Source organism: Chlorocebus sabaeus, chromosome 21, assembly GCF_047675955.1.
Source record: "Chlorocebus sabaeus isolate Y175 chromosome 21, mChlSab1.0.hap1, whole genome shotgun sequence".
NCBI classification, from domain to species: Eukaryota; Metazoa; Chordata; class Mammalia; order Primates; family Cercopithecidae; genus Chlorocebus; species Chlorocebus sabaeus.
The window spans coordinates 117,159,557-117,220,504 of NC_132924.1; the positions used below are offsets into that span (position 1 = coordinate 117,159,557).

At 38.9% G+C, this 60,948-nt stretch overlaps 2 protein-coding genes across 2 annotated transcripts; both read left to right on the forward strand.

The window, feature by feature from the left end:
* Positions 1-2,137: 2,137 nt before the first annotated feature.
* OR6B1 (olfactory receptor family 6 subfamily B member 1) lies at positions 2,138-3,222 on the forward strand. Its single transcript, XM_007983316.3, has one exon. It carries the CDS (start codon positions 2,287-2,289, stop codon positions 3,220-3,222), a length of 936 nt encoding a protein of 311 aa, XP_007981507.2. The 5' UTR covers positions 2,138-2,286.
* A 39,397-nt stretch (positions 3,223-42,619) lies between these two features.
* Positions 42,620-43,724, forward strand: OR2A5 (olfactory receptor family 2 subfamily A member 5). Its single transcript, XM_037991071.2, is given in 3 exon segments — positions 42,620-42,635; positions 42,638-43,348; positions 43,351-43,724. Coding segments are annotated over 3 exon segments (906 nt in total). The 3' UTR covers positions 43,530-43,724.
* The last annotated feature ends 17,224 nt before the right edge of the window (positions 43,725-60,948 follow it).

Sequence of the window (60,948 nt, forward strand, 5' to 3'; positions counted from 1 at the left end):
TCTCTCCAGCCATCTCTTTTCTGCTCATTCACTCGCTCACAATTTGCCCACTCATGTAGCAATTATGAATTGCTCTCCTGAAAATTTCAAGCTGTTTCCGATCTCTGTGCCTTTGTTCACTCTGGTTCATCTGCCAAAAATGCCTTTTCCTCCTCCTAATTTACATTTCAAACATATCCAATCATTATCTATTCTCTGATACATTTACCAAGCATTTGTATACATTCATTTCTGCTGTGTGTGTCTGACTGAAATGTACTTGTGTCATATTGCTTTCTTTTTAACATTTGGGGTCATCTCTAATAGTCTCAGCTTATAATAAAATTTCAACAGGATTAAAGAACATTTCATAAAATAGTCAGAAATTTTAAATGTAAAATACACTGGTGAGTCCAAAATGTGATATTCTTCATCAGTGTGTTTCACTCTAGTGGTTAAGGACATGCCTTTGTAGTCAGCCCTGGGCTTTACGATTCTGATTTTATCACTGTCTAACTTGAAAATATTATTCAATCTAGCTAAACCACAGTGTCTTCTTTGAAATTAGAATAACAATGTCTAATTAACATTGTTTTGTGGATTAAATGGGATATTGCATGAAAAGAACTTCCCAGCATCTATTAAATACTCAATAAATTATCGTTAGAGGATTTTCTGAACTGTGATAGTAAGACAGTTAGTAAAGATAGTAAAATAGTTAGTAAATGATGCCATCTAACTAACTACCTTAGTAAATGGCATCACCTCTAGGTAATAAGCCCTATATTTGAGATTCCTCCTTGATTTCTTTCTTTCTCTCACCTTCCATATCCAACCCACCAATTACTGTTAAAGGTTCTACTTCTAACGTGTATCTTAAATCCACTTCTCTGAACCACAGTATCTAAGTTCACTGTCGCCTATTCTGAGTAGCCTCCAACTAGTTTCATAGCTCACAGCTCACACTCTTGCCTCCAAGGAGTCCATTTTGCAATGACAGAGTTATCTTTCCATTGCATAAATCATATCATGTCCCATTCCACCTTTGATCTTTTGCTTGTTTCCCACTGCTTTTCGACCACTGTTCAGATCCCCGATTATAACCTCTGGGGTCCTGCACTTCTGGCCCTGCCTTCCTGCCTTTCTCCTTGGCTCCTTTCCCATCCATCACAGCACAGCAATCGTACCTCCTTCAGCACAGCTCCCTCCCACCTCAGCCCTTCAAAGAGCTGGGGTCCTAGAATCTTTCCCAGCCTTAGTATCACCTCCTCAAAGGTCAGAGGGACCTTTCCTGATTACTTTAGTGTTATGTTCTGTCTGTTAACCTTGATAGAAAATATTTCCAATTTTATAATGCATCTCCATCTTTGTTTGCTTATCTTTAAAAATCTCCACTCAGTGATCCCCACCTTCACTCCCAAGAACGTCAGATTCCCTGAATGAGGCCCATGTTTACTTCGCTCACAGCTTTGCCTTGGATCACAGCAGCTCCTCCCCTCCCTCCTGTTAGCATATTCTTACCTTCATCACTGCTCTAATATGGGGGAAAATCCCCTTTCATGATTATTGCTATTAGTTTGTATACAATTTCATTTACATTAACTCATTTGGATTTTCATCAACGAAATAAGTTGAATAAATATTAATATTCACATTGACAGCAGAGGAAACTGAATCTGAGAGAGGGTAAGATTTCAAGGTCATAGCAAATCTGTGGCAGACCTTTGACTTGAATGAAGTCCAGGGGATTTTTAATACCGAAAAGCCCAAATCTCTGCTACTCACTTTCTCATGTACCTCACAGGTGATGACAGCTACTCTCTATCTCCAGAGATGGTAGATGAAAATAATAGCATGTGAAGGATAAAGGAGTTGTAAGGAAGAACTTCCAGAGCTCCGGGTAGGTGGTGAGACAGGAAGGTCAGGTGTGTCTTTTGGAATTGGCAATTGTAAAGTGTCAGACGGTGAAAGATATTAGAAGGAGCATGGGTTTTAGACTGAGACTTCGATGTGATTCCTGCCCTGCTACCGGTGACAGCTTGGTCAGTTACTTAATTCCTCTCCAAGACACGATTTCTTTATCATTAAAGCAGATATTATCTCTCTCTCTCTCTCACACACGGCTATGTGGAAATTAAATTACGTTGTGTGCCTCACGTACCCAGTTCATGGTCTGAACTATAATATGTATTAATAAATGATAACTGTTACTGATAGAGAAGACAAGGATAGAAAAATATAGCTGGGCCAAGGAGTCTGATCAAATGATCTTTCCTCCCCAGGAGACCTAAGCCCTGTGTCTCCAATATGGAACTGGAGAACCACACACGAGTCACCAAGTTCATTCTGGTGGGATTCCCTGGGAGCTTGAGTATGCGGGCAGCCATGTTTCTGATATTCCTTGTGGCCTATATTCTGACAGTGGCTGAAAACGTGATCATCATCCTATTGGTGCAGCAAAATCGGCCACTGCACAAGCCTATGTACTTCTTTCTGGCCAATCTATCCTTCTTGGAGACTTGCTACATCTCTGTGACTGTGCCCAAGTTACTGTTTAGTTTTTGGTCTATGAACAACAGCATCTCTTTCACACTCTGTATGATACAACTGTACTTCTTCATTGCACTCATGTGCACAGAATGTGTGCTCCTGGCCGCCATGGCCTATGACCGGTATGTGGCCATCTGTCGCCCACTCCACTACCCGACCATAATGAGCCATGGGCTCTGCTTCCGCCTCGCTCTTGGTTCCTGGGCCATTGGCTTTGGCATCTCCCTGGCGAAGATCTACTTCATCTCCCACCTCAGCTTCTGTGGTCCCAATGTCATCAACCACTTCTTCTGTGACATCTCTCCAGTACTTAATCTTTCCTGCACAGACATGTCCATAGCTGAGTTGGTGGACTTTATCCTGGCACTGGGCATCTTCCTTTTCCCACTCATTATTACTGTCCTGTCCTACGGATGCATTCTGGCCACCATCTTACGCATGCCCACAGGAAAACAGAAAGCATTCTCCACTTGTGCCTCCCACCTTGTGGTGGTCACCATTTTCTATTCAGCCATTATTTTCATGTATGCTCGACCTCGAGCTATCCATGCCTTCAACAAGAACAAAATTATTTCCATCTTCTATGCCATTGTTACTCCTTCTCTCAACCCTTTCATTTATTGCCTAAGAAACCGAGAGGTCAAGGAAGCTCTGAAGAAACTGGCATATTGCCAGGCCAGCAGATCTGACTAGTCAATTGCAATTGATTAGAAAGAAAGGTCGAGTGGGAGCCTGTATGGCTTCCTCCATCCTTTCTCCTTTAATGACTCAGTTAGGACATTGCCCATGTTAATATGACATCACCATGTCTACATCAATCTCAGGCTCTTGGGTGTCTGCATCTGGGCATATGGTCAGTGCTCTAAGGCCATATACCTTCTAGAGAGCTAGAGAAAATAATTCTCAATGGCTGTGACCCCAAATGGGGTTTCTAAGACTGAGTAAATTTATAACCAAGTTGAGTAGGAAGAGAGATGGTGATGGGTGAGTTAGCTGTTTTTGGATCTGCCATACGCTAATAGCTCTGTGGCCAACAAAATAGATGGTAGCTTCCTGATTTCCCATCTTTCTAAGACAGAGGTAGCAACTCCCTCAACAATCTCATTCTTGATGTTGTGCTGGGAGTGAATTTTGGTGGCAGAGACTGCTTCTTGAGTTTTTGCAAGACTTTTTGCAAGCACTTACTAACCTGTATTAAAGGCCTTTCTCCTTAAACTAGTTAGAGTGCTTTCTTTTATCTGTAAGTAAATTGCACCTTACACAATTGTGTTTTGTCTTCTGATATAACTCACACAGTTGCCTTTTATTGAATTTTATATTTCCCTTCTAGGTGCCACAATGTATCCTTTAGTGGATGAACATAAAATAGATGATAAATAAATATCATCAAATATATGAATTGCCAGATAATAATTGCCCTCATTACTTCTCTTTTCTTTTGATCTTGATATTCTCTTGTTTCTTTCTCTCTTTTATCTTCTCTTGGTTTTCTGCTTTCTTCACACTCATCTCAGAGATAAGTAACAAGGTCAGTTTCAGGAATTGACAGAGATTTTCATTCCATGCCATAGTGATTCTCAACTCTCTACACACACCTTCTACACACACACTAGAACCTCATTGATCAAATGTGCTTTACACCCATAGAAGGTACATAGATTTGCTCACTCTTGGTTCATAGTTTTGCCAATAGCAAAGGGCGATATATTTTAAAGCTGTATTCAACATAGTGGGCCAACATTAGTGGGAATTTAATTCTTTTATTGTAACAGTTTTAAACAGGAGAGTTTCTTGCATTAATAACATCTTTTAGCTAAGAACAAACCACACTTTCAAGAATGCTTTCTCTTTCTTCTTAATTAAGACACGCTAGTCAGAATTATTTGTTCAATTTTATAAACTTCCAGAACAGATGTTCAAGGAAGTAAATAACATACAACCACAGACAGTGGGGAGCAGAGGTCAAAAGTCCCAGTTCCCTGAATCCAAACCTGGGTCTTTCTCTAGTGAATGGGCTCTCCCTAGAGGAAAACATACTTCTTTAGAAGCCGAGTATGAAAGCTAGTTGTAAAGAAATATAGCTGGAATTATGAATTGCTATACCTACAGAACAGTAATAAAATAAAAATGAAAAAATGTGAATTATAGGTCCTAGAGGAAAAAAGAAACAAAAATAAAATTACTTTAGGGAATAAATGTACAAAAGAGAACAATGTTTAAAAATGGAAAGGATTTAATGTTTGCTTCTGGAATGTAGTTTGGTCCCTTGATGCAATAAAGAAGTTGTGATGAATATATTTCTATTTAAAACCTAGACACACAAAAAAGAGATTATTTTCTGAAAACTTCAAATGAATCAAAATACAATGGCATGGTCATATAGGGATATTAAATGTGTGCGTTAAGAAAAGAAAAGACATGTTCAGTAGGGATTAGGAAATGAAAGATAAAAAAACTCTGGCAACAACTTGAATTTTAGCCCTGCATATATTTTCCACCATGTGACCTTGGCCAACCCATCTATACTTTTGGAAACACTGAGTCTTCATGTGTAAAACAGGAGTAATAATAGTTGCTTGGCATTTCTTACACAATGGTTATGAGGATCAACTACCATAATGGAAAAGACATTGATTGTTAAATATCTTGGGCAGTCCAAGCTGCCACTAGATCAGGGTTTGCATGGGAAAATGGTTGGCAAGGCTATGCTCTCTGGACCTGTCTAAAACCATTCCACACCTACTTGATTCCACATACATAACCTGGGAGGCTGCAACTATCAGGGGCAGTTTATTTCTTTATTATTCATCATGAATATCTTGGAAAGGGAGAATGTAGAAGTAGAGTTTCTTGGTGAATTCTATTGAATTTTTTTTTCAAATAACAGATGGAATATTGAACTCCTTCCCCTTTATGGAAGGAATACATAAGTGCACAGGGTCAGCAAAGCAGAGGATGGAGATCAGACCAATGTAGAAATCTGCCTCAACAGAGAAAATAATTTGTAGTGGATTACTGGTTAAATTCATATAGAAACAAGCTATTTCTAAGGTGACACACAAAGCAAGCTAGAAGTTTTAGGGCATTTGGTGATCTTGTTGGGGTAACCATCATAAAAGGCTGGTAGTCAGTTTTAGTAGTTTATCCAGAGAACATGCCCTGAAGATTTGATTATCACCAGCCAAACTCATAAGGAAGCCCACAAAATAAAATATGTATATATATATTAATTACACATGCAGTATATATTTTAAATCATTATATTTATTCATTCATTTAACTAATATATATTATTAAGGATCTATTACATACCTGTAGGGATACAATAGCAAAATAGTAAAACCTGTTACCTTGGTGGACAGAAACAGATATCAGATAATACCTTTGTGTGTGTGTGTGTGTGTGTGTGTGTGTGTGTGTGTGTATACATATATATACACATTGTAAGGAGAGTTGAGAATCACTATGGCATGGAATGAAAATGTCTGCCAATTCCTGAAACTGAGCTTGTTACTAATCTCTGAGATGAGTGTGGAGAAAGCGGAAAACCAAGAGAAGATAAGAGAGAGAGAGAGGAGCAAGAGAATATCAAGATCAAAAGAAAAGAGAAGCAATGAGGGCAATTATGATCTGGTAATTCATATATATACACACACACACACACACACATATATATTACATACATACATATTGTAGTGGGTTGAATGATGGCTCCCAAAAATATATTTTCACACTTTCAACGTGGAACTTGTGATTGTGAATTTATTTGGAAAAGAAAGAGTCTTTAAAATATAATAAAGTTAAGGACCTCAAACTGAGACCATCTTGGATTATCCGAGTGGACCCAATGTCTGACGATAAGTTCCTTACATGAGAGAGAAGAGAAAACAGAGAATGGGATGTGAAGGTAAAGGTAGAGATTGGAGTTATGCATCCACAAGCCAAGAAATACCTGGGGCCACCAGAAGCTGGAAGATACGAGCAATGATCCTCCCTAGAGCTGTCAAAGGAAGAGAGCCCTGATGACACTTTGATTTTGGACTCCTGGCCTCCAGAACTATAAGACAATATGTTTCTGTTACTTTAAGCTACCAAGTTTGTGGTAATTTGTTATGAAAACCCTGGGAAATAAATAAATTTTGGTGGCAATAAGTGCTATGGATGGGGGGGAAGAAAACATGAGAATATATTAGGAAGTGCTGCTGGAGATGAGAAATTTTAAAGAAGATGGTCACAGAATCACCAAGTGAGAAAGAGGTGTTCGAGCAAAAACCTGGAGAAGCTGAGAGAGTAAGATATGTGGCTACTTGGGCAAAAAACATTCCAGCTAGAGAAACAGCAAGTGAAGATGTGGAGTCTTGAATAGTATGTTTGAGGGACATTGAAGAGACTGAGAAGCCAGAACAGTGAGAAAAGGGTAAGGAGGTGATATGGTTTGGCTCTGTTTCCCCACCCAAATCTCATCTTGATTGTAATCCCCACATATCAAAGGGTGAACCTGGTGGGAGGTGATTGCATTATAGGGGTGGTTTCCCCCATGCTGTTCTCATGATAGTGAGTAAGTTCTCACAAGGTCTGATGGTTTTAAAAGTGTTTGTCAGTTCCCCCTCACCTTCTCTCTCTCTCTTGCCACCATGTTAGATATACCTTCCTTTCCCTTCACCTTCTGCCATGATTGTAAGTTTCCTGAGGCCTCCCCAACCATGTGGAACTGTGAGTCAATTAAACCTTTTTAAAATAAATTGCCCAGTCTTAGGTAGTTCTTTATAGCTGTGTGAAAACGAATTAATACAGAAAATTCATACCAGGAGTGGGGCACTGCTATAAAGATACCTACAAAGGTGGAAGCAACTTTGGAACTGGGTAATGGGCAGAGGTTGGAACAGTTTTGAGGGCTCAGAAGAAAACAAGAAGATGTGGGAAAGTTTGGAACTTTCTAGAGACTTGTTGCATGGTTTTGACCAAAATGCTGATAGTAATATGGACAATGAAGTCCAGGCTGAGGTGGTCTCAGGTGGAGACAAGGAATTTCTTGGGAACTAGAGCAAAGGTCACTCTTCCTATGCTTTAGCAAAGAGATTGGCAGCATTTTGCCCCTGCTCTAGAGACCTGTGGAACTTTTGAACTTGAGAGAGATAATTTTCTGGTGCCTGGCAGAAGAAATTTCTAAGCAGCAAAGCATTCAAGATGTGACCTGACTTTTTCTGAAAGCATACAGTCATATCTTTCATAAAGAGATGATCTGAAATTTGAACTTACATATAAAAGGGAAGCAGAGAATAAAAGTTTGGAAAATTTGCAGCCTTACTATATGGTAGGAAAGAAAAAGGCATTTTCTGGGGAGAAATATAAGCCTGTTGTACACATTTGCCCAAGTAACAGGAAGATGAATTTTAATCACCAAGACAATGGTAAAAATGTCTCCAGGGCATGTCAGAAACGTTCATGGTTGCCCCTCCATCACAAGCCCAGAGGCCTAGGAGGGATAAATGGTTTCCTGGGCCAGGTCCAGGGCCCCACTACTCTGTACAGCCTCAGGACATGGAGCCCTGTGTCCCAATCACTCCAGCCATGGCTAAATGGGGCCAACCTACAGTTCAGGCTGTTGCTTCAGAGGATGCAAGCCCGAGCCTTACTGGTTTCCACATGGTGTTGGGCCTGTGGGTGTGCAGAAGACAAGATTTGAACTTTGGGAGTCTCTGCCTAGATTTCAGAGGAGGTATGAAAATGCCTGGATGTCCAGGGAAAAGTCTGTTGCAAGGGTGGAACTCTCATGGAGAACCTCTACTACGGCAAATGCAGAGAGAAAATGTAGAGTCAGAATCCCCCGACAGAGTCCCCACTGGGGCACTGCCTAGTGGAACTATAAGAAAAGGGCCACCATCCTCCAGACCCCAGAATAGTAGCTCCACCAATGGCTTGCACTGTGCACCTGGAAAAGCCACAGGCACTCAATGCCAGTCCACGAAAGCAGCCACAAGGGCTGTACCCTGCAGAGCCACAGGGGTAGGGCTGTGCAAGGCTTTGGGAGACCACCTGTTGCATCAGCATGCCCTGGACATGAGGCATGGAGTCAATGGAGATCATTTTGGAGCCTTAAGATTTAATGGGTGGCCTGCCAGGTTTCAGACTTGCATGGGGCCTATAGCCCTTTGTTTTGGCCAATTTTTCCCATTTAGAATGGGGACAGTTACCCAATGCCTGTACTCCCATTGTATCTTGGACATAACTAACTTGTTGATTTTACAGGCTCAGGGAAGAAGGGACTTGCCTTGTCTCAGATGAGACTTTGGACTAGGACTTTTGAGTTAATGCTGGAGTGAGTTAAGATTTTGGGGTACTGTTGGGAAGGCATAATTGTGTTTTGAAATGTGAAAAGGACATGAAATTTGGGAGTCCCCAGGGGTGTAATAATATGGTTTGACTCTGTGTCCCCACCAAAATCTCATCTTGATTGTAATCTCCATTTTGTTGAGGGAGGGACCTGGTGGGTGGTGACTGGATCATGGAAGCAGCTTCCTCCATGCTGTTCTCATAATAGTGAGTGAGTTTCACAAGATCTGATGGTTTTAAAAGTGTTTGGCAGTTCCCTCCTCACTTTGTCTTTCTCCTGCTGCCATGTAAAACGTACCTTGCTTCTTCTTTGCCTTTTGCCATGACGGTAAGTTTCCAGGTAGGTGGAACTGAGTCAGTTAAGCCTTTTTTTAAATGAATTACCCAGTCTCAGGTAGTTCTTTATAGCACTGTAAAAACAGACTAATACAGTAGGGTAGGAGATAAGATAAGAGAGGCAAGAATAGACCAGACACTGTTGAACCTGTAGCCACTGTGAGAAAATGCTGAGTTTTACTCTGAAAGAGATGGGAAACCATTGGTAAGTTTAGAGCAGTGGGGTGATATGATATTTTTGCTTTAAAAGGATCTCCCTAGCTTTTGGTGAAGAGCAGACTTGCATAAGGCAAGGGCAGGAAAAGAAATAACATTTATGAATCCATTATGGTATCATGGTGACACACAATGGTGGATTTGACAAACAGTAATTGTGGAAACGGGGTGAAATGGTGTGATTTTAGATGTATTTTGAAGATGGTGACAATACAGCATGTATATTCAGTCCATGTGGACCAGCTTGATAAAATATTCAGAGCACACTTTGTGAAGAGTTCTCATTAGTCAGATTTTGCTGCAAACAAACCACCCCAAAACATAGCAGCTTAAAATTATTAAGTTTGAAGTCTGTAGATTTGCTGGGCAGGTCCACTGATTATGTCTGGGCTTGCTCACGTGTCTACAGTCAACTAGCAGGTCACTGGGAACATGCCTGTGAGGTCTTCCCTCCCCCTGGTCTCTTATCCTCCAGCAGGCTGTCCTGACTTTGTCACATGGAGATCGAAGCGCTCTCAGAGAGGAGAAGCTTGACAAACCTCTTAAGGTCTACACTCAGCATTCACATTCTATTGGCCAAAGCAAGCGAGATAGAGCAATAGACTCCACTTTTTGATGAAAAGACCTGAAAAGAATTGTGGCCTTTTTGGTAGTCTGTCACAACTTTTTCCCTGAAACAAAAATGAATTTTAAAAATGACTGTTTCCAAATTATTTTTCCACTGCTTTTTTATAGCTGTTAACAGATGCAACTCATTTTATACATGTCACTATGAATTTTTATAGGAGATAACTACAAATATGAAAAATAGTACCTCTATAACACTAATGGAAAGAGACAATAAACCTGAGGAAGCACGAAAGATAGTATCATTTACATTTTTTAAAAAGTTTTCATTTAAGTAAAAGTACTAACATCCTAAGTCTACAGCTCAAAGCATTTTCAGAAATTGCACACAGCCCATGAAACCAGCATCCACATCAGGAGAAAAAGAATCACCAGAAACTACACCCCCATGTGTATTTTCAGTCATAATTCCAAGAGTAGCTGTTGTCCTACTTCAAACAGCAGAGGTGGATTTTGTGAGATATTTTAGTTAAAAAATTGAATTACACAATATGCAATCCTCTCTATATAGCTTCTTTCACTCAATTTTATGTTTCTGAGATCTTCCTGTTGTTACATGTAGTTCTTGGTAACACATTCTTATCATAGTATAGTATTTCACTGTGTGAAAATACTATAATTAGTCAGAATGGTGATTACTGAAAAGTCAAGAAACAACAGATGCAGGTGAGGCTGTAGAGAAATAGGAATGCTTTTACACTGTTGGTGGGATTTGAGTGCAATCATCATGGAAGATAGCGTGGTGATTCCTCAAGGATCTAAACCCAGAAATACTATTTGACCCAGCAATCCCATTACTGGGTATATACCTAAAGGAACATAAATCATTTCATTATAAAGATACATGCATGCATGCTTATGTTCATTGCAGCACTATTCACAATAGCAAAGACATGGAATCAACCTAAATGCCCATCAGTGATAGACTGAATAAAGAAAATGTGTTAAATATGCATTATGGAATACTATGCAGCCATAAAAATAAGTGAGATCACATCCTTTGCAGGGACATGGATGAAGCTGGAAGCCATCATCCTTAGCAAACTAACACAGGAACAGAAAACCAAACACCGCATGTTCTCACTCATAAGTGGGAGTTGAACAAGGAGAACACATGGGCACAAGGAGGGGAACATCACACACCAGGGCCTGTCAGGGATGGGGATGGGGAGGAAGAGCATCAGGATAAATAGCTAAGGCATGCGGGGCTTAATACTTAGGTGATGGGTTGATAAGTGCAGCAAACCACCATGGCACACATCTACCTATGTAACAAACCTGCATGTCCTGCACATGTATCCCAAAACTTAAAATAAAATAAAAATTTTAAAAAGAGAAAATACTATAATTTATTTATCCTTTTTGCTCTTTCTGTATAGTGTCCAGTTTGGGACCATCATGAATAGCATTGTATGGCTATTCTAGCACATATCTTTGCTGAACCTATAGATGTATTTCTGTTGGGCATATGACTAAGACTGGAATTGCTAAATCACAGAATATGAATATGCCCAGCCTGATAACATATTGTGAAATAGTTTTTCAAAGTGGCTGTACCAATTTACACTCCCATCAGCACTGTATGAGCAGTCGAGAAGGTAGTTTTAAATGGTTAAAACTTCTGAATTAAGTGGAAACATTCATTATAAAGTGACATGCATGCATATGTTCACTGCAGCACTATTCACAATAGCAAAGACATGTAATTAATCTAAATGTCCATCAATGATAGGCTGGATAAAGAAAATGTTGTACATATACAACATGGAATATTATTTAGCCATAAAAAGAATGAGATCATGTCCTTTGAGGGAACATAGATGGAGCTGGAGGCCATTATCCTCAGCAAGGTAACACAAGAACAGAAAACCAACGACCACGTGTTCTCATTTATAAGTGGGAGTTAAATGATGAGAACACATGAACACATAGTGAGGAATAACACACACTGGGGCGTATCAGAGGTTGGAGGGTGGGAAGAGGAAGAGGATCAGGAAAAACAACTAATGGGTACTAGGCTTAATACATGGGTGATGAAATAATCTCCACAACAAACCTCCATAACACAAGTTTACCTATGTAACAAACCTGCATTTGTATTCCTGAACTTAAAATAAAAGTTAAAAAAAACAAATGAAAAGTTTTTTTCCAAATGGAAAAAAATTCCATGCTGATGGATAGGAAGAATTAATATCGTGAAAATGGCCATACTGCCCAAAGTAATTTATAGATTCAAAGCTATTCCCATCAAGTTACCATTGACTTTTTTCACAGAATTAGAAAAAACTGCTTTAAATTTCATATGGAACCAAAAAAGAAAGCCTGTATAGCCAAGACAATCCTAAGCAAAAAAACAAAGCTCGACACATTGCACTACCTGACTTCAAACTATACTTCAAGATTACAGTAACCAAAACAGCATGGTACTGGTACCAAAACAGATATACAGACCAGTGGAACAAAACAGAGACCTCATAAATAACACCTACACATCTACAACCATCTGATCTTCGACAAACCTAACAAAAGCAAGCAATGGGGAAATGATTCTCTATTTCACAAATGGTGCTGGGAAAACTGGCTAGCCATATGCAGAAAAGTGAAACTGGATGCCTTTCTTACACCTTATACCAAAATTAACTTAAGATGGATTAAAGGCTTACGTGTAAGACCAAAAACCGTAAAAACCCTAGAATAAAACCTAGGCAATACTATTCAGGACATAGGCATGGACAAAGACTTTTGACTAAAACACTGAAAGCAATTGCAACAAAATCAAAATAGACAAATGGGATCCAATTAAACCAAAGAGCTTATGCACAGCAAAGGAAACTATCATCAGAATGAACAGGCAACCTACAGAATGGGAGAAAATTTTTGCAATCTATCCATCTGACAAAGGGCTAATATCCAGAATCTACAATGAACTTAAACAAATTTACAAGAAAAAACCCATCAAAAAGTAGGTAAAGGATATGAACAGACACTTCTCAAAAGAAGACATTTATGGAACCAACAAACATGAGAAAAAAGGCTTATCAACACTAGTCATTACAGAAATGCAAATCAAAACCACAATGAGATACCATCTCATGCCAAGTTAGAATGGTGATCACTAAAAAGTCAGGAAACAAAAAATGCTGGCAAGGATGTGGAGAAATAGGAATGCTTTTACACTGTTGGTAGGAGTGTAAATTAGTGCAACCCTTGTGGAAGACAGTGTGGCAATTCCTCAAGGATCTAGAACCAGAAACACCATTTGACCCAGCAATCCCATTACTGGGTATATATCGAAAGGATCATAAATCATACTGCTATAAAGACACATGCACACATATGTTTATTGCAGCACTATTTACAATAGCAAAGACTTGGAACCAACCCAAATGCCCATCATTAATAGGTTTGATAAAGAAAATGTGGCACATATACACCATGGAATACTATGCAGCCATAAAAAAGAATGAGTTCATGTCCTTTGCAGGGACATGGATGAAGCTGGAAACCATCATTCTCAGCAAACTAACACAGGAACAGAAAACCAAACACCACATGTTCTCACTCATAAGTGGGAGTTAAACAATGAGAACACATGGACATGGGGAGGGGAACATCACATACCTGTGCCTGTTGGGGGGTGGGGGGCAAGGGGAGGGAGAACATTAGGACAAATACCTAATGCATGCGGGGCCTGGAACCTAGATGACAGGTTGATGGGTGCAGCAAACCACCATGGCACATGTATACCCATGTAACAAACCTCACGTTCTGCACATGTATCCCAGAACTTAAAGTATAATTTTTTTAAAAAAAAAGAAAGAAAAGTTTATTTTCATGAGAAATTCATATCACATTAAAATGTAATAAAATATTTTTAAGTAGTTATAATGTAGATATTTTATATTTACACATGAATACAAACAACTGGGACTAAGAGTTACTATTATAATTTTATTTTTATGTTTATTTAGGAAGTTACAGGATAGTTACCTCTGTACCCATTAGGAGGAAAAATTAGGGGATATAAATAAATGCCTTTGTGCTTGTGTTTGGAAACCACTGGGAAAAAGTTGTAATATCCAAGGATTGTAAATATTCAAATACAGTATAACTAGGCTAATCTATCTAAAATTACAACTCTGGAAATTTAGATTGCAAATAATACCCAATTAACACTCCTGAAAGGGTCTCTCACACATAGAAAGACAAAAATTCACAGCTGTATTGATAATTAGCTATATAAAGGAGCTCTTAACATTTAGTTTGTGCTTGTCTCGCAAACTGGGAAAAGAGAGCTGATGAGAATCCTCAGCACAGTCCGTACAACGAACTTAAGATGAGCAGCCCTGTCAATGGCTGTGATGCTGCTCTAAGAAAAGACATAGAACTTTCCAGGTGTCCTTGCTGCCACAAATATGTAGTGATATGTTCATTTCCAATAATGTTTTACACTCTAAGAAAATTAGAAGCAGTTGGGCCAATGAGAAGTAACTTCCTACGTCTGCTGACAGTGACAGCATGGCACATAGGGTTATTATAGGTATATTATAAGCAAGCTGAGCTCTGGTCACAGGAAGGTAAGCTGTAGGAGCTATCCTGCTTGCCCAGATAATGTTTTGAGATCCAGCCCTCTTGAATAGGCATCTAAAGTCAGGGCCAAGAATGGTTAAAACACAGCCAAAAGGCCAGGTGCAGTGACTCACGCCTGTAATCCCAGCACTTTGGGAGGCCAAGGCAGGCGAATCACCTGAGGTCAGGAGTTTGGGACCAGCCTGACCAACATGGTGAAACCCCTCTCTACCAAAAATACAAACAAAACTAGCCAGGTGTGATGGCGGGTGCCTACAGTCCCAGTTACTCAGGAGGCTGAGGCAGGAGAATCACTTGAATCCGGTGGCAGAGGTTGCAGTGAGCCGATATCATGCCGTTGCACTCCAGCCCGGGCGACAGAGCGATACTACGTCTCAAAAAAAAAAAAAAAAAAATACCCAAGAGAGCTGCTATTTATTCTCTAATCACCTGTACCCTGAGGGTGTGAGCAGGCTGCATCCTTCCTAGGAACCAAGAGTGGGAAACCGGGGACTCCTTTCCTGTTTTGTCAACTATAACTTAATTAACTGTTTTTCTTTCTTAAATAAACCCCTATGTTAACAATCTACTACCTTGTATATAGTGGGTTTCTCTAACGATATCCGTCTAATTTAGGAATGATCACCAGACTGAAGCCCAAGACTGACACTGCCTAATGCCATAGTCTGGGCTGAATGAAAACAATGGTAAGGAAGAAAAGTGGTCTGGTTAAAACCTATTTCGATTTGATTTCACGAAAGAAAAGATCTGCAAAAAGATAGGAAGATGCCTCGAACCTCTGTATTGAATCTTGGCAAATTTCACCTTAGTTAAATATGAGCTAGAACAATGACAACAGCACATACCTATGGACACAAGGAAGCCACAGCATGTAAAGACCCAGGGAAAGAGTGTATTTCTGAAAATGGCATATGGCAGAATCTACAGGAAATTCAAGGAAACTGTTTTGCATTCTCCCAAGAATTTAAGGATTTATGGCTTTTACCATTAAAGTACATAGTCAAGGAAAAAATAATATGAGATGAAGAGTTCACTGTATAAAGAGAAAACAGATTATTAAGAAACGTTTTAGATGCAAGCAGCTGGAGGTTTGACTCAAGCTGGATTAAACAGTAATGAGAATTTATTGCTTCGAGTAACCTAACAAAGGAGGGACACATTTTAGACGAGGCTTGATCCTCAGGTCAGTGGTATCTCCGACATCCCGTTTCCTTTCATCTGTCTTTCTGCCTTCCACATGGTTGGCTTCCACTTGGAACTGACTTTCTTTGTGGTCATAATATGTTTGTCAGCATCTTCTGGGACTCCAGGCTTCTTCTAGCAGGCAGAGAATGCCTCTCCTGGCACTTATTCCAAACCAACAGACATTTCTTTCCTAGAAACCCTTATAAAATTTCTCCTCAGATGTTATGGATTAGAATTTAGTCATATGTCCATGCCTTTCCCTGAAACCATCTCTATGGCCAAGAGACTGAAACATGCTAATGGGCTTAAGCCAGTCAGGGATTACACCTGGGACCAGAAATGGAATCGACCTCCAAAGCTCATGGGCTACACAAAGGAGAGTACGCACCTGAATTAAAATTGTGATTCTGTTACCAACAGGAGTGTGTTAGTCCGTTTTCACGCTGCTGATGGGAAATTTACAGAAGAAAGAGGCTTATTGGACTCACAGTTCCACATGGCTGGGGAGGCCTCACAATCGTGGTGGAAGGCAAGGAGGAGCAAGTCACATCTTACATGGATGGCAGCAGGCAGAGAGAGAGCTTGTGCATAAAAACTCTTGTTTTCAAAACCATCAGGTCTCATGAAACCCAATCACTATCATGAGAACAACATGAGAAAGACCCGACATGATTCAATCATCTCCCACCAGGTCCCTCCCACAACACGTGGGAATTATGGGAGCTACAAGATGAGATTTGGGTGGAGACACAGAGCTAAACCATATCAAGAGGGAGCAGTTGATGCTGAGTGGCTCAAAACAGTACATACCACTATACTACTTCATTTTGGTTGTGTAAAACCCTCATTTATTTTACTTCCCAAGATAAATGGGGAAGTTCTAAAATGCTTATGCTAAAAAAATAAAAACAAAACAGAGTAAAACCAAACACACACACACTCCCAACTTCTCACACTACTGCCGAATGGAGATAACACAGAGTCCCATCGATCACATCAAGCTCCAGGTCTAAAATAAAATATCAAGCAGTCCTGTTCATATGCTCAGCTAAAATTGTTGGGTTTTTTTTTCCTTTTAAAATGTCTTGAACTTGGAAACAGACAAAATAATCTTTGATTGCCTATTTTTGTTTCCAGGAAGATCTCCTGTTCATTGTCTTCCATGGTTACATGTAAGTTACACAGCAGGGAAATTTGTTTTTCTAAGCATGCTCTGCTCACCAAAGGCATCTTCACTGGTTTATTTAAGTATTCAAAAAAGACTCCCGAAGGCCACATTAGCCACCAATGACTCAGAAGGATATCAGATAAGAACAGCTGCTATTTAGTAAGATGATGTCAGACATTTTTCTCAGCAGATGCTTTTGCGTCAGCAATCTGTGTACTGGTCCACATAGCCGCCCAAAGGCTGTCCTCTTCATAGGTGACAGTGTAGATCAAAGGGTTGAGATTCACACTAGGGTGTGCGTGGATTTTCCTAACTTAAAAGCCTCATGATCCATAGGAACCAGTACGTCCTATAAGGACTGCAGGGATATAGATTCCAGGTTTCTCATAACAGGGACATGCCCCTTATAAGAATCACCACACACACCAAAAAATTGCCATGCCTATTAGAATAACTATTTGTCATTATGTTGTTACTACGAGTCCAGATGCAACTTAATAAACAAGAGTCCTTTTTGTTTTGTTTTGTTTTCTCAGAATCATTGTGAACCAACCATACAGTTGACACATTCCATCTTAGCTAGTTTCCAGGTTAACAGAGTCAAAATCACATAACTAAACAGTCCAGACCACTTAAAAGAAGGTGTTTCCTTACTGATCTACAAAGGACCATGGTGTTTTAGAAACCCACTTCTTGGTTCCCTTTTAGCATTCTGTAGACACTTTAGAAGTTAAGTTAAGCAGAGACTATTAGCAATCTGGCTTGGAATTTCTCTGTCAATACTACCACACATTTCTCTGTCAAAACTCCCACAAATGTATAGTGGGGTTTTATTTTCTTTGGTCCTATCAATTTGGGCTAGTGACCAAAGTGAAATACTTGATTCTAAAATTAGGTTTTGGAATTTCTGCATGGCCTAGAAATGGGCCTTCAATGTTCATTCGCCTATTTCTCTTTAATGACGTATACTTTGTCTTCTACCCTTCAATAAGAAGAAACAGTGGTCCCATGAGGACTCACTAATAAGCTGCACTTGGCCCCGGGGCTGGATGTCTGTGAATAAATGGCCTTTTAAAACAGGAATAACAACTTTGTGTCAGGAATAACATGTATTTCAGAAGTTCCCTGAATGGAGTTACTTTGGGCTACAAGTAGAGAGTTTAACTTTTTTCTTCATGTCAGCTCAAGACTACCGGGGTCTTTGACAGTTTGAATTGCTGGTTAAAGGCAAAAAGGCTTCTTTTGGTCAAGGGAGACCTTTGTGCCATCCCCCTCTGCCTTCAGACACTGACAGTCCAAGGTCATTTCTTTCTAGCTGAACCACAGGAAGTACTTAACGTACTCTGATAGTCTAAAATTTTCCTATCAAGTCTATTTTCCTATCTGTCTTGCCTATCAAGCTAGTTTCATAGTCTGACTCACAAGATAGCATAAGTGGCATTTTAACCAGCTGTTTTGCAAACATGTAATGAAGATCACTAATGTCCCAGCACGGGAAAGAGGCGTGGCCACTACCCTCCATCCTATCTCATCGTAGCCGGTCTCACCTCTTAGGGCCTCCTTGCCTCACGTATCTCTGGTACCAGATTAACTATCAGTTAGGAAGCTTTCCAATATAAGTAGTAGAAAATTCAGCTCAAAGTGGCTAAAATAATAGACTGCATTGGTTCATATAACTGAACAGTTCCGATGCCACAGGTGAAGTGGCTAAGTCACTGACCCTCAGTGCACAAAGTCAGCGGTGACATTCCAGCTGGCTTTCAATGCTGTGTATCATATAAGGGAAGTCCCTGAAGGGCTTGGCCCCTCGTGAGGAGGGGACTCCATGGCTTTTCCTCGCTCTTGTGCTGAGTCTTCTCCCTCTTTATTTTTCTTCCCAAAGCCATCCTTCTTATCAAAACTCTCTGCTAAACCCCAGTTCTCCAACCCACCCCATCTTCCAATTCCTCTTGGTGAAAATGCAGCCCCTTCTACAGGGAGGTCTCACTGCTCCTCACATCTTTTCTTGCCCAAAGCTTCAGCCAGACCAGCCTTAGTATTCACTGCCATTCAATCCCTGAGGATGAACGTGGGTTCTCTAATTAAAATGCAATTTTTCTATCGGTGCTAACCTCCAGCCTACTTGTTCTGTTTCTAGATTGCCTGCTAAATAACAATAATTTTCAAAGAAAAATGTTGACTTTCATCAGAGAAAATACAGGACCCATGTTGATGGACAAATAGCTCCCTGATTGTTGAGCTCCAGCCATGGCCTTTAATCAGTGGCTATCAGTGATTGTTTTGAGAGGCACCTTTGTATTTGTCTCCCTGGAACTCAACGTCCCATCAGTTTATTTTATAGGCTGTCCTATTTGTTTCAGGATGCAGCTAACAAAAATATGTTGGCTTAAGGCCACTCTTTGACAGAAACACAGATATATATATATATTTTTTTTCCGGAGGGCAATTTAATATATAGACCCTTTAATAAATAAACACATAGATAAGTATGACAAATATTTATCACATGCTGAGGAAACAGAGTTGAATAATGGAATTCATAAGTTCCATTTATGAATTTTAAACTTGAAGCTAGAGAAACACAATATACACATGTTGACTTCAGATTGTAAAAAAGTAGCATAAAGAAAATAAAGAGAATACATTGATTCTAGTAGTCAGGTTCTTGCCAGGAAACAGTCTACCTCAGATGATTCCAATGAAGAGATTTTAGTGAAGGCACCACTGACAGAGATGTGAACTGGGATACAGGAACAAACAAGGGATGCTGAGGCACCCAGGGACCAGCAACATTAGGAAGCCATTAACATCTCTTAGAGCTGGCAGGACAGGCTACCTGTACCGCTCAGCTACCTGCTACCTTCTGGAGGGATTCAGTTATGCTAGAGACACAGCATAAAGCACGGGGAGAATTGGAAGGAAATCCTGCTATTTCAGTCTCCTTTTGTTCTTTTATCTCCAAAGGGAACCTCTGTTGGCTGAATCTATCCAGAAACCAGGCAGCAAAAAAGTCGGGAGATGTAAATGATAGGACCCAGTCTCTTGGGGAAAGAAAAAGTCAGAGAGCAGATTTCGGGTAGTGGGGCAGGGCAGGTCAGGGTAAGTGTGGACTGCTTTAGGAACAATGGTCAAGGGAAGGACAGGAGGAGATAGCACTGTACAGAAAGCCCAAATGATAAGCAGGAACCAGCTGTGGGAAGTACAGGGTAGTGGCTGCAAAAACCTGTCTCTGGGCTAGACTTCTGATTTGAAGCTAGTTCCTGGTGTGTCAGCTTGGATGTGCCTCAGTTTCCTCAAATTTGAAACAAGGCTTATAATCACACCGATTCCATTGCATTGTTTTGAAAACTACATTAAATACGGATAAAGTACTTAGACCCATGCTTGACATATAGTCAGTGCTGGATAAAATATTATTTTATTTGTATTTGGACAAATGATTTATGAGCAGAGCAAATACTGAGTGTAAAAGTTTGTAGTGAGAACTAGAGTAGCATGTCCCATGAAAACGGCCGACAATGCTGGGATTAAAGTAAAACTTGCAGTACAGGAATTCCAATTAGAAACTTATGCTGACAAAATGAATGTATGTAAAAGTGAAAATGGGATGCTCATTGCAATGTTGTTTATAACAGAAAGATCAGGGCATGGGACAGTATTTCAAAAAATATAGTTCAGTGGAATAAAATGTAGCATATTCTTATATTGGAAAAGGTAGCTAATGACATGGAAAGTGGCTTATAGTGATGATATATTATTGTTAACTCAGCAATAATATAAATTACATATTTGGATTCAATTTTATAAATTAAATGATTTATATTTAATAATATAAATTAAATATAATTTAATTGCACTGCACTCCAGCCTGGGTGACAAAGTGAGACCTTGTCTCCAAAGGAAAACAAATAAAAAGATGTCTGGTATAAAACATGGCTTGTGCAGGACGCTGGGCGTGATTTACTTGATATTAAATATTATCAAAGATCTTCTTGATTAGAGCAGCTTCATCAGTCTTTCCTTTTCTTATGTTGTCATGGTAACAATAGGGCTCAGGCTAAAGCAGCCCTTATAGTTCAGTGTAAATCATATTTAACATTTGAGAAGTTTCCCCTTTTGACTCATGCTTTGACTGAGACATTGAAAGATCTGCATGGCGTGCTGAGACAATGTGGTCAATAACGATCTTGATCCTAAAATCTAGATCTATTAAAATTTGAAAAGTGTTTATCTAGGAGTGGATAACTTGCCAGATTTTAGTATCTCTTCCTCCTCACCCTGACCTACCTTCTTCTTCACTACGTTGTATTTTCTACTTTTTTTCCTGTTTAAAAATGCTGTATCACTTGTTTTTCAGATAAAATAATTCCCTCTCCCTGTCACCTTGCAAATTAAAATGCTAATCTGATGCTGTTGGCCACTTCTTCAGAACACCTCAGTGTTTCTCTCCACCACCTGCAGTCGGGGGAGGTCCTGTGCTTCACAGCATCGTTGTAACTCTCAGCGTCAACTGTACCTCTCAGCATCTCCTGTACCTCTCATCATGGCCTGTACCTCTCAGCATCTCCTGTACCTCTCAGCATCGCCTGTACCTCTCAGCATCGCCTGTACCTCTCAGCATCTCCTGTACCTCTCAGCATGGCCTGTACCTCTCAGCATCGCCTGTACCTCTCAGCATGGCCTGTACCTCTCAGCATCACCTGTACCTCTCAGCATCTCCTGTACCTCTCAGCATGGCCTGTACCTCTCAGCATCTCCTGTACCTCTCAGCATGGCCTGTACCTCTCAGCATCTCCTGTACCTCTCAGCATGGCCTGTACCTCTCAGCATCTCCTGTACCTCTCAGCATGGCCTGTACCTCTCAGCATCGCCTGTACCTCTCAGCATGGCCTGTACCTCTCAGCATCGCCTGTACCTCTCAGCATGGCCTGTACCTCTCAGCATCTCCTGTACCTCTCAGCATGGCCTGTACCTCTCAGCATCTCCTGTACCTCTCAGCATGGCCTGTACCTCTCAGCATCACCTGTACCTCTCAGCATCTCCTGTACCTCTCAGCATCGCCTGTACCTCTCAGCATCTCCTGTACCTCTCAGCATGGCCTGTACCTCTCAGCATCTCCTGTACCTCTCAGCATGGCCTGTACCTCTCAGCATCTCCTGTACCTCTCAGCATGGCCTGTACCTCTCAGCATGGCCTGTACCTCTCAGCATGGCCTGTACCTCTCAGCATCTCCTGTACCTCTCAGCATCTCCTGTACCTCTCAGCATGGCCTGTACCTCTCAGCATGGCCGGTACCTCTCAGCATCTCCTGTACCTCTCAGCATGGCCTGTACCTCTCAGCATCGCCTGTACCTCTCAGCATGGCCTGTACCTCTCAGCATCGCCTGTACCTCTCAGCACCGTTGCCTGAGACTCCCAACTAGCACTTGATGTTCTCAATCTTCCTGTAGTTTCCAAAACACGACTTGCTGTTTCAGGCCTCCTTGTCTTTGTTCAGGCTCTTCGCTGGGCCTAAAATATCATTTCCTCTTCAGCTATTCGTATTTTTTATTCTTCTAGTTTATTTACACATCACCTCCTCCAAGAACCTTACTGACTAGCAACCCCTCTTCCCACCTGACCCACCCAGCTGTCCTATCATCTCTTCTCTGAACTCAAAGAAGCAAGAATCTTGTGTCATTCATCACTGTGTCCTAGAGCTTAGCATAGCACCTGGCATATAGTTGATGCTCAAGTAAGATTGTTAAGCTAAGCTGAACTGAATCAAGGGAGATTTGTGCTTCCTACAAGAGAGAAAAAGACAAAAAAGTTTTCTTGGGCCATGTACAGGTATTTTTCAGATACGATTTGAAGTGTCTTGAAATTTTCCTTAAGAGAAGCATCCAGAAGGTCACACAAGCTGTTTCTGACTGACTCCACAAAGACTCGGCTACGAGTTGTTTGATTTAGACAGACTGCAATCATAACATGGGCTTGATACATCTGGAGGCTTTTTAAGGCATGGGCAAACATGTAGCATGCCATGAAAGCAGCACATGGGTTTACTGAGGGAGCGAAGCCAGAGGGTCAGCTTCTCAAACTCCAGATGTTAAAAACTCATCATTTTTTAAATTCCTTCATCACTCACAAAAACAAAACAGACTCCAGTTTACTCCAAGGTATCCAGTTTGTTGCTCATTCCCATTTTCCTTGCCCTCCACTTCAATTCATTCTCCCTACATTTTTTGATGCTGTGTGTTCTCCATCACCGTATCCATCATCCACCTTCAGGCCACCATCATCTCGCGTGAACGTGTTGTCTTTCAACCTGCAGCCCTGTTTCTTTCCTATCATTCTCATCAAATAGCCTCACAACTAGCAGACATATCTTTCTAGAACACAGGTCTGATAATGAGTCTGTGTGTGAAGAAGCCTTCAGTGTTTTCCCTATTATCTACTGAATGAAATCTAAAGACCTGAGTTTGACATTCGATGTCCTCTACTATCCTGCACTATTTGCTTTTTTATGCGACTAAGCAAATTGAGCCCATAATCCAAAACTCACCTAAAATACCCCAATTTCCATGAACGTCAGTGATTATTTTTGCAACTGAAGGTCATATCTGCACCCTCTGAATGTTCTCATTTTTAAGTTTTATTATGGTTTTAAGACTTTTTGTTTCCTTTTTCTTTAACAACATCCATACGTGATTTATAATTGTGTATCCTCAAACAACTATCCTATTTTTTGTGTGTACACAGTAGGCCATCAGTAAACATTTGTTAAATAAGGTATTTGGGGCTAATTTCATAAACATTACTCCAAATAATATTTTTTGAGGATACACATTAAATTATTTATAGGCAAATAACTGTCCAATTGAAAAACTCTATGATTCTTTATAATTATTTAGCTTTATTGTGATATAATTGATATGTGAAATTTACATGTTATATCTCAATAAAGGTAAAAATTTTAGATAATTGGAGTTTTTCTGCAATGTACAATTTAGACAATGTATACAATGTACAACTAAAGATAAAATGTGAAATGTAATGTACACATTTTGTTGAGCTTTGACATATGCATACACCAGTTATACCATCCTTTATGAGGTATCTAAAGTAGTAAAAGTCATAGAAGCAGAGAAGAGAGTGGTGGTTTCTAGGGGCAGGGTGAAGAGGGAAACGGGGAGTTATTGCTTAAATGGTTAATTTTAGGTATCGACCTGGCAGGATTATGGAATACCTAGAGAACTGGTAAAGTACTGTTTCTGGGAGAGTCTGTGAGGATGTTTCCAGAGGACACTAGTGTGCGAGTCAGTGGACTGACTGGGGAAGATCTGCCTTTAATGTGTGTAGGCACCACGCAATCCACTAAGGGCCAATTGAATAGAATAAAGAGGGAGAAAAGGATTGTCCTCTCTCTGTTTCCTAGAGCTGGCACTCTCTCCGCACCCTGCCCTTCAACATCAAAACTCCATGCACTGGCCTGAGGCCCTGAGACTGCAGTACTTACACCAGCGCCCCCTGGACCCCGGGTTCTCAGGCCTTCAGACTTGAACTAAAGATTAAACCTTCTGCTTCCCTGGTTCTGAGGTTTTTGGACTTAGGCTGAGCCACAGTATTGGCATCCCAGCAAGTCTCTAGCTTGATGGCTTGTTACCATACTCCTCAGCCTCCATAATTGTGTGAGCCAATTCTCCTAACAAATCTCTTCTCATCTCTATCTATCTATCTATCTATCTATCCTCACACATATCCTATTGGTTCTCTCTCTTTGGAGAACCCTAACACATGGGCATAAAGCTTCAGTTATGCAAGATGAACATGACATAGAGATCTGCTGTACACAAGACAATATTGTGCACTTTAAAATATGTTAAAAGAACAGATCTCACGTTAAGTGATCTTACAGAAAAACACACACTCAAAAGAATACAAGGACATTTTTAAAGGTAATGAGTTATGTTTGATCCTTTGATTGGTTTGATGGTACCACGATTGAAGGTATATGTCTCTAATGTATTTTTCCAATTACAGCTGTTGTACATAACAGGTTACCTGTCCTGATTATTCATCTCTGCCACTCACTTAAAAATATTATCAATTTTCTTGAAACATAATAATACATCTCATGCTGTAGCTATTAGTTTATGTTCAGCTATACCAACAATAGACTGTTATATACTGTCAGAAAATAATGTGTATTTTGTCTTATGTACATGATAAATAATTAGTCCAGGACAAATAAAACAATGCAGTGACCTTCTGGGGAAAAATATTATCAATTTTCTCAAGTAGTGTTTGTTTGATGTTAGTACCATCTAGTGGGAAATATGAACAGTGTTCAAGAATTAAATCAGCATTGGAGAGTTAGTATTGAGACAGGCCTTGAACATCACCTTGTCCAATATTCTCTATTATTCAAAGGAATAAACTGAGATTTAGTAACTTCAAGAACTTTCTCAAGATTTGTGTAAGGCTTAGCACCCATTATATGAAATAAACTGTTAGGTGGAATGCAAAGAATTGTATTTACCACCAACATGGAGACATAAGATATTAGTAAGTAAAATGTAATAAAATATTTGAATTATGCCATATGAGTAAAAAACTGCTAATAAAATGAACACAAATTTCTATAAGAACTCAGAAGAATAAGAAAAACATGCTCAAAGTGCAGTGAATAAAAATGCAGTTTTTGAAGAAGTATGATTTGTGTTAAATCTTGAAAGCTGTGTAGGTGGATAGCTAGAGAAGCAGGGAAGTAATATTTAATGCAATGGAAAGGAGGGAAAAAAGAGATATCAAGGAACAAAGAGCATAAGAGTAAGATGAGAAAGTAAGAGGGCATTAACTAATTTAAGTGAAATGGGTATGAGTAAATCAATTTGGTATGAGAAGATAAAGAATAAATCATAAACTCTAATCACTAAATTAGGTCAGTGTTATGAAGGACTTTTGCAATTCAAAGGCAAAAAACTTGGAATTGGTAATTCAAGTTATTTAAGCAGCAGTGGTTAGAGTTTCAAATTATGACTATATATCAATAATTTTTAAAGGCAAATATCCTAATGGCATATGAAATAGCATTTCTGGCTTGAAATAACATTTCCACTAAAGGATCACACATTTATTCAAAAGGTGTTATATTTCAAATAACTTAAAAGAAAGTGAAAATGATGTGCTTTGGAAAATTGTGTTAGATGACTCATAAAGTAGCTCTGATGACAAAGATACGAAGGTCAAAGACGTAGGTGAAAAGTTAGAATGAAATTGTGGCATGAAGTCCAGTTGAAAAAGGATTCTGACTAAATCATTCAACTTTATTAAGTATTACATGTGACTTAAGTGTGGAATTAAATGAATAAATGAAATAGAAACATAAAAAGAAGGGTGGTAATGACTGCTGCTTATTGCTTTTTGGCATTACTGGGATTGTGCTTTACTTTGTCTTAATTACTTTTGATATGTTCCGTATTCCTCACATTTTTATAACATACGTTTTTTGTATAATCAGACAAATACATTTTTCAAAACTGAATAAACAAAGAAGCATTTTGTATTTAATTTTTCTTTAAAAGTTATACACTGACAAGGTTTAACATTCTCAGGAGTATATAGGGAAGAAGTTGTTCTTGCTTGCCCATGTCTTGGGAATGGATCTTGACTCCTGGGAGACGCAGTGTAAAGTGAAAGCCATAAATCCGATTTTATTATTTTTCTAGCACATTGAGTGGTTTTGGTATATTTATTGGGTAATGAAACTTTGCCTTACTGATTTGTGATGTCATAGTCATCATAAACAAAATTTCAATATATATTGAAAATTACATGCTTTATAATTCAATATATATATTGAAAATATGTGCTTTACTTAAAATCTTTTTTATTCTGATCCATTGACGTGTCTCTCTAACCATCCACCAGTAACAGGCTTCAAATCACTCTGATTTTATGTTTGAAAATACAAAAGACCAGCCTTCCTCATAACTCTTCTCTTACAGATGTGTCCTGCTGTTCATTCTTTTTTCTTTTCCATATGATTTCAGCATCATCCTGTCTACAGTTAAAACAAATCCTGTTGTGACTTCCACTGGTTTTGCCTTATAATTATTAAATCGCTTACAGGAAATTGGCATATTTATAATGTTCAGCCTTATTCAAGAACATGGTCAAGTTTGTTGCCTCAGTAAGTACTGTTACAAAGCTTGTTTCAGATAGTATTTACATGTTTTGTTAAATTTTGGAAATTTAATTTTCTTATTTTATTAGTAATTTGATTTTTTTGAATTGTGTTTAGAAAATAATGCAGGTATTCATTTTACTTTTGGAAATTAGGTTTCTTTTAGGCTTGATATGTGGCCCTTCCTTCCTTCCTTTTTCTTTTCCTTTTCTTTTCTTTTCTCTTTTCTTTTCCCTTCTTTTTTTTCTTTTCTTTCTTTTCTTTTCTTTTCTTTTCTTTCTCTTTCTTTATGAGTTTTCTACTGCCATTTAAAAAGAAGTTTCGACTGGGCATGGTGGCTCATGCCTATAATCCCAGCACTTTGGGAGGCCAAGGCGGGTGGATCACCTGAGGTCAGAAGTTCAAGACCAGGCTGGTCAACATAGTGAAACCCTGTCTCTACTAAATATACAAAAATTGGCCTGGCGTGGTGGCAGACGCCTGTAATCCCAGCTACTTGGGAGGCTGAAGCAGGAGAATTGCTTGAACCAGGGAGGCAGAGGTTGCAGTGAGCTGAGATCATGCCATTGTGCTTCAGACTGGGCAACAAGACCGAAACTTCATCTCAAAAAAAAAAAAAAAAAAAAAAAAGAAGAAGGTTCACTGTCTGTTTTCAGGTTTCAGAGATTGTGAAATATTAATTATATCTATTTTGTTAATTATGCTATTTAGACCTCTGTTTTATTTTTTTTCCCATAATCTGATACAGAGTGAAAAAAAGTTGAATTCCTCACTCCTGCTAGTTCTGTGTTCCTATTTCTTCTTGAGTCACTTCTAGATTTTGCTTTATAAAGGTTGATTTTATTTCAGTTGAAGTTTATGTAGTTATAACTATAATATCTGCTGTGTTAATTATATTATTTGGTCTTATTCAATGCTCTTATGTAGCTTATTAACTTTTTGTCTGATATTAAGATTACAATTCATGCTTTACTCTGATATTGATTACAATTCATAATTTTACTCTTTAAAAGTATAATACTGAAGTATTGTATAGTGTCTCTAAGTACAAGAAAGCTGTAATGTGCTTTTACAGAGAAAATATATGTGTTAAATAACCTTTGGTACACCATGAGTTCAATGTTAACAAATCAACAATATAGTACTTCCAAAAACAGAAACAGAAAAAAAGAAAAAGTATGCCACTACTCATACTTTTCTTTTTAAATATTATAAGTCTCTTTGTTTTAACTCTGTTTCTTGTAAACAGAGTAAAATTGAACTTTGTTATTTTTATCCAAACTCTAAGTTATTTTAATAAGTGAGTTTGTCTATTTACATTTATGTTATAATTGACATGTTTACTTTAGGATAGATCATTGGATTTTATGTTAAGCTTGGTGGATTTGTAATTTAAAAAAAAATTATGTTGTATGTTTTATTTTTTGTGTCATTCTAACACTGAAGATTTAATATCATTCTAATTTAAGATATAAGTTTCATTCTGGAGGTTATGTTTGAGATCTGTAATTTTGTGCAGTATCCTTAATCTTCTGTTTCTTTACATTGAATTAATTACTTCCCACAGGAAGGCAATTACCTATTATGGACAATAATGGAATTTGTCTATATACTCTTTATTCTGCCTTCCTGTCTCTCCTCTCTCACCTGATTTTGGTTGGGCATATTACCATTCTTAGTATTTATGCTTATCAATTAAATGTACTTATATCTGTTTTACCTGATTTGCCAGATTTAAGTGAAATGCTTTTGCTCTCAGATATTAAAGATGAGGAAGTCAGCATTACACAATCTCCTATCTTCTTTTCTTCCATTTTTTGTCATTTGTATTTATTTCTATATATTCAGGTCATGTTTTTGGCATTTGCATTTTGCCCTGCCAGCTAAGTCCTCATATTTACTTTCATCACATTCCTAAAATAAAAAGATTCAATGCTCACTACCACTTCTTCTGTCACTGATTTTCTGGGACTGATAGTCTTTGGTTTCCTTTATGTTCTATACTATTTGTGCCTTTTCATTTGTACAAACATTTGGCTGGATATAAAACTTGGGTGATACTTTCTTTCCTGGGGGACTTTCGTAAATGTTGCTTCACAAACTTTAGCTATGCAATTGGATATTGCTATGAAAATGTACAAGTCTAGACTGACTCTATAAATAGCTTTAGTTTGCCTAGCTAACAACATGATTCTCTCTTTATATTTTTAATTTAGTAACATTACTAGGATGTATCATTATACTACCATTCTGTGTCAATTTCCCAAGGACATAGTTTGCCTTTTCAATTTCTAGATCCATGTCCAATTTTTACTTCAGAATAATATTCTTGAATTATAACTTAAAATACTTTTACTTTATGACTTAAATTTTCTAGAAAATGAACATATCAGCTCTCTTACACCTACCTTCCACATTTTTCATGTTCCTGCTGTCAATCTAAGAAAAAAAAGACACCAGAGAAGATTATCTCCCAACAAAACAAATATATTTGGGAGTAAGTAAAGAGGATTATAATCTGGGATGTACTATGGCAAATACAGTGAGGAAACAGTAAAGGAAAACTTTTATTGCCAATGGTAGAAGTTTATATAAACTGCTCAGAAACAGAGTTCATTGGATCCATTGGCTCGAAGCCAGAGATACTGGTTCATTGGTGGAGATGCTATTACTGGGCAAGCGTTATGGGAACATCTTATTGGAATTGCTGCAATCCTGAAGAATGTTTAGTGATAAACCTTATCACAAAAATATGTATGTGAGAAACATGCAAGAATTTCTTGTGGGGTTATTTTTTAAAGTCCTTTAGACTGTAGGGGTGTGTGTGTGTATGTGTGCATGTGTGTGTGTGTATCTCAGACAAGTAAGCATGAGTTCCTTTCCTTCATGCTCTCCTGGTCCCAATTTTTGTGTGTTTAACTAGTTACTTCATCCTGGTATCAGCAGCTTTCACATTTTCCCATTCTGATCAAGATCTTTCTCCAAAAGCATTGCTAATTCATTTTAATTCTCTATTTCAATTTGGGTATGCTTGCTTTTATTATTTATATGCTCAATACTCCTTTGTGTGTTTCTAGCAATGTCTCTATTCTCCTTATACCTATCACAATTTCAACTTCATTTCTGAAGTATTTTTGTATAAAATTTCATTTCTACTTTAAACTTTGTGTGATCATACTTTATTTATTTCTACTACATCAAGATATTTGGATATTTGTGAGTTTCTGCAAAGTCTTGAGTCTCTGAAAGCTCTTCTTATTTTGTAAAGAAAAGAGCTTCCTTTGAGAACTGTTTGCCTACCACAGTCATCTGTATTGTAAAACAAAATTCTCTTGTGAATTTTTAAAATCAGCCATTGAATTTTCCAGTTTTTTCCTTGGAGAACATTTTTTAGATACAGACTATTCTCATTATTTACAGATTCCGTATTTGTAAATATGCCTACTTGCTAAAATGTGTTTGTAGCCCCAAATCAACACTTAGGGTACTTTCGTGGTTATTCAAGGACGTGTCCGGTGTGGCAAACATTTGAGTCCCCAGATGTGCATGTTTACAACTGAGATCAAACAGGACAACGCTCTGCCTTCTTGGGTCAGCTCTCAGACTGTAAACTAGTGTTCTTTCTGCAGGCTACCCCAGTGCCGTATTTTCTATGTTCTTGTGCTTTCTGTTGGTAATTTTACTGTTTACAATGGTCCTCAAGTGTAATATCAAAGCGTTGTACAGCACAAGAAAGCTGTAATGTGATTTTACAGAGAAAATACATGTGTCAGATAACCTTTGGTACCGAGTTTAATGTTAACAAATCAACAACACAGTACTTCCAGAAAAAATAAAGAGAAAATTTACCAATCTCTATATGAGACTGCTCAAGAAAGCACTAAAGTAGCAACTATAGTGTGCTATGAAGCCATGGCAGAGATGGTGACTAAATGTGTGCATGCATAAAATAGCACCTAATGAAAAGAAAACCAATAACAATCACGACAGTAAAACCACAGTGGGCAGCACTATTGTGAGGCTGAAAGTCAAAGAAATTTCTGATCATATTATCTAAGATCAAGAAAATGTGAAGCCCTTCTCAGGAGTGCTGGCTGGGTCACATGTTACCAAAGGAAGTGCAGCAGGAAAAATGTTAAACTTGCAGGAAAGGTAAGTTCTGCAGGTAAGAAAGCTGGAGAAGAGGTCAGGCACTGTGGCTCACTCCTGTAATCCCAGCACTTTGGGAGGCCAAGACGGGCAGATCACGAGGTCAGGAGATCGAGACCATCCTGGCTAACACGGTGAAACCCCGTCTCTACTAAAAATACAAAAAAATTAGCCGAGCATGGTGGCGGGTGCCTGTAGTCCCAGCTACTTGGGAGGCTGAGGCAGGAGAATGGCGTGAACCCAGGAGGCCAAGCTTGCAGGGAGCGGAGACTGCGCCACTGCACTCCAGCCTGGGCGACAGTGCAAGACTCCATCTCAAAAAAAAAAAAAAAAAGAAAAGAAAAGAAAAGAAAGCTGGAGAAGAATTTTTAAAATAAAAGTCAAGTATTATACAGAAAAAGGATTACATGGATGAGCAGGTTTTCAACACTGATGAAACTAGCTTGTTTTACAAGGATATTGGCAAAGGAACCCCTGTAATGTGAATGCAAATTGTTTTTAAGTTGATGAAATGCTGCTACCAAAGGTTTGCAGGACTGTAACCCTGTATTTATTTCCCCTAGGAGCAACAGCTGAGGTTTCGTTAATTCAGTGTTCATGGTGATCGTATGAACATAATCCCTGTAAATAACAAGAATTACATTATTCTGGTTTTCTTTATTTTTAAAGCAGATGACTTTATTTCCCAGACAAGCATGTTTCAAGGTATTTGTATGATGGAAGAGCCAAAACCAACAGAAAATGTCCTTATGATCCAAGTTTTCAGTGTATTTAAGCTTTACTTTCTCACAGCCAGGGAGAGTGTGAAACTTTGGGTTTTGTTGTTGTTGTTGTTGTTGTTGTTTTAACAATACAGAATATATCTTTTTAGCCTTTTCTACAAAGATAATCCTTTGCATGCAAATGACACTTGTCTGCATGGCTCCATATTTAGTCCATCTCTTCTACTTTCTGATCCAAGCCAGGTCCCTGGATGATCTTCCAAGAAACATTCCAAGCCAAATTCAATAATTGCTTTACCTTGCTGCATAGAGAGAGGTAGACAGAACTCACCCTGTGATCTCATGAAGTTCAGGAGAAAAAATTCAAACTTCCGAAATGCTAAGCGGATTAGTATTAACAGAGCAAGGTACCAGAAGAGAAAGACATCACAGGGAGATTGAGTTAGAGAAAAAGAGAGAGAGAGAGAACTCCAGACATCTTCAGAGAGTTCTCCTCAAACCTGTGGCTGAATACTGATCAGCACATCTCTATAAGAAAACGAATGTGGCTGGGGAAAAACCATCAGGAACAAACAGGGAACAGTTATTCTCAGAGCTCACACCAGGCCAGGAAGAGTTCATGTTCCCATCAGAAACACCTCTTAACATATGGTCATTGAATAGAGTCCTTAGAAAGTGGCAATCAATAATGGCATCAATAGTTGGAATCAATGGTGGTAATAAGAATAACCTCAGACTGAAGGCTGTTGTGAGCCTAACAAAGACTGCTAGCAAGCCCCAAAGGTCGTTCTTGATGGGAAATTATTAAGTCTTTCACTTTCACCATGTGAAGGGGTTGCTGCTTATTCCTAGTTTGATGGAAGTTTTATTATGAGTAGATTAATTCAATTTTTTGTTTCTTCCCAATTTCTATTGTGAAATTTTTAAATATATAGAGTTTTGAACAGAATAATCTAATGAACAGCCATATCTCCTTCTATATTAACTAATCCTTAATTGTTAATATTTTGACATTTTCTATGGATTTATCATCCATCTATATTGCTTCCTCTTGATACAGATATAGATGTGGATATAAGATATACATACATCAGTGGATATATATATATTATATATATGCTGAATCACTTAAAAGTACGTTGTAGACATTGTGAGTAAATCTTAATAGAATATATGTACACATACATGCATGCACACACACACACACCCCTATATAGCATGGAATAATTTAGCAAGTATCTTCTAAGAACACATATTAAACACAATATCATTATCACACTCATGAGTTTAACATCAATATGATAACATTATCTAAAAATGGCTCTTTGGATTTCTATTTTGTTATTCAATTCAGGATCTAATCAAAGATTGTTTCAGTGCATTTAGTTTCTTACCTGTTTAGTATAATTTTATCTCAAACCATTCTCTTACTCTTTGTCTTTCATGTCATCGGGATTCTTTGAAGAGTCCAGTCTACTTGTTTTGTAGAATGTCCTGGAATTTGGAATCCTCATATTCAGATTCAGATAAAGCTTTTTTGGAAATAATTCTACATAGACATGTTGCATCCTTCTCAGTGCATCGCATCAGGAGACATATGATGTCAGTGTGCCCCATTATTGACAATGCTATTTGGTGATTTGTTTAAGTGTTTTCCACCATATTTCTTCATTGTAAGGGTATCTTCTCCCTTGGGAATTCATAAGTACTCTGCAGCATGAATCTGGGAGACTACCTGAAGATCCTGTCAGAGGCGATTAAACCAGAGCAACTCCATCTTGAATAGGGGCTGTGTAAAGTAAGGCTGCATTCCCAGGAGGTGAAGGCATTCTTAGTCACAGGATAAGATAGAAGGTCAGCATAAGATACAGGTCATAAAGACCTTTCTGGTAAAACAGGTTGCAGTAAATTAACCAGCTAAAACCCACCAAAACCAAGATGGCGACCACCTCTGGTCGTCTTCACTACTACACTCCCACCAGCACCATGACAGTTTATAAACGCCATTAGCAACGTCAGAAGTTACCCTATTTGGTCTAAAAAGGGGAGACATGAATGATCCACCCCTTGTTTAGAATATAATTAAGAAAGAACCACAAAAATGGGCAACCAGCAGCCCTCGGGGCAGCTTTGTCTAAGGAGTAGCCATTCTTTATTTCTTTACTGTCCTAATAAACTTGCTCTCACTTTATGGACTTTTCCTGAATTCTTTCTTTTTTTTTTTTTTTTTTTTTTTTTTTGAGACGGAGTCTCGCTCTGTCGCCCAGGCTGGAGTGCAGTGGCCGGATCTCTGCTCACTGCAAGCTCCGCCTCCCGGGTTTACGCCATTCTCCTGCCTCAGCCTCCCGAGTAGCTGGGACTACAGGCGCCCGCCACCTCGCCCGGCTAGTTTTTTGTATTTTTTTTAGTAGAGACGGGGTTTCACCGGGTTAGCCAGGATGGTCTCGATCTCCTGACCTCGTGATCCGCCCGTCTCGGCCTCCCAAAGTCTGAATTCTTTCTTGCATGAGAGCCAAGAACCCTCTCTTGGGGTCTGGATTGGGATTTGTTTCCAGTAAAAATCCCATCTCCTAAAATATTTTCAGGCAATTATTTTAGCATCCACTGATCATTTGAATAAATTATTAAGTTGGCTCCAAGAGAGCAATTTTATCATTCTTTCAATTATTTTTACATTTATTAGTTGGCATTCTTTTCTCCATATCCACCCTCCATCTTTCTCTACCCTGCTTTCTGCCCTGTAAGACTGATCTGTAAAAACTAGGGCTCTGCAGCCCTCTGGCTTCCTGAGTCTGGCTTATTGGAAGCAAAGGCAAGAGAAACAGGAGAGAGGGAGAAGTGTGAGGTCAAGAATTTATTCACTTCCTGCAGGGTCAATATGGACTGAACCAACTGACTCTGATTCAAGTTCCTATTTAGCCAGCCCTTCCACAAAGTCATCCTTGTCTCCAGATTCTAATTACAGCCATCCCCTCTTCTCATTTAGGCCTAGAGGTTGTATAGGAGTTTTATTACAAACTCAGAATCTTGCGTTATCCTGGTATCTTGCACCCTTGCTTGTGGTTTTCCCATATTCCTCACATGCCTTTGTAAATAGTCCTTTTATTACACTTTTCTCAAATGGCCATAACTTGTGCCATTGTTTTCCTGTTATGACTCTTGATGTTTTATTTGCTTTGCTCACTTCCTTTTATTTCTCTTTCACAAGAATCAGAGCTACATTCAATGGCTTTTCCAAACTTCTCTGGATTCCTCCTCATTTTTCATCATGATGTTTTTACAACAAATCTTTTGGACATCTAATCTATTTTGGCATTTGCTTCTTGGAGTACCTAGACAAACATTGCAGTTTATCTATTAACTTCAAGCATGCCCATGCTATGGACTTTAGTTAAAGCTTACAGAAGAACTGAAAGACTTGAATACGTTGCCATCAATTTAGTATCTATCAAGAAAGATTCTCTTGTACTAGAATTTCAATAAAGGTGCCTGAATTGAATGTGTGTCAACGGGGTGGTTAGACCTGGGGTCAAAAACAACTGGGAAAGATATAAGATAGCAGCATATGTTAAAATCAGAACAGTGTTAACTTGAAGAAGTTCTAACTCATATCCTTTATTGTTAGGTCTTCAGTTAATGTTTCCCTGTTTTTGTCTTCCTTGCTGTTTCCAGGGAAAGAATATTCAAGGCATTTGTTTGAATGGTTGAACTAGGGACTATGTGTAGGTCTAGAGATGGCATGTGTGCCTTCATGCTAACTCTCCATCAGCAGAAAAGTGGAAAAGACTTTGGAAAGAGTTTTAATTTCTGGGGCTGTCGCTTCTATGACCTTGGATGAGTTCTTTTACTTGGTTGAACTTGTCTCTTATTTTATGAACAGGGAGGTAATAAATGTTCACTTTTAAATATTTTCTTGATGATTGGTAAAACTGCCTATAAAGGCCTTAGCACTGTGCCTAGAATATTGTAGGATATTTGGTCTATTATTTTTGTCTACATGTGTGAATTAGAAAAAACTCAATCTATTGATAAGATGTTTGGATCTCCAGTCTCCAAGGAGGGTGTCTCCTCACTCCACTTAAACACCAACACTGGTGCCCCACAGCTATGTAACAAGGACTTGTTCCCAAAGGCCAAATGCCTGTGGTGTCTGGAGCAGTTGCCTGAAGAGTGCTCCTGCTGTAATTAATTGTGGCAAAGTTTTAATGAACCCCATAAGGATTTTTTTTCTGACACTTACTTTGTAAAACCTAAAATAGTTTCTATTCCTATGAGATCAATTATAAAGTTTTTTTTTCATCTTTGCCAAGATGCCTGAGGCAACTTTCCAGCTGTGTCTTTTTAATGAGTTCTCCACATGGCTCCTGGGCCACTGGTTCTTTGTGCACTGAGATGGCAGGAGCTCCCGGGGAGCAAGGCATGGAAACTTCTGAGACCCAGAAGATGATTTCCCTGGGAAGGCTCAGAAGTGCACATTCTTTTCAACTTAGAATCTCTCTGGATTCATTCACAGCCACTGAGGGAGGGAGGAAGTGACGGAGATTACTCCAGAACGCCTTAATATATCTCTTATAGATCAGGCCTTTCTCATTAGTTTTATATTTGAGTCTAGACTTTGGGCCTCTCAGCTCTGTCCTGTTGACTAGCAACTAGAGGAGGTGTACTATAGATCAGATCCACAATACAGATATGAAAAGCATATCTATACTCTTAGCAACCCCAACCCCAGACTTGGGCTACCTCTGGTCTTTAATTAACCTGATGGATGTGCCAAATGATCCCTCACTCCCAGGAAATGTGCTTATCCACATACAGGCCAGTTGGGGCATTCAATTGAACCAATTACTCAATTTGTGATGAAAAACATTTAATTTAAACCACTCTGGAGAAAAAAGTTTAGGTCTATAAGGCCAAGTTATGAAATAGACTAACATTTATTGCTGAAGTAACCAGTTCTTTCGAGCTTTCATTCACATTGGTTTTTTACACTTACCATCTATCTGACATCTCAGCAGCACTGAGATTAAGGTAATTGAAAAAAGAACCCAGGGTGGATTTGATTTAATATAGACAGTCCAGGCAGTAGAGATTTTGCCAAGATATATCTGATGGAATTTTATAAAGAGCCTTCAGATCATGATTTAAAGGTGAACAGTACTCCCTCTTATTATAAAATACTTCCTGGAAAAAAATAAGCCAGCAAGCTACTAATACTCAGTAAAGTTTCCTGGCTATGTTAGGCAATTTTGTTTAGATAAATTCAATTTAATTTACATAGGGTGATCAGACGGTCAGATATTTTAGAGAAAGTTCTTAGAGTGAAGAATTAATTAACAGAAATACACAATTTTAGGTGATTATAAGTTGTCTCTTAAAGCAGAGAACATTTATCATACATATTTATCTCTTTTTCCTCCCCAGCTACCACTAAAATGGCAAAAAAAAGCAAAGGTATAATCCACAGAAAAATATAGAATTAGAAGGAAGACAGAAGCAGACCAGAGAAATTGCAGATTTCTTTTTTAATACAAAAAGGTACAAGGGGGAGCAGTAACCAACTTATCAGAGAAGAAGCTACCAGCTAATAAGCAGGCAAAAAAGAAACCACTGAGAAGCACAATGCATTCTTTTCAAGGGTCCCCAGGAAACTTTAGACTAGCAATAGTTGAGAACGAGAATACAAAAAGGGTAAAAACAGGGGTGTAAGGTGAAAGTCTATTATTACAGCACCTGAATCCTCTGACCTCTTTACCACCCCCACTCAGTTAGGCAAAAACATGCCCTGGGCAGGATCCTAGAGGTTATTCTATGGAAAAGTTGAAAATAAGGCTTAGATTGCCAAATCTCAGACAGAGCAGAAGACAGTGAGGCTTGGGACTGAACTCAGAGAGATCAATAACCAGTGTGAAGACCCAGGGAGGAGAGGATGCCCCGTGATTCTCCCTGCCTCTCAGTCTTTCACACTCAGGTACATTCTCTTCCTAGTCATTTTATAAATTAACAATACATTAGAAAGATCACTGATCATAACCAGTGGGATTTATCCTTGGGATGCAAGGATGGTTCAACACACAAAAATCAATCAGTGGAATACATCATATCAACAGAATGAAGGACAAAAAACATATGATCATTTCAGTTGATGCTGAAAATATATTTGATAAAATTTAACATCCCTTTGTGATAAAAACCCTAAAAAAACTAGTGATAGAAGCAACATACCTCAATATAATGAAAGCCATCTATGACAGACCCACAGCTAGAATCACAACAAATGGGGAAAAACTGAAAGCCCTTCCATTAAAATCTGGTGAGTCAACGAAATTGGGAAATTATGCTAAAAAGCTGCTATATTTTTATTGAAGGATAGCAATGACTTTGTTAGTAATTTTGATTTTATTTTATGTTTGCCATAAGTATTAACTTAAGTGTAGCTTTTTACAGAAAAATATTCTTGTTTCTAAAAAATAGAGTTGGCATTATCAATATGATTAAAGTGAGTACCTTAGTTTGCCTCCTGGGATAACATAGGGCACAGCTTGTTGATTTTCTTTATTTTTATTTTTTAGTTTCCCACCTATCTCCCTGATCTTTCTTCTTGTTCTCTTTTGGAGATTTATCTTTCTCTGTCCATCCCTAAAATGCTAGTAATTCTTAAGATACTGTTCTTGACTTTCTCTTTTTTTTCCTCACTAAAACTGCTTTGTTCTCCTTGCATACTCTTATCCATTATCATGACTTAACTATCTGTTAAATCTGTACTTTGACCTGGTTATCTCTAATAAACTACAAAACTATTTAGTTAATTCTTTATTGGCCTAAGCCACCTAAATATCCAACATGTTCAAAATTATATTCTTTTTTTTAAACCTTTGCTTTTAAATAATATCTTCCTCAGTTATTCCTTATATAACTGAATGAAAACACTTTATATACAGCCACACAAACCAGAAACTTGGGGTGCACCCCAACTCTGCTTGACTTCCTTACTACACACCAAGTCACAGAATGCTGATAATTATATTTCCTTCACATGTTCCACACCCATTCCCTCCAGCCTGTCCCCATGGCTACCATCTCAATTCAGGTACTCACTGTCACTGGAAAATGCAGACTCTACAGATAGCTTGGGCTTACAGTCTCCAATCTCATTCTTTGAAACAATCCTTCACATTAACCAAACATTAATCTTTGTAGTAACATATCTCAGTCAAATTGTTCTACTCTTTATTTCCAATGAAGTCCAACAGAAGCTCATCAATGAACCTCTTTCCCACTATCATTATTATTGTTATTATTGTTGTGCCCTCCTTATACTTTAAGGTGCAACTTGGTGTGTCTTTTTTTCTTGTGTTTACTTCTTCATTATTTTTACACAGTTTTACAATTTTCACTGAAAATTTCTCTTAACTCCTCCATGCAAAGTCAAAGCCTTCCCAAATTGGACCTAATTCCTCCAGTACCAATGGGAAAATAACTTATAATCATTGAAATCTGCAGACTCAGATGTCACTACAGGCATAATTGAATAGGTATGGTCCAGCCTGGCGTGTCTTCCTGGACAGTGTCTAAACTTTCCATCCACAGCAAAGCCTTTCTCTATCCACTTTCAGAAGAATCTACCCCACCCTTCATTGGTGCCTGCAGTATACTGTGCACACGTGTATCCCAGGTCCTACACTGCTTATTTGCATGGCTCACTTGTAGGCAGACTGTAAACTCTTGGAAGACAGAGACAGTATCTTACTAGTGTTTGCTTTTCCAGTGTCTAGGATGATCCCACACAGAGCAGATGCTCAATAAATGTAAATTGAATTAGCAAATTAATAAATGAATGACATGATTAAATGTTCAATATCTACATGTGGATAATTGTGGATATAAAATATCCATATGTAGATAATATATGAATAATTGAAAAGTATCTTGGCAATATTTTATTTAGTCCTCCAGTTTTAGGTAGTTAGTAAACTTATTTTATTTTTGTTAAGTGCTTCAGCTGTTTTTTTCTAAACACTGTACATAGCTACTAAACTTTTCTTGTCATTCTTCCAGAGACTTCAGGATAAATATTCCTTGAGTTTCTTTATTCTGTCCATAAAAATACACCTGCTTTGAAGCCCTTATAGTCTGTGAGCCAAAATTATAGGCACATTTCCAAGTATCCCCTGTTAGCTCACACATTAACAACCTACATCTCTCTGGAGTAAAGAACCCAGTGTGTTCTGACAAATGAGATTTGGATGTTTCTCTCTAAAAGGTTGCCCAACCAGCACGCGCGCGCGCACACACACACACAGATATATACATAATACATATACACATAAGGAACATACACATAAAGGGGATAATCAGAAACATTTTCAAGGCATCCTCTGACTATGCTTTATTATGTGAATATAAACATAGCCCCTACACCTGAGGCATCATTATATCAAAAGTTTTGTTGAACTTCAGGAGTGTATCATAGTAAAGGCGAAGGTGTGAGTTACACGTTTGCTGCCCTCGAAACACCGGGGCTTCTACCATGACACCTTTCCAAGGCCAGCCTTACTCTGGCTTCTGTCTTCTCTTATGTCCTACACCCTATATCAAATCTCAGGTACTATGTGGGGAAGGCCTCAGAACCTTTCTTACCACAATGTGGGAGGGTTGATAGAAGTATTTTTTTTCTCTAATCTATCAATACCAAGTTAGAATTAACTAAGAAGGAGATTTTCAAGCATTTATGACAGAAGCATGATGCTCTGCCTCCTCCAAGCTCCATTTAATCCATCCAGGGCAATGCTGAGATCCATGAACTTATCACAGTCCAAATACTTAGGGGCTGTAATTTGCAATGTGGTCCCTGGACACTGGAGAATGCAAGGTCTTATGACTACAAGAATTTTATGTGTAGAGATCCAGCTGGCTATGAAGTCATCACCTGCCAGCTTCTTTTTTTTTTCTGAATGCCCATCCCCAGGGCCCAGAGAAATGGAGACAGGAGGATAAATTTTTGTTTCTTCCGGTAGACAGAGTCTGAATGCTGTGTATCCTGGTTCCCTTAGGGACCCTACCTTGTCCTCAGGGACAACCTGTGAAGGCTTGAGTGAAGATGACCCAGCCATAAAACCTATACGGCTGGTGTTCCCAGAGAGCAGGCTGCAGTCTGCATCAGCCTGCGCTGAGAGACAACCCCTGAATCTGGAAATTCCTTCTCTCAGAGACTGCTGGTGGGAGCAAGATGCCAGCTCTGGCCTTCAAAAGCTCCTGTGATCTCTGCACAATTTCTCTAAATATAATTATATTTCTGAGACAAGACCAGGCCTGGTATCACAGTGAGTAAAGGATCTTCTGCAAAGTCTGGTAGTTAAGAGAAGCCAGGGTCTGGAGGAAGGCAGGGCTCTAGAAATCAGTACATTGAATGGAAGACACAGAGATAATTTATTGGCAGACAGTTTCCTGGGCTTAAAGTAGAGTTAGCATTTGCAGAGGTGGAGTCATAAACTGCACACTAAGAATGACGCATTGATCATTTAACATTTGTATACTTCTGTGAAACATCCTGGTTTTCCCTTTCTGTAGCCCCTGTGGCTATGCAGTAGGGGGAATGACAAGCAGAGAAAATTTAAGAAGAGTCTGAAGACTTGATTGAAATCGAGGATATGTTCTTTGAATGTTAATCCTAATGTAATGCCTTTCATCCATCCATCCATCCATCCATCCATCCATCCATCCATCCATCCATCCAACAATTGTAGAGGGCATTGTGCCAGCAACAGCACCTGCTAAGAAGCAGGGAAGCAGCCCTGAAAGGGGGTGGGATGGAGGCAGGAGTCGGAATATTATCCTGTTAACTTTTCACATAGATAACCACTTGCCCTGGCCATGTATCAGAAATGATTTCAATGAATGCTTGCCGGATTAGTGATGGCACACTCTTTCTTGGCTTGCATGCAAAGAGAACCAGCCAGATTTTCCTGAGTAGCTTCAGGAGTAAAACACTTAATGCAAACTTTATTTTCCCTAAATCTAGTAAACACAGGGAAGCAAACCTCTTTGAAATTGCATTTGTAAGCCTCATTTCCTAATTCATGCTTTTATGTATTTTCTCTAATCATTTACTGAGCACCTGCACACGCAATGCACTCTGCACAAGTTACAAAATAAGAGAAAACCAAATATGGAAGAGAAAGTGGGGGAAAATATGCAAACTAAATACATTAGAAAGTGAAACACATGAGAACATGGCTATGATCCTTACTCTAAAATAAAACGGCCAGCCATTCTGGAAAACAACTTACTCTGTGGCTTCCCCTCTGACAGTAAAAATGTGGGTCTTGCAATCCATGTTAAGTAAAATTCTGTGGGAATGGACATAGTGTACGTCACCCTGTCTGCATTTACACTAGTTCCCTGAACTGAATGTTTTTTCTGCTTTACTCTGGATTAAAGGATTGGACATAATGGCTCTGAAAAGGCTGACTGAGTCAGCACCCTGGGTGCACCATAAACCCTGTCCTTCCGTGAAGTGACTAATCCGGATCTGCATTTGCTCCTCAGCACACAGCTCATTGCCACAGCAGAGTCCAACGCAGGTACTGTCACAAGGGCATGACAGAAAATCAGACAGGGTCACAGAATTCATTCTCCTGGGATCTCCGCTCAGCCTGAGGATTCTGATGCTCCTCTCTGGGCTCTTCTCCCTGTTCTACATCTTCACCCTGTTGGGAAACGGGGCCATCCTGGGGCTCATCTGGCTGGACTCCAGACTGCACACCCCCATGCACTTCTTCCTCTCACAGCTGGCCATCGTTGATATTTCGTATGCTTCCAACAATGTCCCCAAGATGATGACAAATCTTCTGAACAAGAGAAAAACAGTCTCCTTTGTCCCATGCATAATGCAGACCTTTTTATACATGGCTTTTGCTCACACCGAGTGTCTCATCTTGGTAATGATGTCCTGTGATCGGTACGTGGCTATCTGCCACCCTCTGAAATATTCTGTCATGAAATGGAGAGTGTGCACAGTCCTGGCTGTCACTTCCTGGGCATGTGGCTCCCTTCTGGCCCTGGTCCATGTGGTTCTCATCCTGAGGCTGCCCTTCTGTGGGCCTCATGAAATCAACCACTTCTTCTGTGAAATCCTGTCTGTCCTCAGGCCGGCCTGTGCTGATACCTGGTTCAACCAGGTGGTCATCTTTTCTGCTTCCGTGTTCATCCTGGTGGGGCTGCTCTGCCTCGTGCTGGTCTCCTACTCCCACATCCTGGCGGCCATGCTGAGGATCCAGTCTGGAGAGGGCCGCAGAAAGGCCTTCTCCACCTGCTCCTCTCACCTCTGCATGTGGGGCTCTTCTTTGGCAGTGCCGTTGTCATGTACATGGCCCTCAAGTCCCGCCATCCTGAGGAGCAGCAGAAGGTCCTTTCCCTGTTTTACAGCCTTTTCAACCCGATGCTGAACCCTCTGATCTACAGCCTGAGGAATGCAGAGGTCAAAGGTGCCCTGAAAAGAGTGTTGTAGAAACAGAGATCAAGGTGACAGATGCCAGGGAAAGTCTAGAGGGTTGAAGATTTGCTCCCAGTGAAATTTGTAGGAACAGGTGATATAAATGCCTTACAGTTTCATCTCTTAGGTTTCTGATATCAAGAATGTGTATTGATTGGATTCTATCCCTAAACGTGGTGTACCGTGCAGATCACAAAGCACACCCAGAAAGGCGCTGAGCTGTGCGGTGCGGCACAGGAGCAAAGTGCCATGAACTCCTACTGCCAGCTCCCAACCCTACAGGATCTGCTTTCTGTTCTTTTGAGGCTTAGTTCTCTCAAATTTCCTCTTAAATTCCTCTATTATTTCCTTCTCTTTTTGCCATAAGTATATGCTGATAATCCCATACCATATGCTGCTTTAAGAGTATACTTGTAACCACACAGAATAAATACTGACCTTGGTTAAGCAGCCCTCTACTGGGAATGTAACGGCAACTAAGAGTAGAGCCAGTGCCTGGTCTGGAACCTAAAGGATGATGACATTATTACTGGAAGTTCATCTAAATCACCCTCACAAATCTAATTCTGTAAAAAGCAAAGTTTCATTGTATAGATTTTTTATATAAAAGGCAGAGAAATAGCAGGATCTTTGTTTCATTTCAGTTAATTCTGCACCATCTAATTAGAAAGAGTTTGGAAAGATTTTGCATTTAAAATAAATATGAGAGAAAGTTATTAGGGATAGTTAACCCTTTTCAGAATTGAGATCGCAAAGCTGGTTGTAGGTGACACTTGTATCATTACGGTGATTACATAAAATATTGTAGGAGTAAGAAAATACTGCAAAGGAAGAAAGCATCAAGAGAAGCTGACAGCGACAGCTTGATGTAACATCATAGACCACTGCTTAGAACCAAGAACATGACAAGTCTTGATAGGGACTTTTAGGAACCTCAACAAAATTCCAAAGAGAAGCTACTCCACGTGATATAAATCACTGTTTCTGGACCCAAGTGGTCAGAATGACGTTGACAAGTAATTTGTTTTATTTTAACACAAGTCTGAGTTCTAAATGATCAGCATAATATGATAATATGATTTCTTTAACACATTGAGTATGGTACCTTTGGGAATTCTCTCTTTTTTTCTTTCAACTCTTGTAGTATTGTGTGCATTCAACTGTATGATCCATGATGTTATTACATTATCTGCTGCCTGTAGATTTTCTATTTTTACAATTTTAAAAATGTATTCTTATCACTTCAAATATTTCTTCTTCCATGAAAGAAAGAAGCAAAGGGAGAACTCTTTGCTCCCACCCTCTCTCCAAGTGTACTGTGTTCTTTTCAGTTCTCAAAAAGCCTAGTTGCTGACTATTCTGCTCATCCATTCATCTTGGTTAAACATTCTGCCTCTGGTGATGGTCTTTGTTTTCACATCTCCATACTGTGAGGACATGTTTTGGCCTGCAGAAATTCACAAACCTCGCTCTGCCCCTCCCAAAGAGAGCAATTTGAATTAAAAAAATAAATACTGGATCTAAATTTAACTGTCAACCACTATGGCATTATTGTGTGCACTATTCTAAAGCTAGAAAGAGAAAACAGGCAATATTTACATATAAAAAGGACTTTCTCACTATATCTGAAAAAATTATTACATTCCCTAAAATATATATACTTCATATTCTGCTTAAAACTTTTAAAAGAAAAGGGAAAGAGGAAACATATAGTTCATCTCATATAAAACATAAGCAATAGATTTGGATTCAGAATTTTTTACCTAGGGTACAGCAGAACAATCGTGATAGAATTCATCCTATGTCAGTTCTAAATGATTGGGAAAGAATAGACCAAAAAGACCACATTTCTACAGAAAGTGACAAATGTAGATAAATTATAAAGAGATGTTCTCTAGCTGGTCCAAATAGTGGCTCTAATAATGTATACATATTATATATATTTAATACATTATAGAGTATATGAAAAATTTCTATTAATTGTTTCCATATTTGAGTTCTAGGATTTTAACAAACTAATTATATGTTGGTGTTATGACCCCTTTATATATATATATTTTCAACATGAATCAGTTTTTAAAGGGCTGGGGGGAACCAAAAGAAACAGGCATTGCTTTAGGCTGCAAGTTCTACTGACTGCTTCACAAATGTTACCCCATTTATCTTGCACAAACATCACAATGGAGTCGCTATTATTTTCCCCATCTAATAGATAAGTGAACAAAGTTCAGAATGATTTAATAACTTATCCTATACTACACAGCCAGTAATAGAACTGAGTGTTATGGATTGCACTGATTGCAAACCCAAACTGTTTCTTATCAGCTTTCTGCCCAAAACATTACAAATTTTAGCTCAACAGGGGTTAGACTCAACATCCACATGATGGGGCAGGATCTGGAACAAAACAGCATTTACAGTATTAACACCAGAAAGAATACATCCTGTAGCCAACCCATCTCTGGAGGATTCATTATCACCTTTGGGAAGAGTAGACACTCTCACATTAGTGGCGTCATCATTTTCCAATAGTAACTCCCTCCTAATGCCTGTCTGCAAAATCACATGGCTTCATAAGGCATTGCCCCAAAGGGACAATCTGAATGAGAGACACCCTGCTGTTCTCAGTGTCTCCTGTTACCTATGATTCTGGTCTTCGTTCTATCATCAAGTGTACCCACCTGTGTTCTTTCCCTTTATGATGTGATGAATGCTTTTCTAGGAAGTGTCCCCATCTCTCCTGTGTACAGATCCGTGATGGACCTACCTTACCACTGCTCTAGGCTGCTAGGACTGAGAAAGGGGGAACCCAGCACAGGTGCAAGCTGAGATGCTTGCTATGTTAGATTCACATCTCAATTGTGCTACAACTTGCTAAATAGGTCTGCTTCTAGGAATAATAGAGCCTCCTCAATCCTGAGTTTTATTTTAGGTCAGATGTGGCTAACAAGGTTTCAGCTAGGTGCCTTAGATAACTTTTATGAATGCTAAATGAAGGAATTTATGTGACTCTGATTCGAAGTGATGTATTTTTGTAAGAAGGATATAAGGACAATGAAAATGAAAAATGATTACATAGTAAGACCAAGAGCTGGTAAAATTCATGACTAAACAACTATAAAACTACAAAATCCAATTTTATTTTAATGATTCATAAATTATTATTATATTTACTGAACAATGGAAGTTTCTCAAAAAATCTCAACTATTTGTGTTTGCAAGTTTCTGTGCCTGTCTTTGTTTTTATTTGGTTAGTGATTTTGGGGAAGGTCTCCACCAAAGGAGGGTGAAGGTTGGTGCACAAGAGATTGGGTATGAAATGGTTTTTATTGTTCCTGCTAGTAGACAAAACTGTAAGAAGAATCCTACGTAAAATGTTACATTCTCTGTTTAGCTTCAATTCCAAAAGGATTCTTGAGATAGCATCTAGACAGGAAATAAATACAAAAATAATTAGTCCATAGCTTTGTTACATTCATTCTCCTACCCATACACTAAGAATTCTCATCAGCTGTGTATCTAGAATAGCTCCGCTAGGAAATCTCAGTCTTTGTATGTAGAGATAGAAACTCACCCTGGCGACACCTTGTTAGCTGGCTGAAATTTCGGCACTCATGGTAGCCAACTCCTTATATTGGTCTTCCTGGCCTTACTATTGCCCTGGATACTAATCATATTAGGAAAGAAATATATAGTTGAGCAAATAAATGAGTGCATAGCCATAAATAATTTTTGAAATGACTGTGTTTCCATAGCCTGGAAAAAAGGAGGCAAAAAGCAAACAGGATAATTGTCTTCGTATGTGCCATAGAGAATCTTGTAGGAAGCAAACATCGTTGTTTATTGCCTTCTTCAAGGTGGAGGAAAACACCCCAAAATCAAAAAGTAGGTTTACATAAAAGTGGAATTAACATCAATATGAGAAAATGTTTTTGAACATTATAAGTTATGCAACAATTAGGTCTTGTGAATTGGTGTGCAGCCTTACTATAAATAGAAACATAAAGGTTGAGTAAAATATAAATATGTTGAACAGGCATTTGCAATAGAGTCTTTCCCATGTCTCTTCAATCTTGAAAATTTAAGATTTCATAATAAACTTTTTCATTTTTTTTAATGAGGGGAGGAGTTTAACCTGATTTTAAACAAACTTGTAATTATTTAAATATTTTTAAATGGTAACTCTAAGAAAATAATTTTTCTGTGTCAAAATCCTGTCTTGTTCTTCCAAGGATTCAGCAGAGTCATCAAAAGAAAATATTCAAGTAGGAAAAAACTGTTGTATAAGCTTCATACTTGTAGTTCTCACACTTTTATTCCCACAGTGCCATCACAACTTTATTTCTAGATATACAGGGTTTCACATTTTAAAATATTAGCCTGATATTCAGTGATAGGAGCTCAGTGACTTTTGCCTTAAACACAGGCACAGGGTTTATCCCAATAACTGAAGAGACTGAGGTGGGTGGATCGCTTGAGCCCAGTAGTTTGAGGCTGCAGTGAGCTATGATCATGCTACTGCATTCCAGCCTGGGCAACAGAGTGAGACCCCGTCTCTGAAAAAACAAACAAACAAACAAACGAAAAAACCCACAAAGCAGTGACAGATTAAACCACAAGAGAGGAAATGAAAAAGACAAAACCAGCTCCCAAGGCAAGATAAACATCTCTGCAGATCAGAAACAAAACATAAAATCAGACGTGTGAGTGATGCAGAAGCCATGGGTTAGCTGACTGTTTGTAAGCTGGCCTGAGTGGAAATAGCTTTGCTCTTGGGAACTAAAGATATTAAAGTGCTTCATGCAATAATGGGGAACTGAGGCTTAGCACCTTCCTTGAAAATAAGATATGGAGGAGGGTGGGAGGGACTGACTTCCTTTGCTTGCTAATGAAGAGCCAAAATATGTACTGTGCTATACTGCTTCCCTATATAGCTGATTGAAGACTTGCGAGAACCCAGGCCCTGCACTGCAACCAAATGTGGAATCCAGCCATTCACTCTCAGTGCTGGGATTCCCAATATACTCAGTCTAACTATAGGCACATAATTCTAAACTATTAATGTAAGATCCGGGTATGGATAGAAAGCCCAAAGAGCTGGGCCAAGACAACCCCTGAGTGTCTAGATGAGAGAAGAGGGAGGAAGAGAGACAGAGAGAGAGAAATGGAGAGAGAACTCGGTCTTTAAATCTATTTTCAGAAGCTGCCAAGAGAAACAGTCCAAAATATCAACAACTGGAAAATAAATTCACTTCTGATGATGTCCATTGTGCATGTTCAGGAATGAACAATTGATAAATATTTATGTGTATGTTTAAATGCATAAAATATTTCTTAAAGATATGCCAACTATTTTAGATGGTCAGGGATTAAGAAGGAAAATAATTAGAAAATAACAGATGGATCCCAAAAGAACAATTACAGAGCTTAGAAAGAAAACATGCAAACATGCATTCCCTGAAATAAGGACTAACTCTTCTTTCTTTTTTCCTTTTTCCTTTTTTTTTTTTTTTTTTTTTTAAATTTTTTTTTTTAATTATTATACTTTAAGTTCTAGGGTACATGTGCACAACGTGCAGGTTTGTTACATATATATACATGTGCCATGTTGGTGTGCTGCACCCATTAACTCGTCATTTACATGAGGTATATCTCCTAATGCTATCCCTCCCCTCTCCCCCCTCCCCACAATAGGCCCTGGTGTGTGATGTTCCCCTTCCTGTGTCCAAGTGATCTCATTGTTCAATTCCCACCTATGAGTGAGAACATGCGGTGTTTGGTTTTCTGTTCTTGTGATAGTTTGCTGAGAATGATGGTTTCCAGCTGCATCCATGTCCCTACAAAGGACACCAACTCATCCTTTTTTATGGTTGCATAGTATTCCATGGTGTATATGTGCCACATTTTCTTTTTTTTTTATATATTTTTTTATTTTTTATTTATTTATTATTATTAAACTTTAAGTTGTAGGGTACATGTGCACAACGTGCAGGTTGTGCTACATATGTATACTTGTGCCATGTTGGTGTGCTGCACCCATCAACTCGTCATTTACATCAATTCAAGATGGATTAGAGACTTAAATGTTAGACCTAATACCATAAAAATCCTAGAGGAAAACCTAGGTAGTACCATTCAGGACATAGGCATGGGCAAAGACTTCATGTCTAAAACACCAAAAGCAACGGCAGCAAAAGCCAAAATTGACAAATGGGATCTCATTAAACTAAAGAACTTCTGCACAGCAAAAGAAACTACCATCAGAGTGAACAGGCAACCTACAGAATGGGAGAAAATTTTTGCAATCTACTCATCTGACAAAGGGCTAATATCCAGAACCTACAAAGAACTCAAACAAATTTACAAGAAAAAAACAAACAACCCCATCCAAAAGTGGGCAAAGGATATGAACAGACATTTCTCAAAAGAAGACATTCATACAGCCAATAGACACATGAAAAAATGCTCATCATCACTGGCCATCAGAGAAATGCAAATCAAAACCACAATGAGATACCATCTCACACCAGTTAGAATGGCGATCATTCAAAAGTCAGGAAACAACAGGTGCTGGAGAGGATGTGGAGAAATAGGAACACTTTTACACTGTTGGTGGGATTGTAAACTAGTTCAACCATTATGGAAAACAGTATGGCGATTCCTCAAGGATCTAGAACTAGATGTACCATATGACCCAGCCATCCCATTACTGGGTATATACCCAAAGGATTATAAATTATGCTGCTATAAAGACACATGCACACGTATGTTTATTGCAGCACTATTCACAATAGCAAAGACTTGGAATCAACCCAAATGTCCATCAGTGACAGATTGGATTAAGAAAATGTGGCACATATACACCATGGAATACTATGCAGCCATAAAAAAGGATGAGTTTGTGTCCTTTGTAGGGACATGGATGCAGCTGGAAACCATCATTCTTAGCAAACTATCACAAGAACAGAAAACCAAACACTGCATGTTCTCACTCATAGGTGGGAACTGAACAATGAGATCACTTGGACTCGGGAAGGGGAACATCACACACCGGGGCCTATCATGGGGAGGGGGGAGAGGGGAGGGATTGCATTGGGAGTTTTTTTTTTTTTTTTTTTTGAGATGGAGTCCTGCTCTGTTGCCCAGGCTGGAGTGCAGTGGCGTGATCTCGGCTCACTGCAAGCTCCACCTCCCGGGTTCACACCATTCTCCTGCCTCAGCCTCCCGAATAGCTGGGACTGCAGGCACCCGCCACCACAACCGGCTAATTTTTTGTATTTTTAGTAGAGATGGGGTTTCACCGTGTTAGCCATGATGGTCTCTATCTCCTGATCTCGTGATCCGCCCGCCTTGGCCTCCCAAAGTGCTGGGATTACAGGCGTGAGCCACCACACTCGGCCAATTCTTCTTAAATATGAAAAAAATTCAACTAACAGGATAAATTCTAGATGGAGCACATTAGGGGAAAAATGTGAAATAGAATACAGAATGCATAATTTTCCCAAAATGCAACAGAGACTACTTTTTAAGAAAATGGAATAAAAAGCACATAGACTCTAGACTCAGATATAATATCTATTTGTCTTATAAGGATATAAAAATAATGATGAAAATGGGATAAGACATTATTGCTGAATTTTTTTTCCTGATGGCTAAACACATGCATTCTCAGAACAAAATACACTCTGAGTATCAAGCCACATGAATAAAACTAAATTCATATCTAGACATATCATAATGAAAGCACAGAACATTAAGGAGGAAAAGAAAATAATAAAACCTTCAGAGAATAAAAGAATAGTTACAAAAGAATAACAAATAATAGTGGACTCCCCCTCAGCAAAACAGATGCCAAAAGGGAATACTCAAAAGGATTAGGAAAACTGTTACTCTACAATTTCACACTCGGTTAAACTATAATTCAAGGAAAAGAGAAAAGTGAAAATGTTTTCAAACAAAGTCTAAGGAAAATTACCTCCCTTAGGTCTTTGACAGAATTATTAATAAATATGGTTGGATTAAAAAAAGGTAAAAACAGAATAAAAGTATATAGGGTACATGTGAAGCATACGAGTTGATAAATAATATTAATAAATAGAATTGTTGAATGTAAACAAAATAACTTTTTATATGAAATAAAAAAAGCTCTTAGCTGCCATAACAGGTTGACGGAAATAATACCAATGAATAATTAAATCATGGCAAAGCCCTTGACTTGATTAGAAAGGTGAAAATGCTGAGTAATTGTAGATTGCATTAGAAAAATTTATAATTTAGTGTGTGTTAAAAATTCAAAAGTAGATCACATTTGCCATCTTTGAGCCCCCCACCTCTGATACAGTTGTAGCAGCCAAAAGGTCTGTCATCCACTCCTCAGTGGCTTCACTAGCCTTTCAGACAGATACAAGACTCTTGTCCTAGTGATTACAGCCATGTGAGTCACTGGTCAGCTCAGAAGCTATGCCGACCTGCTGCATGACGCCCATAATCTTCACCCAGGCACTGTGAAGGCCACTGATAGCTTGGCCAACACAGGGATTACAAGACATTGGAGGGAGAAGGGGAAAGTGTTGGTGGAGGCAAGTAGCCAAGTGATATGATTGGGCTTTGTGTCCCCACCCAGATCTCATCTTGAATTGTAATCCCTACAATCCCCACCTGTCAAGGAAGAAACCAGGTGGAGGTAATTGAATCATGTGAGCAGTTTCCCCCAGGCTGTTCTAATGATAGTGAGTGAGTTTTCATTTGATCTGACGGTTTTATAAGGGCCTCTTACCCCTCCACTGGGCACTTCTCCTTCCTGCCACCTCGTGAAGAAGGTGTCTGCTTCCCCTTCACCTCCACCATGATTGTAAGTTTCCTGTGGCCTCCCCAGCCATGCTGAATTGTGACTCAATTAAACCTCTTTCCTTTATAAATCACACAGTCTCAAGGAGTTCTTTATAGCAGTGTGAAAACAGACTAATACACCAAACAAGCTTATGAGCCTGAAGAACCTGAAGAGACAGCATAGGCCCATCGAGAAGAAGAATAAGGAGGAGGGGGAATCTTGTTAGGAAAGGGCTAGAAATGATGAGAGAGAGTCAGAGTATCGGAGGAGGTAGAGAAGGGGGTTATGAGGAGGCAGAATAAGTGTATCTTTGAGGACCTCCATTTTTCCTTTGAGGGCATTCAATTTGTGATTGAGGAGTTTGCCTTCAATTTGAGGATGTTTATTTTATTTACCATGAAAGAAATGATTATGACAGTATTCAGCCCTTGTCTATAGTGGATTATACACAGTTAATGCCATCAAAAGCCTTCAAGCTGAATGAGCCCAAATCAGAGGAAATTCATGATCCTAAAAGAAAATATAATGATCTCTCTAGACCTGTTAGGTAAGTAGTAAAATACATCAGTGTAGCTTATGAAAACGGAGAGGATGAAGGTAATGGAAACCAGGAGTAGTGGGAATTTTGGAAAGAATGAAAGAAAAGGCAAAACCTAAGGAAGAGAAAAGGTGGAAATAAAAATGAACCATAGGAGTGGCTCTTACCCGTGGCTGACCATTGGAATCACCTGGAGTTATTCAGGCTCCTGCTATGTGGACACACACAGATAAATTGAATCACAGTCTCTGGAGGTGGGGTGCAGGTGTCAATATATTTTAAGTCTCCCCAGGTGCAATGTTGAGAACCACTGCTTTAAAGAAATACCTTATGTTCTGTTGACAGTTTTTAAGAATGGTAAGCTACTTGGAATCCTGGCTCATAAACGTCAGGTCCTATCCTGAAGTCCTAAAAGATCCTCTAGTAAAACAAATTCAGATACTGGCAAGCCTAAATGCCTTCCAGCAGGATTTCTCCATGAACTCAGTATGTGTTTAACAAATGAAGTGTTACCCATGGCACATAAAATGAGGTCAAACACAGATGATTCTTACGTGTTTTTTTTTCCTCTGGTAGGCCCCAAATTATAGGCCACATAGTGTTTCAGAAAGATTGAATGACAAGAAAGCCACTCTAAAACTATGGAGGAGAGCAGAAATGCCAAGTATGCGGAACCATGAGATGAGTAGAAAGAGTCTCATTTCAAATAATTTTGTCTCTCTGAAGTTCTTGAAAGTGGCGACCTGTCTGCTGCTGTTGAAGTTAAAAGGACTATGAATTAGGATACTAATTTTTTTAGTGTAGCTCTGGGATTGATAATATAATTAATGAGAGAAGCCATTAAAAACAGTAATGATGACTGTGATAAGCCCAAGATTCAGAGGCTGAAGGAAGAAAACAAGATTTTTTTAAATGAAGAAGAGAGAAAAGAAAAAAAGGAGAATAAAGTGATACTCAATAGCATATAACCCACTCTTTGAAACTTCCAGGGAGAGTTAAGTAAATTTATTTTTTGTTGAAAAGATGACTTTTAAAAAGTTCATTCTACTTTGAAGTTTTGATAATGTGCCATTGTGTCAAATATACAGTTGTAGTAAATTTTGTAATGTTTGTCCATTTTTATATGAATTTCTTCTTTTGGATTCTTTTAGTTTGGTATCTTTAAGACTATAGCTGTTAAATTTATCAGAAGCATTTATGGGCCCAAAATTTGTTTAGTTAAATATTTTCCAGAAGAACCAACTGAAATAATTTTAAATCAGTTTGCATTAACCATGTTCACTTTGTCATAGAGAGGCAATCTTTTGTAATAATTTTTATCTACTGCAAAACCTATTTTTACTTTGACTACAATCAAGTAAAAGTTTGGGAGGTTTCTGTAGCTTCAAATTTAAGGTTCATAAAATTGGCTTGTTTGCAGATCTAAAAACAAATTATGTGACAATTAAAAGAAAGTTAGTCATATTATGGTTATCTTTTTAAAATCACTGTCTTGACAGTAAAATTTAAACTTGTTAAAAATTATTGAGAGAAATAGATTTAAAATGTTAGTATTGTAGAATAGGATTAGCATGTTCTTTATAAATCAGTCAGGTAACAGTACAAGAACAAGACATAAGATTACAAGTCTCACAGGTCCTGATTTGACTGGTAGGAGAATCTATATGAAAACAAGCATTATTATTGAACAGGGAAACTCCTATATTTACAAAATAAAATCCAGAGTGTCCTCAAAGTGTACTGAAGCTTATTCTAGAAATGGTAGTAAAATATTTAGGATCCTCTACAAAGCATTAAAGGTAACGCGCATGTTGGGGGTGTTGGTGTATGGTGGAGATGGGTCGGGAGTAACTTCCTCTCCCCTGGCTTCTCGTATCCAAGTGAAGGGGATTGTACCTAGAGTAGAGTACTCTTTCTAATTTGTCAGTTTGTGAGAAGGAAATCAACACAAACTAGATCTCCATCTTCCTGTCTCCTTCCCTTTGAGTGTCATTCATTTGCAGGAAGCTCACATTTTCCTCTGTCCTTCTATGCTGTGAATTTAACACAGATTGGGGCTTGTAGAAGAGGCCTTTGGTTTTACAGCACTGCCTATGGCAAGGCAGTAAGTTCAATTCAGGGTAAGGAATTAGCAAACCTTTTTGAGTATCACATGTAAGCCACATCCGTTATCAAGTCTTTTCTCTTTGTTTGTTTTGTTTGTGTTTTTCTGTTTTGTTTTGTTTTTAGAGACAGAGTCTTGCTCTGTCACCAGGCTGGAGTGCAGTGGTGTGATTTCGGCTCACTGCAACCTCTGCCTCTTGGGTTCAAGTGATTCTCCTACCTCAGCCTCCTGAGTAGCTGGGACTACAGACGCCCACCACCACGCCCAGCTAATTTTCGTATTTCTAGTAGAGATGGGGTTTCACCATGTTGCCCAGGATGGTCTCGATCTCTTGACTCCGTGATCCACCCGCGTTGGCCTCCCAAAGTGCTGGGATTACAGGTGTGAGCCACCGTGCCCGGCCGACTTTTTTCAATAAGAAAAGCTATATTTTGTTATCTGCCTAATTCTTGTATCCATATCTCAATCAGTTCTCAATGTGAGTGATACAGAGGAATGTTATATATGGCTATCCTTGAAAACCCAAGTGGCTGGTATCCAGGCTTCCAACTCAGGTTAAGGAAGTTGTTGGCATTTCGATTACCAACCTAGGTTACCTACAATTGTTGATGCTGTGTGAATGGCTATTTTTGTAATTGTGTGACTGGCTTTTAATTAGTGGGACATTGGCTAGCAGCATTAAGACTTAGAGTTAAGTACATATTGATCACATATAATGGACAACATTGGTGAGTCACTGCAGTTTGGGGCAGATTTGTCCTAAGGCACCTGCCTTTTTATACAAATAGTGACTATTTCTATCTAGTCAAAGCAACACAGACCTTAGCAAGCAGGCCAGCTGCTTTATGGCCTTACACAAGCAGAGGACAGGCTGTTTAGGGTCTTAAACAAATGCCTGCCATGCAGGTGTCTCAGGGGATACTGGCTGTGGGGACCGTAACATGTAGGATACTATAACCTGAACTCTGATAGGTGAAGCTTGGTCTGGAGTTGTAGTTGAAACAAGTTGAAGCAGGATTTGATCTTTTAGGTGTTAGCTTACAGAATAATATTGTCAGTTTGGATTGCATTTCTCAAGCAGGACTACAGGTGGGAACTTCATATCTTTTTCTTTTTCTTTGTACTCATTTATGGGGTACATGTGCAATTTTGTTACATGCATAGATTACATAGTAATCAAGTCAGGGCATTTAGGAAATCTATCACACAAATAATATACATTTTACCCATTAACCAATTGCTCATCATCCTCCTCCATCCCACACCTTCACCCTATGAGTCTCCCTCTTCTATCTTCTCTCTACCTCCATGTGAATACAAGTTTTAGCACCCATTTATGAATGAGAACATGCAGTATTTGTCTTTCTGTGCCTGGCTTGTTTCACTTAAGATAATGACCCCTAGTTTCTTCCATCTTGTTGTAAAAGACATGATTTCATACTTTTTTAATGGCTGAATGGTATTCCATTATATATGTATAATACATTTTTCTTATACTTTCATTTCTTGATGGACACATGTTGTATTAGTCTATTCTCATGCTGCTAATAAAGACATACCTGAGACTGTGCAATTTATTTTTAAAACAGAGTTTAGTTGACAGTTCAGCATGGCTGAGGAGGCCTCAGGAAACTTACAGTTATGGCAGAAGGGGAAGCAAACACGTCTTTCTTCACATGGTGGCAGGGAAAAGTTCCAAGCAAAGCAGGGAAAGCCTTTTAAAAAACCATCAGATCGTCCAGGCATAGTGGCTCATGCCTGTAATCCTAGCACTTTGGGAGGCCGAGGTGGGTGGATCACGAGTCAGGAGTTCAAGACCAGCCTGGCCAATATGGTGAAACCCCATCTCTACTAAAATCCAAAAATTAGCCAGGCATGGTGGCACACGCCTGTAGTCCCAACTACTCAGGAGGCTGAGGCAGAAGAATTGCTTGAACCCAGGAGGCGGAGGTTGCAGTGAGCTGAGATCGTGCCATTGCACTCCAACCTGGGTGATAGAGAGAGACTGTCTCAAAAATAAAACAAAAATCAGTTCTTGTAAGAATTCACTCACTATTATGAGAACCGCAACATAGGGGGAACCACCCCCACGATTCAATTACCTCCCACCAGGTCCCTCCCATGACGGGATTATGGGAACTACAATTCAAGATGGGACTCGGGTGGGGACACAGCCAAACCATATCATTTCACCCCTGGCCCCTTCCAAATCTCTTGTCCTCACATTTCAAAACCAACTGTGCCTTTCCGACAGTCCCCCAAAGTCTTAGCTCATTCTAGCGCTAACCCAAAAGTCCAAGTCCAAAGTTTCATCTAAGACAAGGCAAGTCTCTTCTGCCTATGAGCTTGTAAAAATCAAAAGCAAGTTAGTTATTAATACTTCCTAGATACAACGAAGGTGCATGGATTGGGTAAATACACTCATTCCAAATGGGAGAAATCGGCCAAAACAAAGGGGCTGCAGGTCCCATGCAAGTCCAAAATCCAATATGGCAGTCATTAAAACTTAAAGTTCCAAAATTATTTCCTTTGACTCCATGTCTCACATCCAAGTCACACTGATGCAAGAGATGGGCTCCCATGGCCTTAGGAAGCTCTGCCCCTGTGGCTTTGCAGGGTACAACCCCCCAACTCAGCTGCTTTCATGGAGGCTTTGAGTATCTGTGACTTTCCTAGGCACATGGTGCAAGCTGTCCGTGGATCTACCATTCTGGGGTCTGGAGGATGGTGGCCGTCTTCTCACAGCTCCACTAGACAATGCCCCAGTGGGTCTCTGTGTGGGGGTTCCAACCTCACATTTCCATTCCACACTGCTCTAGCAGAAGTTCTCCATGAGGCCCCATCCCTGTGGCAGATTTTTGCCTGGACATCCAGGCATTTCCATACATCCTCTGAAATCTAGGTGGAGGTTCTCAAACCTCATTTCTTGATTTCTGTGCACCCACAGGCTCAACACCATGTGTAAGCTGCCAAGGCTTGGGGCTTGCACCCTCTGAAGCAATGGCTTAAGCTGTACCTTGTCCCCTTTTAGCCATGGCTGGAGCTGAAGCAGCTGAGATGCAGGGCACCATGTCCCAAGGCTGCACAGAGCAGGGGGTCCCTGGGCCCAGCCTGCTGTGAATCCATCTGGTCCTGGACTTTTTCTTATTGGTAATTTTTAAATTACCATTTCAATCTTGCTGCTTGTTATTGGTCTGTCACTCTCACCACCCCTCTTCAACATAGTACTGGAAGTCCTAGCCAGAGAAATCAGACAAGAGAAAGAAATAAAGGGCATCCAAATCGATAAATAGGAAGTCAAACTGCCACTGTTTGCTGACAATACGATCGTTTACCTTGAAAACCCTAAAGACTCCTCCAGAAAGCTCCTTGAACCGATAAAAGAATTCAACAAATTCTCTTTGGATACAAGATTAATGTACACAAATCAGTAGCTCTTCTATACACCAACAGTGACCAAATGGAGAATCAGATGAAAAACTCAACCCCTTTTACAATAGCTGCAAAAAAATAAAATAAAATACTTAGGAATATACCTAACCAAGGAGGCAAAAGACCTCTTCAAGGAAAACTACAAAATACTGCTGAAAGGAATCATAGATGACACAAACAAATGAAACACATCCCATGCTCATGGATGGGTAGAATCAATATTGTGAAAATGACCATCCTGCCAAAAGCAACCTACAAATTCAATGCAACCTCCATGAAAATACCACCATCATTTTTCACAGAATTAGAAATTCAAGCCTACTTCAGAAATTCAAGCCTACTTCAGAAATTTACATAAATAACGAGGTTCCCAATGTTAATCACCAAAACAATGGAGAAAATGTCTCTAGGGCATGTCAGACACCTTCATGGAAGCCTATCCCATCACAGGCCCAGAGGCCTAGAAAGAATTAGAAAAAATCAATTATAAAATTCATATGGAACCAAAAAAGAGCCCACATAGCCAAAGCAAGACTAACCAAAAAGAATAAATCTGAAGCCATCACACTACCTGATTTCAAATTATACTATAAGGCCATACTCACCAAAACAGCATGGTACTGGTATAAAAATAGGCACATAGACCAGTGGGACAGAATAGAGTACCCAGAAATAAACCCAGATGCTTACAGCCAAATGATCTTCAACAAAGCAAACAAAAACATAAAATGGGGAAAGGACACCCTTTCAAACAAGTGGTGCTGGGATAATTGGCTAGTCACACATAGTATAATGAAACTGGATACTCATCTCTTATACAAAAAATCAACTCAAGATAGATTAAGGACTTAAATCTAAGACCTGAAACTATAAAAATTCTAGAAGATAACATTGGAAAAACCCTTCTAGACATTATCTTAGGCAAAGATTTCATGACCAAGAACCCAAAAGTAAATGCAACAAAAACAAAGATAGTTGGGACTTAATTAAACTAAGTCTCAAAAGAAGACATACAAACCGCCAACAAACATGAAAAAATGCTCAGCGTCACTAATGATTAGGGAAATGCAAATCAAAAACACAATGTGATAACACCTTACTCCTGCAAGAATGGCTATAATCAAAAATTCAAAAAACAGTAGATGTTGGCATGAATGCAGTGACCAAGGAACACTTCCACACTGCTGGGAATGTAAACTAGCACAGCCACTGTGGAAAATAGTGTGGAGATTCCTTGAAGAACTAAAAGTAGAACTACCATTTGATCCAGCAATCCCACTACTATGTATCTGCCCAGTGGAAAAGAGGTCATTATATGTAAAAGATACTTGGGTATGCATATTTATAGCAACATAGTTTGCAATTGCAAAACTGTAGAACCAACCCAAATGCCCATCAATCAATGAATGGATAAAGAAACTGTGGTGTGTGTGTGTGTGTGTGTGTGTGTGTGTGTGTGTGTGTAAGTAAAATAGAATACTACTCAGCAATAAAAAGAAATGAATTAATGGCATTTGCAGTGACTTGGATGAGATTGGAGACTATTATTTTAAGTGAGGTAACTCAAGAATGGAAAACCAAACATTGTATGTTCTCACTGATATATGGGAGCTAAGATATGAGGATGCAAAGGCGTGAGAATGATACAATGGACTTTGGGGACTTGGGGGAAAAAGAGGGATGGGAGCGAGAGATGAAGGACTACAAATAGGGTGCAGTGTATACTGCTCAGGTGATGGGTGCACCAAAATCTTACAGATCACCACTAAATAACTTACTCATGTAACCAAATGCCATTGTACCCCAATGACTTATGGAAAAATAAAAAATATTTGGAAAATATTACTTAAACTTCCTTATGTAGAAGAAGAAAATCCAAAACCTTAATGTTCAAAAAATTGAATTGGTTACCAGAATTTTCTACTAATCAAAGAACACCGTGCCATATAGTTTTAAAGGCAAATTTTACTGATCCTTAAGGAACAGCTAATTTTCATAATATGTAAAACTTCTTGAGAATAGACAAAAGAAGGACAGCAATCCAGCTTGCTTTATAGGGCTAGTATAACAATGATAACAAGACTAGAAAGTACAGTAGAAGAAAAGTGATTTATTGAACAAATCCCAAAAATGAACATAAATGCAAATTAACCTAAGTATTAGCAAACGAAGTTCAGCATTGCTATTACCAAACAAAATACATCTTTTTCAGATAAAATGTAATTTAAGGCAAAAAAGTATTATACGCATATAGAAGGCTTTTATATTTATAAAATTAGAAATAGAAAAAGAGGAGATGTATGAGTTTATATATTTAATAAATTGGACCATGAACAACATATGGGTAACAGTGATTGTTTCTCTCTAGGCATCAGATGCCCTTGGGCATCAATGTGAGGAAGAAACATCTTACCAGTATATAAGGACACAATCTGGACACCAGTCACCAACAAGCCTCTTACTGAACAGGTCTGATGGGGGAAAAGCACATTAAAACCTACTACAAGTGACCTCCCTCAAGGTAAAAATA

Coding starts and splice junctions, on each gene's coding strand:
- OR6B1 (XM_007983316.3), top strand. CDS start 2,287: ATGGAACTGGAGAACCACACACGAGTCACCAAGTTCATTCTGGTGGGA.